The sequence below is a fragment of the Lathamus discolor genome, chromosome 5 (genome assembly GCF_037157495.1).
Source record: "Lathamus discolor isolate bLatDis1 chromosome 5, bLatDis1.hap1, whole genome shotgun sequence".
Lineage (NCBI taxonomy): Eukaryota > Metazoa > Chordata > Aves > Psittaciformes > Psittacidae > Lathamus > Lathamus discolor.
Window position 1 is genome coordinate 100,609,381 of NC_088888.1, and position 72,089 is coordinate 100,681,469.

The window sequence follows — 72,089 nt, forward strand, 5'->3', positions numbered from 1 at the left end:
AATGCTCCAGCTGTTCCCCGCACTCAGTGCTCATTCCTTTTCCAGCTTACTCCTCACCCAATTTTCTTTATTCAAAACACGCAATAAAAATGCCATGGAAAGCGAAGAAAATTTCTCACAGAGGCATATATGCCTCACACTTTTGTTGCTGCCACACCTCCATTCAGCCTTTTTCTACTTCTTCCGTAAATGTAACGCTGCCCAGAACTGCTGCCAGTCTGTCTTCTGGCTCTCACAAACCATCGAAGTCTGATTTTAAGTGATCAGTCACTCTTGGCTATGTTGTTTTAACTCAGATCTATCAGGCCTCCAGCCTGTTTCCCACACCCTTGATAAGTGCTTTTTCTACTGGCCAGCCTCTGTTTTTCTGACTGCTTACTCTCCCTCTGCATATATCAGCATTTATTAAAAATGAAAGATGGCCAGAAGGAGGAGTGAGAGCTGCCAAGAGTCATGCAGAGCAGAAGTTTAACCTGAATTTTTGCATCCTAAAGGTGTCTGTCTTCCTTTTCTACACACTTTCAAAACAAGGGGCTTTCCCCAGTGAGGCATTTCATTCTGACTGAAAAGTACTACATTTTCAAATGACCCACCTCACAAACAGTTTTCTTTTTCACCCTTAGTAAGGGCTAGCACTAGCTAACCAAGGTCACATATTTATACATGAAGTAATTTGTGCTGTTATCTAGCAACATGTTGGGGAGCAACAGCTGGGGGCAATACAGTAAATATGACAAATAGGCCAGAACTTTTGATGACAGATTTCTGCACTGCTCATTTATAGCCTGGCAGTATACATCAGCCTCTGCAGTTGGCATAGTCTGCCAGACTTTGCTGACCTAGATGTCAGCCTGGTCCAGATGCTGATCCTTGCTGCTCCTTCAGGGATCTGCACTGAGGGAACACATATACATGTATTTACCCTGTGGATTCCTTTCATGAGCCAAGGTTATAAATATCCTCCCACTTGCAAGAAGCCCAAAGGACTGGCCTGGAATCAGAGCTGAGCAGCATCCAGGGATGTGACTCAAACTGTCAGGAGAAGCTGAGACCCCTTCTCAGGCCTGCGTGCAGCAGAAGTGGTGGAGGAAGAGACTTTGCAACTAAAGCTATTTTTAGAGCACTCATTTAGAGGCAAAGCTATGAGCTGTTAAGTGACAACATGTTGTCCTAGCAACCATCAAAGCTGTTACAGTTGTCTAAGAAAAACACTTTTGCTTCCTTAGCTACTCCAGACAGTGGGCAAGAGACAGTATCCAGCAGCCAGCTTCTGAAGACCTGGATTCACAGTGGTACTTTAGAAGCCACTAGTAGCACTAAGCAGAGTTTAAAATTGGGAATAAAACAGGGACCTAGGTCATGGCTGCTCTAGCCCTCAGCTGCAGTCTCCATGACAATTCCTGTCTGTTACAGAAGCCCACTGAACCCAGACCTGCATCACAGATTGTACAGCCCAGTCTGACAGTTTATTTTGACTCTCAGATTTATACTGTCAGAAGTCTCTCATTCTCCAGCAAGTCAACCCAATCAGCACTTTGGCTCTTAATGAGTCAGCTTAGGATAAGACATCATTAACACTGATCCAGAACATTAAATTGACCAGAGGACCTCTTGCTGAACTGAAGAGAACGAGGAAGGCTAAGGAGGGGCAACTCAAGCCTACCTGTCTGACAAAGCATTAGAGTAATAGTTATTCAGGGGCATCTCTCTTTCTTCAGCCCGTCAGGTATCATATGCATTATGTTACACGATAATCTGAAAAACAGTTCTGTCCATTTTAGTAGATGAATGGTGAATATACAGGATATTTCTGTGTTACATGACAGTTTCCCCTCCTCCTTAGGCTTCTGTTATTAGTGTTATTAGTGCAGAGAGAGAAAATAAAAAAGAGAGATAAATAAAAACTGCAGGAGTATATTGCAGTTATTTGTATATCATAATCAGGAAAAAAGTGGAAGACTGAGCACACAGCGCATGGCATGACACTGTTTATGGTTTATGGTACCTGGCTGCAGTGCTCCTTGAGGAAGAGTTGCTAAGAGGAGTCTTGTGTATGGGGTCATTCAAACCTGCATTTTGATGGGGTGTCAAGAGGGTGCTTCAGGAGCCAGATGATCTTCAGTTTGCCTACTCAAGATCTCTCCTTTTCCATTTGCATTAAACTGAGCTCAGTGTTTCGCCCAAATGCTCAGTGTCCCAAGGTAACTAAAGTAGGCAGTGAACTTGGCCCACCAATACTGCATGGAGGTTCTAAACTAGCACAGACCTGTTTCTTGTGCCAGGTCAATGTTCTCTAGCCCTGAGGCCAGCTGGCACTGTCCTGACAGAGCCATACTCTTAAACATTCTGTCCAAAGAGACTGCCTGCATTCAAACTGCTTATGCAGAATGGTACTGGGCCAGGTTTAACTGCACAGTACGTCCAGGAATTGTTCTGGAAAACTTTTAGTTGACCTACAACAAAATGGTTCTGAAAATTTAACCACATTGGTGAATGATGACAAGGGCCTGTGCTTGTGTCCTTATTTTGCTAATGATGATATCAGTTGGTGCTGGGAACACAGTGGTGTGTTAATGCTCACTTATTCTCCCAGTACTCCTATGCGTCAGAGAAATACTATTCAGTCATTTTTTTAATTAGAGCCTGAGGCCAAGAAGTTAGGACTGATGTGCACAAACATAGTGGTGGAAAGAATAGTCCTTGCTTTGCTTCTTATGATGCTACTTTGCTCTCTCAAGGGTCCTCTCTCCCTTTTTTTTTGAGCAGAAACTACTTAAAAGTCTTTCTCATGCCTATCCTTTCTGCAGTGCTACTGAAAGCTCAGCCTGCATTCTACCAACGCATTCGTGACTTCTCACATCTCATAATTTGTGCAACACAGCTGTAAACAGCTGAAGGTCACTTCATAGTACTTCAGATTTCTTCTGGAACCTGTCTTCCACAAGCAGTGTTAAATGGGGAAGCAGTATACAGACATATCTCTTGTCACATATACATATTTTCCTTGATCTCCTGAGTGTTGTTTTGTTTGTTGTCCTACCATCATAATGTTCATTTTTAAAAAGAGTAGGATGCTTTTTTTTATTCTACATACTGCTTACAGTAAGACAGGCTACGTGTCTGTTACAAGGATATCTCAAAACGGTAATGCAAATAATATTCATTTGATCCCTTTCTTATGTTGGCCGATGCACACAAAAAAGAATGTCTTAACGTACTTACAGATTAAGCCTTACTTTGGAATCCCATATGAAAGGCACAAAGACGAAAAGGAGAAATGAAAGCACACAAGAAGTTAAAAATTATTAAAAAGTACCAAAAGAAAATACTCTTTCCACATTCTCATTTTTCATTACTCTCATTACTTTGTCTTTTTCTAAGATATTCAAAGTTACAGTAAGAAAGACCATATATATTCCTTTCTCTGTGGCTCATTTGTATTTTTCATGTGGATCCAAGACAGTAATTTCTGAATGTACACTTGAAAATATATATATATATTTTTTTTTTTTTTTAATTTAGAGGTTACTGGGAGTTTAACATGGTGGAAAATAGAAAACTCATCTCTAACCCATGTTCTCTTCACCTCACTCCACCATCCCAAAAGAAAAAAAAAAAAAGCAAAACAGGATAAAGTGAGTTTTGTTTGACATCTCAGCTGGTTTGTTATTGCCTATGTTAAATTTAGGGGAAAAAACGCTGAATTCACAGGCTTTGATAAAAAAGTCATTTATTTCCCTGTCACATATAATGAAAGTCAAATGAAACAGTCAGTTACAAACATACGCAAAAGTACACTCTAAAGCTCAACATGAACACTCACATCAGAAAGGTTCTGAATAGTGGTAAAGTCACGTAAAGTTATTGAAAAAAGTACTTTAATTTACAACAGATTTTTGTTTTCACCAACAGCTGAGGACATACCAATGATTAACCTACAGGCTGGGTGCTCTTAGATCTGAAGACCTTCAAATTTGTTAATGCATCTGGAAAACATGTCAGATACTACCCTTCATCTCAATCCCTAACGGATCTGCACAACCACACATTGTGGTTTCACTAAAAACATTGAAACTTCCTGAATGAGCTCAAGATCTCACTCTTGACAGGGTAGTCAAGGTGCATTTCTCTGTGCGTACTGAAGTGCAGGAGAGCAAACATCCTGTCTGAACAGTTTGATGAATAGAAAATAGTTTGAAGAAAAGACTGCACGTGGATAAACTGACAATTTACTGTTTCATAATTTTGCTCATAAGTATTCAGTATTCAAAATACCAGCAAACTTGCTGTAGCAGTGAGCATTAACTGCACTGCATAGTAATAATATGACTGCTGAAGTTGTTGTACATGCATATATGTGTGTGTATGTATGTATGGCAGAATCTTCCACCATCTGTTTAAAACCATTTTGCACAGCCTAAGCAGCATCTCTTTAACCATGAAGTGACAGTGGGTGAACCATTGTCCTGAATCATGGGACTACCTGCTTCCAGAAAACAGCAAGAAAGATCTTCACTCACCAAGGCAACAGTAAGGGCGAAGTAGACAAAGGGGCGTATAGTGCAGTAGAATGCTACTCATCAACCTCCACATGGGCAAGATGTTCACCCAGGATTTATAATCTAAGTCTGTTCTTGAGCTAATCTCTGTTTGCACTTAGGTAGACGATTATGAATTAAGGTCCCAGTTCAACCTTTACTTTTACCCCTTGGTATCTTTTCACTTTGTGAAATGAAGGCTCTGTTAGAATAAAGGAGCAAGAGAGTTATCTTTCATACATAGTGATATGCAGGAATTTGAAAGCAAACATTTAAATACAACATAACAAGCAAATCTAGAATTCAACAACTAATATACTAATGATTAAACTAATTTAAAGCATTCTTTAAAGCGCTCTTTTCCTTTTTTATTTTTTGTTTTTAAACCACTAATCCTTTTAAGGAAAGCAACCCAATATTTCCGTTTGGATGCAACTTAAGTATGCACACTTAATCTCTTCTGTTGGACCAACATAATCCAAAATGACTTGTGAGAAAGGCCCACAATATTACTTCGGCAGAGCAACGAAAGTCCCAAGATTTAAGTTGCATAAGATTTCACTGATAATACTATCTTTGGTATTTTGTAATGAAAAAAAAATCTGAGGCATAAATCGTTGACTTTGTCAACATCTAGTACAGTCTGATGGTTGTAAGAAAAGATAAAAGCTCTGATAAATGTTTTTTTTTTTATTTATAAATGTAGTAGACATAGTTAAGAGCTCTTTAATTAAGGATTTAGTGCTCTCAGTCCCAGGCCTCTTGCCCTTCTCTCCAGAGATGCAGATGCATCTAAAACCCATATAAAGTCAAACATCCCTGCCTGGTTTTAAATTTAACATCACTGCCTAGTCAGGCTATTGGTCTTTGTCACATAGTAGGTTACATCCACATTTGCTGGGCTTCCAGATAAAACAACAGTATAGTGCTGAAACCTCCTTAACTACAAAGAATTAGTACATATTAACATTGTTATTTTTAGAACTGGGCAAATACTGGAAACAATTACTGCCCTAAATTGCTCATTATATATAGCAGAGTCTAGTTTCTTTCCAACATAGATAGGAAACCACAAGCAACTGTAAATATAATCATAAAGCACCATTAAAAACAGAAAAAGTCTTGTAGTTTAGCACTGAGGATCCAGGAAACAGGATCACATTTAAGTTCTGCTGTTTATTTCCTATGTGACCACGGGGAAGTGATTTCACCTTATCCCTGAGCCAAATGCAATTTCTCATTTGTAGTTAGGCTGGAGTATCAGGGGATCAGGATTTCAGAGTATCTTGAGACCTCTGTGTCTCACAGCAGAAGTGATTCCTTTGGAGATGGTGCACCAGGAGACCTCTTAGTAGTGCTCAGGTGTGTTCCCCCACTGCAGGCCAAAACTACTGAGATGTCCCTCGTAAGACCTGCAGCTTTCTTTTAAAGGCTCAAAAATTGTTATACGAGGCTTCCTATCACTCAGGCACAGATGTTACCAAGAAGAACTGCAAGAATTCAAGATCCTCCCTACTACTCCTGCAAATAAAGGATTTGTTCAGGAATTTCACCCACAGCACAATACGTGCCCAAACCCAGAGCACTAGTAAGATCTTTGCTGTGACCCCAGCTTTCCATTAGTGCAACACATCAAACACATTGAACACACTTACTCCAAGTGTATTTAGAACAGTTCCTAATTACCAAAGCATTTCAGGTACCCCTACACAAAAAGCATAGCTGGAGGCATCCCATAGCAAATCCACTTGTAGATCATAATGGCAACTTCCTATGGAGCTGGTATCTAGTTTCTGTCTTTCTGATAGGCCCACGAATAAGGACCTGGATGAGAAAGGCAAATGGCTGTGTCTCCTTCAGCAGCAACTAATTACTGATCTCAACAGACAAGCATAAAGTGTGATTCACTAACATGTCCACACTGCCAACAGAAGGTTCTCTCCTTTTCCAAAAGATGCTGGATTTCATCTTATCCAGCATTTAAAAAAGTCTTTTAACAAAAGGAACAGCTCCTTTTCACTTTTTCTGCCTTACCTTTCTTCTCAGAAATGTCTGCTGCCAGTAAATGTCTTCTGCTCACAGAACAAGACTTCATGACTTTTCCCTTCAAGGACTTCTGCTGAAGCTCCCTCTTATCCACCTTCAAAGGAAGATAGGACTCTGTAGTTTAAAGCAGGAGTCAAAACTAATTTTTGAATTTGTTTAATAGGTGATTTCTGTTTCCAAAAGATGAGTTGTCAACCTTTTTGTACACAGATATTGTCAGCCACAACTGAGCACAGGTGCTGCTGAGATGGATAGCCTGGCATGTTCTCAATTCCTGCCACTGTGGCCAAGATAAAATATTAAAGTTAAAAGCTCTTCTAGCAATATGCAGCCTGAAAGTAACATGTCTGAGTTTGGATATCGTCATGTAGTGTTAATCTATGAGTATCTACATTCTCACCGATAGTCTGTGGAGATTAAGTCAATACAGTAAGTGGAGTGTGGAGAAAAAAAATTCATCCAGAAGTAGACACACACCTATGGCAGGATTCAGAACTCTAAGCAGAAACCTTGTGCCATTTGAGACACACTGACTTATCCAAGCTGTTTTCATAGTGCCGGCAGATATGCCATGGTGCCTATAGAAGACCAATATTCTTTTACGGGAGAAACTAGAGAGCAGGTGCAACTGTTTAGTACCCAAACTAAAGAAATACATGTCTCTGATAAGATTAAAGCCTATGTTTTATACTTCTACATTGTATAACCTATATAAGGAAATATATACTAACATATTAAGTGAACTTAAACCTATCTTTAAATCCAAGCATCTCAATTTCAAACAAAATCCTCTCCAAAGTGGCAGTTCAGTTCTTCAAGGAAAAAGGTGCTTTGATTTCAGCCCAACACAGTTCTGTAGTATTGATCTATTAAGCTGTGCAGGAGAAATTCAGGAACTAAGAAATTTGTTTGATGTAAATGAAGTGTGCTGCAGATATGTCAAAAAGTAGAAATTGTCCCAAAAAGATTTTGTGAGGAAAAGCATTGGTCGGAAAGGGATAGGGGTCTGGGAGGGGGAGGAGGAGGGAGGAAGAAGGATATTTTTGTTCAATTAGATTACTTGGATAGTTTACAAAAACTGTTCATGGTTAGCAAGGAAGCAAAAGGGTAACCATGCCAACATATTAAATGTTGCTGTAAATGTGTCCAAAATAATCTGTCATTGTAGCCAGTAAAGATTACATTTTAATTTTTTAATGTACTTAAAATGGTAGAAAATTAATATGCTAATTTGAAAAGTAAAGTGTAAAAGACAAGATAAAGATTGATTCTTCTCGGTTGTCCTCAGCTGCTCCTGAAACTCCTGTCGCCGTGCTTGTAACAGACGATGATGGAATAAACCCATAAAGCTGGGTTCTGATATTAGCAATAACAAAGAGTGCTCTAATGCCTAAGAAAACCTCTGACTTTCTGAAATCATTTTAGCATTACTGATCAGAAATCAGCCAAGTACAGGTAGCATTTCCCAACTGGACCTTGACTAACTTCAGTTTAATTTGGTGGTCAAAACCATGATCACTTGAATCCACAGTTTCACTTAGGTACGCAGGACCAATCCAGCATGAAAAACTGTTTCTACCTTCGATATCTCAATTAAGCCCTACCCTGCTTTTGCCCAGATGACAATGTGTCATGCTGCACATCTGGTTGCTGACTGTCTGCAGGAATCCAGAACCCAAGTCCAGGTAAACCAGGTTACTACCAGAATTGCTCACAGGGTGCTTCTTGATGAGGGTTATCACTTTAGCACAGACAGTGAGATTATCAGCAGATAATGTCTTTTTTAGGAGCATGGTCTGCATGTTTAACATCTCACCCTTCTTCGCTCTCTCAGTGGTACCTCAGAATCTGTGGCTGAAAGACCAAAGACCAGCAAGACATTTTATATACTCATTTGCAGTATTACAGAGGGTGTGGAACATTTCCTCCTATTACACAGGTAAGAAGATGTACACCTAATAAATAATTTGACATAGGGGCAAGGCTTTTCTGAACAGTGCAGTTATAGAGAAGTAATATCTCCTGCATTAATTTCTGCTTTAAGGACAATTGAAATGACTATCTGCAACATAAACATGTTTCTTCTAAACACGAGTAACTAACTCATCTAACACAACATTTCTAATGAATTAGAAGTGAAAACCAGTTTTTAGTTATTGGTTCTCCAATCTGTTTTAAAAGAAGATATTTCAAAACGAGGAGGAAGATAAAGTGAAAGATCGGCTCCAGGGACAGTAATAACTGTCCCTGAAATATTCATATGTAATTATATTCACCTTGGGTCACATCTGAGCTCTGGTGGGAGTTTTAATCTCCTGTTTGAAATCAAAACTATTCAGTTACTTTAGGTTCAGTGTTTCAAAATCAGTTTTCTACTAATAAACCCCCTGAAATTTTAGGAAACTCTAGAGACTTCTGTTCAGGCTCATTCTTAGCTTGAACACAGATGTGGGTTCAACTTCAATTCAATCAATTTATTCAGAGAGTTACATTGGAATCTGACAGTTAAAATTATCCAGATTCATTAACAGAGACAATAATGGCCAGTAATTCAGAGGGGGAGAAAGTGAAATATCTGGCTTTCCACGTGAGCTACGTTAAGATCTAATAAACACTGCCAAGAAGTTATCCAGATTGCTAATCAAAATAAATCTGAGGATTACTCTGTTCTATGATGTTTTAAAGGAAATAAGTCTCTTCAATTCCAAGTCCACATGACAGCAGTATTTTGTGTTACAACTCACTGCCCTTTATTTTAACAGGACACCTCCTTAGTGGCCTTCCAAGCTGTAGACTGCTGGTCAAAGATGTTGACAGCTCCTGACATTGGCAGAGACAGTTGTGGGTTCCCTTGAAAGATGTCCAGCTGGGGGAGCATGTACAACCCCTTATCCCTCCTCCAGAACATCATGCCTTGGGTCTCCATAGAGCAGTATGTTATTTTGTGTTTATATTTAATAATCTCCTTTCTTCAAGACTCCAAGAAGGGAGGTCTTGGGACCAGCACATTATCCTATAGCTCAGGAGGGTTGGATTTAATTTGCTTGATGCACTACAGGCTTTCTGTCTGACCTGGGGCTAATCACTTTGGACTAAGGCCACAAGGGGGTTTAGGCAGAACCCAGATTCTCTCCACTCTTGCTTATCCAATATCTAATTTTCTGCTGGTTGGCATGTGCAAAATTGCCTCAGTTCTGATTATAGCCAGGCAATTTTTATGGAAGAATTCTTTGTTTGCTCAAAAATGCATTTTCGTGTTGATGGAAACTATCTGCAAATTTGTACCAGATTTGACCAATTGTTTTAGCCAAAAAAAAATATTGGAAATGTCAAGATGATTTGTTTGAACATTTTTAAGGAAATTATTTTTGAAGCTGTTCCATTTTGAATAAATAATCAAATATTCAGTGAAATAAAACTAGAGCCTGACTCACCCTCATCTTAGGTAAGAACCCCCAAAAGTGTTCATTTCTTGCTTATTCTCTGTAGCACTAACAAGGAATAAAATTTTCTAGAAGAGAGACCAAACATATCTAATAGTGTAGTGACTCAGTGTTCTCTATGAAGAGGAACAAAATTTAACCCTTTTTTATGAATGGACAAATGTATGTTAAAATTGATGACAACTTTCAGGCAAAAGCCTAAAGCATTGGCCAATTAACAGCAAAGTTGATTCTCCTTCATATCTACAAGATGACCTGGGGACATTATTTCCAGTTAATAATTCAAAATAGAGTTTAACATCTCTCTGGTTTTTAGCTGTAAGATTTATGGGCAGAGACCCATTTTTTTCTCCCAGTATTTCTTATTGGTTACTTATTGCTTTCACTTGATTCAGTTAATTAGATTATTATCGTTCAGACTGTTTCCAGTCATGCACTTTCTTTACTGCTGTTACGCACAATATGGATGCCTAATCCAGAGCTGGCAAGTCCACTGTGGGGAATGAAATGTGAAAAGTATCTATTGTATTTTGTGAAGTTCCTCTGGATATTTATGCCATTAGTTGGTTTCTTTTGTGCCATAGTCTTTTGTACATAATTCTTCCTCATCCCTAAAAGATGCTGTATGCTATTATGAAGCTTAAGGCGAATCATAACTGAGTTGTTAATTGTCGGTATATTTAAGGCACAATTCAATTCACCTAAACCTAGGTGGTCAACAGTATTTTGGATGACCATGTACATCTTTCTGGCCCCTAGCTTCTGCTGAGAAGAATATGGACTTTCCGTGGAAGCTACACATCTGCCATCCCTATGCACAGGTACTGCATTTCCAAGCATGTCTTAAATACGACTGAACTCTGAAAATCTTCAGGGCTTTTCTTCACTGGGATTCTAGCATTCAAAGAAAATGTTCTTGCTAGCACTGTGTAACTTCTAAAGCAAAACTAATATCCCTAAATGCTCTGGAGGTCTGCAAGCAATCTATGTGTTAGACAGTCTAAGCTCTGATCATCAAATAGTTTTAACTCATTGTAAAAGCCAGAAGTTCATTGCTTTATTCTGAAGAAACTATCAGGTGATATAGGGGCGGGGGAAGGGAGACAAGGAGGAAAGCCAAATTATTGCCTTCAGTTTATGAACTATCAGAAAAATTTGGGACTAACTCCTGGACAAAAGTATAGCAGGTTTCTTTTTTCCCTTTCTGATAGCTACTTTTCCCACCACTATCAGTTTAGAAATTTTACTGTGCAGGATCATATTTAGAATTTGTGTATGTCTTGGTCAGTGTAACAAGCATATTTCTTAAACTGACAAATAAGATAAAGACTTAGCCTGAAATCCAAACTTTCTATAATTCATTGGAAAATGAGAAGTTAATTATACTGCATAAAACTAAACTGTCTTTAAATTCTTAATTCCTTGGTTATTCCATTCTGTTGTATTTTTTTCCATTTTCACAATTTTTGATGTTTGAAAGTATATGATTCCTTCCTGTTTAAGCATGTCCGCAGTCTTAGAATGCATGGATATATGTATGTACATGCATGTGTGTGCGTGCGCATGCACGTGTGATGCCCCTCTTCAGCTGCATAGCTCTCGGTGAAGTAAAAGTACCTATGCCCAATCACAGGTAGAAGAAACTTCAGAAGTTCAGAGCCTGACTTCCAGTCCCTGACTCTGAGTAATTTATAATCTAATCATGTCTGTTGCCTCCAGCACATGGATTCAATGAAGTGTGAGATGCTTTGCCTGTAAAAATGTAGGGACAAAGACATACAGTACTTTTTTCTATTTGTTAATAAAGGTCAACAGGCATCTGCGCAAAAAACATGCAATAGTCAGGGTACTTATGTGTAAATGTGATCTCTCTCAGTGACTTCTGTAAGCTCATAAACTTCATTTTTTTATATATATTTTTATATCTATATATACCAAGTAAAGTATTTTCAATGAAAGCTTCATTCTGAATAAACCTGTTATGGGCTGGTTTTCCATAGCTGACAAATTCATAATTTCTTTCCTAATTTTAAAAGCATTCAAAACTCCATAAGTTAATCACAGCTCTCTGACTTAAGATAAGGCTTGATGAATACCTTTTTTCCACCACGTAGTAAGAATATTTTAAAATTCAGTTAACTTACTTTGAATTCACTGAATCATTTCGTTTGTCATAACACAGTCTTTTATAGCCTTTTGTGTATAAATAGAGAAAATTAATTGCTTCTGGCAACATCAAAGTGTTGTTTCACTATACATTTAATCATTAGCTATAAATGCTCCCAAACTAATGTTCCAAGACATTGAGAAGAGGTAATAAGTTCAAAGCAATATGAAACATAAAGCAGGACTCGAGAGTGAGTTGAAAGGATTTTCTTTAAATACATAAGAGCTTTCAAACCCATTGTACAAAACTTTGTAGGAATTTTGGCTAGAACTAAAAGAAGAGCCTTACTCCTATATTTAAATGTATTACCAGATCTGCTAGATACTGAATGCCCTTCTGAACTGAAACAATCTGTCTCCAAGAAATGAAAGTACAAAAATAAGCTTAATTAGTTCTGATACATCTCAGAAATTGTGCTTGTGACATGTTAATGAAGCTGATGAATGGCACAAACACTTAGTATGAAATCCCACAAAACTGGCAAGTTTCACAGTATCCTAATAGCAGAAAATTAAAATAATGACTTTTCTGTTACATGTCCAAATTGCTTTTGTTTTCTGTTTAACAAATGTTTAGGTTTAATTGTTCATGAATACATACATGCCAGTAAAAAGTTTTATTCTGAAGAACCTATTTCTCCAGACCATATCTTCAACCTTCAAAATATAGGTGCACTTTGATTTCAAACACTCTGAATGTCTTGGAGACATGCCTTTGTCCTGGGGAAACTCACAAGGTGTGATGCAGTTCTAAGTAATTTAATAATCTTAAAAGACAGCAGTAGAACAAAGGTGAGGCATGAGAAAGTCTCATGCACTTACTAAGAGGAGATTTAATGCCCATGACAAAGCCTATTGTAATCACGTCTTTCCTATATGGGATTTGGATCATGACCATGATTTTCCACATTGCTTTCAATCTTTATCCATAATTGGTAAACTGAGAGCAGCAAGATCAAGGCTGTCACTTTTTTTTTTTTAAGTTCCCATGCAAAACTGCACATGCATGAGTTTCATGCTGAAAACATTTAGCGCTGTTGCATAAAATGGAAATTTGCGAGTATATGTGAGTGCCAGCACTGAGCTGAACACAAGTGCACGTTGCACACGCACGCAATTGATTTTTGTTAACACTCTGCCTGAGGTCATTGTGGCACTGGATAAAGCACTGAACCAGGACCTCAGGAAACAGAGCTCTAAGTTTTGTTCTAACGTGGGCTCACATTATGATAGTAAGAACTGACTGAGACTCAGTTTCTCTAAGTAAAATGTACCATTGCAGTCCTTTATCTTTCTCAGAAGCTCTTACATGTATAAATAACCAAAGGATTACTTGAGAGCATTCCTTAATGAAGTCTGCAGCTGTATTGTAGTAAATATGGGCATTCACAGCAACCAGTTCCTTGCAGGTGTCAAATCATAGTCACCTGTTCCCGAAATTTTTTTATTTTTTTTTTTTTTTAATGTGATCTCCACCAGGTTATCACAATTTTAACTTGAGTGAAAATGGAGGCTTGCTCACCATCCCAAATACCTCGACTTACTGTCCACATGTAGAGGAAAAGGGGACAACAGCCAGGTACAGGTTTACAGGCTGTCTCCAACTGTCAACAGCCTTACTCAACTCCATCCAAGCATAGTAGCTCAGTCTGTCCCCAGAAAACGTGTGATTTTGTTTCCCTGTGCAATTTTCCCAAATGCTGCTCATTTTCTGAAAGCTGAATAGCACCTGTTCTTTCATAGGCACCCTTTGGAGGTGAACAGGTGAAGAAGAGAAGAAATAATTTGGGCGTTGACTTTTTAGCTCTTGTACCTTTGGTGCATAATGAATACATGTCATAAGCCCTTTAAAGAAATAGCCTATTATTAATTAAAGAGTAATAAAGAGCTAAAGGAAATTCTCTTTCCTTTGGCTTAGCCTGTTCAGTTCAAATTGTTTTAAAACAAGAAATAAATCTGAAACTAAAACTTCTCTATATAAATCTGCAGAAGATCATCTGAGATAGACAGAACCACATATGTTTATAGTTGAGAATCTGGCAGCCAGAAGATGTAAGAACTGATGGTCAAGATGTTCTGGTTCAGAGTTGGAAAGTAAATAATTCCTGAGAGGAAGGATTCTACAGTTCTGGGCAGCTGATCCGGTAATAAAATAAATAAGCAATAAAATCCACTTCCTGTTTTGAGAGTTCACATTTCATACTGGCAAAATTCTCCTATTAAATTCAATTTCATGCTTCCATAAATAAACCTGGCACCTTTTTAAACATTTTTCCATCTGTTTTACAACTAGAAGTGTATTATTTAATACACTCTTGGGATTCACACCAATGGGAAAAGGACTGCTTGTGAAGAATACAACATTTTAGTTGGAGACAGTACAGAAAAATAATCACTAGCTTCCCTAAATTCTCAAACAATTGTAACAGGACTCTGATGTAATCATTTTTATCAGGAAGGAGAAAGATTTTTTTCTTTTGTGTGTAAATGTTATCTTTATTCAACATGAAATTTATTTTGAACCAGAACAGGATATCTACTTTTTTGTTTATGAACAGATATTTCTCCTTCTTCAAGATATGGCAAATGGTTCCTATATGTCCTAACAGTGTAAGGATCTAATCAAGTCAACTGATACCCGAAACTCTTTCAGTCAGAAGCTACCTTTATTGACAAAAGAGCTATAATACTAATGCAAATAGTAATCTTTCATTTTTAATGTCATTTGCATGTATAGATCCCAAATTGCTGTACAAAAGCTCCACTATCTTTATTTCATATGTGACAATATATAGTTATCACATAAGAAGATAAAAATACAAAATCATTTGCCCCTGTCATCAGCAAGCTAGAGGCAATCAGGTATCTTAAGACACAGACAAGAGGATCAGCGCTTGACTCTCCTGCATCTCCATCTAGGAGTAGTTTTAAGGACAACTTAAAATTCTCAGGGTTTTGCCGTTGTCCTCGATCTTGGGCTGAGGTGCAGTGGGGGAATTGTGTGAACGCACACATACCTTATTCACTGATTTTTCTGCTATTATTTCCAGTAAATAATTCGAAAGATATATAGCGTAGCTGCTTATATTTAAGTGTGAAATCCAGTGATGTCAGCACTTAAGGCAAACAACCTGTTAACCTCTGCAGCACTCCAGTAAACAGCAAAACTAATCCTACAAAGGCCCAACACATACAACTTCCACTAGGCAGAGAAAGCAAGCTCGATGAGAAAATTTGTCATAGAACATAGCAGTGTGTCACAAAAAGGGAACACAAAATCCTTTGCAGAGGTGAAGGAGGACTATTGAAGCCATAGTAGAAGTTAATATCAAATGATTGTCCTCAGGAAAAAAGAAAAAGTTCAGGGCAAGACAAAGGAGAAACTGTCTCATCACAAATGGATCTTTGCCTTGTATTCTTAAGACTGTACTTAGCTTTAACTAAATCCTTTGACATACAATAATGTTCATCTTCCTTGAAACGGCAGACTGAAGAAACATGCAGTGCTCACAACAAAAAGGAGCAGCTCTGATGGCACCTAAAGAAGTCAGACTGAACACTGTGGAAAGGATAAAGAATAATATTTTTTTTATTTTCCAGCTGGCCTTGTACCTTCTGCACAGGAAGGGTACCCACAGGCAAAGGGTATCTTCTTGAAGATGAAGACTTACAGGTGAGCATCCTGTCTCCCCTTGTGACTCTGACATTGCCACTACTGCTATCATCACAGCCATTCACTGTCACCAATACAACGAGGCCTCCTCCAAAGCCAGGAAAATGGTTTGTTAGGTGCAATTCTTAACCTTCTTTCATGGAAAAAAGAAGAAGACTTGTGAATTCCATTTCATTGCTAGCTTGCTTTGGTGCTCATGTGTACACATGTAAACCAAATACTCATCTAGTTAGACCCATCCAAAATCCTAACATGAACCACAGAAGGCATGCAAGGATCCTCAGCTGTAACATGTGCTGTAGATATTCTCATCAGTCAAAGGCCTTAATCCATGCACTATAGGCTTTGAATGAGTTTGACCCCTTTTGGTCAGACATCTGCAGGGAGGCTTCTTGAAGTTTCAAATTTGATGCACATCCTCAGCATGCTGGATCCAGATGATTTTCTTATTGCTGCATTGCTGAAAAATTTTACTCTTTTAAGTAATAGTTGGAAAATTATTTAATACTGTATTTCAGATTTGGCCTCCACATTGTCTTTGTTGCTGGGGCAGATTTACTAGGGGATCAAGGAAACAAGGGGCAACAGTGCCCCTCGATTATATCTGCACTCATAAATTAAACAGCTCCAGAGAGCATTCCAGGGGTAGTGGAAGTCAGTCAGTCATATATATTGTTAAATTGTTAACAGAGTCCTTGGCATGGTTCTGACCCAGGACAATGGGCACTCTCCCAAACAATTCCTGGGGAAGTGTGGAAATCTAGGGTGGGCCAGGGAGCCCTCTGAAGAGTCACTTTGATGCCACCACACAGTTCTGAAAGGTAAGAGAGGTCAGCGGTACGGAGATGGGCTGTTCCATGGAATAATGGTAGGAGTAAATTTAATAGAGACACGCAACCCTTACAATTTCTGCTTTACTTGTGGCAGTATTAGGATCAAACAGGAAAAGCACTGATGAGCTGATTTTCCCTATATCAACACTGCAGCTGCATCCAGTTGAGTACAGAATGACTTTTAGCTTAAGAACAAGACAAATAAACTCTGGGGTTTTGTATTTCCCCTTCCGCTCCTGCTATTTAGATTTTCATGTTTCCTATAGTGTCTATAGCTGGTTTAAATAGAAAATGAGTAAAATTCAAAAGCTTTGGGTCTACTTTATTTCAAAGGAGCAGCTTGGTGCTTTCTAATTGCCCAGAGGCAGCATGCAATTTTTAATTAAGCCAGCATCTCACATCAGCATTTCCTTTTTTGTCATTTAGGGACTAACAACAGCCCAAAAGTATTTCCTGCATTCACAGCTTGTAACCACTCCCTAGGGATTTCAAGCCATAAATCTTTCTAGCTTTTCACAAGCAGAAATTGCCTTGTGGTAATTCAAATAATCACCTTACTGATTCATAATTTTCCTGGGTTTTGGTGCAGTGAATAGAAGAATTGCCTTGGAGTTTTGTAAATGGGTGTATGGGAAGGTGCATGTATATATTCATACACACATGCACATATATGTATATGAATATATACATATATAAAAGGATGATAAACATCATGTAGAAATTAGCTGTTGAGCACACCACCTGACTGGCAATCTTATATATGCAAATACAGTGCCAGCACACCTGGTATAAAGCTCTGAACTCCAGTTCAAGAGTGTTTGGTTTTCTGCTCCCACTGCTCCTGTTGCAAAGCTGTTCCAAGATTTTACTGCTGTAACAGATAAGAATCTTCTGATTTCCAGATTGAATTTATTCAGGGACCAATTTATACCTTTCTGTTGTTGTGCCAGCATCATCTTTTGGTTTAAATCACTGTTCTTTTTCTGCAGTATTTAACTCTCTGATGTATTTATAGAATGTATTCATATTACTTCTCAGTTTTCATTTGCTAGGCTAAACTAGCTCTCATGACAAATTAAATAAACCCATTATTCTCTGATCATACTAGTAATCCTTTTCTGCACCCATCTTTCTTCGGTATGCATTACCAGAACTGTATGCAATATTACATCTCATATCTCACTAGTGCTTTGTGAAATGCCACCAGCCCTTACCTATGTCTGCATAATTTTGGCACTAATCTTGCAAGGAATTCATATGGTGAAATTCATCACCTTAGCAATTTCCACAGCCTTTCCTCATCCCCAAAATGTCATTTTCATATTGCTGAATCCTAGCCCAATTCTACCATTCTCAATATCACCCAGTTCCTCCATGTTCAGTCTTCTAATTCTGTGCCCCTGACAGGCTTCAGGGCAGACTTCTTGTATCAAAGCCATTAACGGGAACATTAATGTTCTGTCTACAAAATGATCATTTAGCAGCAAAGCCATTTTCGCCCAACCTTGAGTTCCTTTACTGTCAGCTGCTCTAGTGCCCTTTCCTGCCATACACTAAGTAGCTTTGCAGTTCTTTTACTGATCACTTTTTCTTTGGCTTTGCTGATGATATGTCAATGGAAACCATATTAAAAGTTTTAACTATGTTGAGAAAGTTCATATTTGCCTTGTTTCCTTTTTGTAGAAATTAATTTATTTTAAAAAAGAAAAATCGATAGCTAATCATGACCTGCCTTAGATAAATCCTCTCAGTAACTGACCTCCATGACTTTAATAATTCTCTTATTCAAAATTTGTTTTTAAGACATCAGATTATTGAATTAAAATCTAGGTGGTCTGCAGTTGTTCAGACCACTTTCTTACTACAGCTTCTTTACTGTGTGATGTGTCTCAAACATCAGGCACCAACCAGGCTTTATGGATTTATTAAAAAATACCTGCTGCTACACTTGAAATTTTGTTTCCCAGTTCCTTCTTGAGATTATACTTATTTTCCACTTTCTCCCTCCTGGAGTACATGAGACATCTCAAATTGTGCTTCTGCTCTAACTGTGCTGGTTTCCATTTCTGTACTTTTTTTTCCCCCATCCTCATTTTTTTTCCCGATGTTCAAAAACCTTTCCCTATTTCCTTGAAACCTGAACTGAAGCATAATTCAGTTTACAGCTTACACATGATTTATTCTTAATTTCTACTTGATCTTCACTACATTCTGGTCCAACTTTTTTTTTTTTCCACCCTTGTTCTTTTTGTTCACATAGCTGAAAAATCTTCTGCTATGTGTTTTAATATCCTTTGCAAGGTCTAACTCAGCTTGACTCTTTGTTATTCTCACTTTTTCTCCACATTTTTTGGCCTCTAAGGCAGTTTTCTTTGATGATCAGTCATTTTGCCCCTAATCAGTGTAGGCACTCTGCTTATTTCTAATATCCTTTTTTTTTTTTCCTTTGTGACTATTCATCTGGTCAGATCTGGAATCTCTTCCTGCAAGTTTCCTTTTTTTTTTTTCCTCTCTGAGACAGAGTTTCATGATAAGTTTTGCACCCTTGACTTTAAGGCTTCTTCTAAATTCAAGTATCAGTTTCAGGTCCAGCTAAGTTAACTGTCTAGTTTCCATGCCTTATTAAAATTTGCCTTTGGAAATTAAGAATTTTGATGTTTATGATTAAAATTTCCATTCAATTTAAAATCATTATCCTGTGATAACTCAAGTCTCGTGTCTTTCTCCAGTTCATCTCTGAGGTCTTCGATACTTAGCAGCATCAGATTTAGGTTTTCAGCATCTTGAATTAAATCTGTGCCTAATCGGTTAAGAGGTAGGCTACAGTTTTGAAGATATTGGTGCCTACTAACCTTTCCTGTGCTTTTGACCTAGGCATTATTTATTACTCATCTGGGCATTGGCATTTATTGCTATAGTTATGCTTGCAGACACTGCTGTGATCTGCTCTTTGCCTCTCAGACCCAGCACGCATACTTTGACCACATCCATACTAACCAACTTGCCACATCCAAACTTTCTGTCAGGTACTTCTGTGCCCATACAAATTCAAACTGAGAACTTCTCCTACCCTACTATCCCACCGCAGGCTAGAACCAGTCTTGGCATCATTTTAACTATTTAACAGCACAGCAAGCCCATGTCTGTACCTGAGCAGCTCTTAATTTAAAAAATAGCCTAATTAGTCTGGTCTGCTCAGCACTCACAGGTGGTGAAGTGGGAGGAAGTTTTTAGCTCTCCTGTATACTATTGGACAGATAGCAAAAGCTTGAGTTGCCACACTCTTCAAGTCTGCCAGTCTTTTGACTGGGCAAGTAGATAGTGAAATTGAAGAGATACAAATGTCATTGCCCTAGGAAGAATAGTAGGCTAGTAGAACTAGTAGGTTATGGCAAGGCCTACCTCAACAATAGGATCCGGCCTGTTTACCTTTGATGTTAGACATGCACCATATGGGGAAGGAGACAACCACTTTGCCAGTGGATTTAGCAGAAGTTTTCTGGGGAATAGACAAGCTCAAGTGCCTGAGGCCCACTCCAGATCTAATGTGAGATGGGCTTCAAGACCTAAAGAGTGCTTTGATATCACAAATCCAGAACTGTTGACTTCTTGGATATGAGTTTAAGTTGCTCCAGACTTGCTGGATATGTTTAGTAACAAAAACACAGTAAGTATTTTACAGTAATGAAAAATATCACTTACTTCTAAGTTATTGCTCAGGAAATTTAGCTTCAATTAATCTGACATTATACCACAATACAAAATGGAAACTGTTCAGTTCAGTTTAGGCAAAATGATCATCTACTTTAGAATGAGGTGAAACTCTGATAAAAGGGATACGCCTTCCTTTTTTAAAAAATCCGAAGCTCCAGAGTAAAGCTCAGTGGAAAACATTGCAGTAATACTTTGTCTTCTGAGCGGTATAGGTGTATTTTTCAGAAAGCCTCAATATATTTATATTTCAGATTGTTCAGTTGTTTGAGATTGGTTTTCTTTGAATGCAAGAATGTAGATTTTTACATACTGCATCACCCTACGAGTTTAAACATACCCAGTGGTCTCTGAGAAGCATGAACAATAAAAAGAAAATTCTGAAAGATGGACAGCTTGTGAATGATGGATAAGCTCAAATGTTTTTCATAAAAACTAGACGCTTTTCTGTAAATTATTTCATTTTTGAACAACATAGTTTCTTCACAGAAATAAAGATCACTTAATGCAACAGAATCTTAATAAAATAAAAAGACAAAATTTGCCAGCTATTTTATTCATACTTTTTATAATTCTGACAGTTTTCCTTATACCTTTTTTTGTTGAAATGCTTCACATTTACAAAATCATATAGGCTTTGAAAATGGAAAAAATAAGTTTGAGATTCAAAATGTATAAAATCTGTACTAAAACATAAGGTCAATACAAGAGTTAGTTGAGAAAGTTTGTTTTGCTAGTATCTGTCACTTGGGTTGCTGTGACATCAGGAGTAGGCATCTTTAATATATTGGGTAAAAGGTATGTCTCTTCTAGTTAAGAGACATATGAAGTAATTCATCAGAAAGAAACAACTCTCTTCCTAAAATGTTATCACCTCTGTGAGAGAAACAGGACTGATAAGCCTTGAAATTCTTTTATAGAAAGAATAACTGAACTATTTTTACAAATATTAACTAGACCTAATCTTAAAAAGAATTATCTGTATGCATGTAGTTTGCATTGTCTCATATTTCCTTCCAGTAGCAATACTGTCTGTATCAATGCAGCCCAGATCAGACTGAGAATTAATTTATATCGACTGGGACTTCTGAATTAACAGAGATGCCTTCTTCAGAAAGAGGAAGCAGAACTGGTTTGGTCTAATAATGTGTTCCAGGTTCCGAAGAAACAAGAGCTCTTGTGTTTGTGGAGTTTCACATTTGTGTTTCACATGTAATCCTTTGACTAAAAATTCCCATACGGAATCAGAACCTTGACCTAATTTATAAGTCATTTTTGTGGAATACTAGATGCCATGGTAATGTGATGTTTGCAGTGGGTTGCACAGCAATACATGAACTGGTTTACAATGATCTGGAGAGAGAAATGGTTTCTGTAGACAATAAAAATCTGAAAAATAAAATGTAAAACAGGAATGGTCACAAAAGTGTTAGTCAGCATGACTGATTTTGGGAGCAATACTATAAGTTAGTCTCTGGTTGTTTTGCATTTGCACTTAAACTTCCATGTAACGTGACTGTGACTGTGTTGTGCAGTTAGAATATGTTTAAGCTCCAGAACTAGACAACACGCGACAACATTTATGATCTTCTGCAGAATATATACTGTAATATTTCCCCAGATTAATTTCTGTTTATATTAAAACAAATTCAATTGACTTATGGTATACTGAAACAAATGTCAATTTAAGACTTCTTTCGTTAGAGAATTTCTACAACTTCTAAATGTACAAATTAGTTTCCTCATCCTGTATAGGTAACACTGAACCTATACATTTCCCTTTCTGCTTTTCTTTGAGGATCATGAAAATTGAAATGCACAAAGAAAATCAACATAATCACACTGTTCAGGAGCTGAGCTTCTGAGAAGTAGGCTCTATCTGGGGTTTTTTGTCTGGTTTGTTTTTTTTTCGTATAGCTTTGCAAAGGAGCAGCCACCTGATGTCAATGGTACATCCTTAAAAAAGTCTGTTTCCTGGTTAGAATGCATTCAGATGAGTGAAAACACAAAATTAACTGAGGGTATCTGGAAACTACTTTACAGTTCAAGACCCATGCAAGTCTCAAATCGCAGATAACACGGGACCCCGAGAGGCATCAGACTTACATCAGGCATCCAACTTCTAAAATGTTTCTGAAAGAAACAAAATGGAAAAAGGAGCTATAAGAACTGATGATTTATAATGCTTCCATAAAATTATCTTCTGAGACATCAAACACGTATATAACCTTTTCATTGCATGGAATAATTGGTAAGGACCATAAGTGCAGCTGCTTTTCTAATAGAAAGGAGTATGAAATTGTTTTTCAGGTAGTATCTGCAAGCAAACATCTGCTAGGAGTGTCTCAGGTACATCTTCAAACATTTCATTAAGAGGGGAAACTGCTGTCCATGACTGATTTCTCAAACAGCTCCAACTTGACAGCCACCAGAAAATGAGCACGATGAGAAAGGAGGAGGAAGAAGGGTATATAATGTCCCCACTGACAATAAGTATTATCATAAATAAGATTAAATTCTCATCATACAGTTGATGAATTTTAGAAGCTTTCTGTTTTTTCTAGGATGTATGTCTTTCCTGGCTGGTATTCTCAGCAGGTATAGTACATGTTGCTTCTGGGAATGGCACCGCAGCTGGCCTTGCTCTAACAGCTTCCTATTTCTGTTGAAATGAGTTTACTTTTTTGTTCACATTTAATAAAACTTGTTTCTCCCCTCTCCACCTTGAGTTCTTTTTCTTCCGTGTTGTTTTTTCTCATCTGTCTCCAAATCTTGCTTGACTGCTCTCATATTTTTCAATCCTTATTTCTCTCATCTAATAATTCGTGTTGCTCTGCAGGTTAGCTTTTCTCTCTACGTCATTCATTGTATCAAATCCTCCTTTTCATTTCTGATAACCTTGATATATCAATCATCTGCTTCCTCCAGTTTCCCCAGCTGTTCTAACAATGTCACCTATAATGTTTCCTAATACTGCTCATTGTCATACTTAGGACCTCACTTTTTCCAACAGCCCGGAAGTCTTATGTTTTCTATTTGTTTCTGATCTGAGTGTTATTTAACTTGTCACTGCAACAAGAGCAAGACTTTTGTCTGCAAAAGTTGCTTGGCTTTAGATAATATCGTTTGATGTTTCTCAATTACAAGGTTTTTAATGGTTACTGCTGTGATATCACTGATTTGATGATTGGCACAACAGAGCTTTTTAAATCAAAAAGAGCTGTACAAACAAACTTAGCCTTTCCACTTCTACCTCAAGACTACATATCTTTTGTACTATGCCATCTATTTCCTATTTATTAACTCTGCTGAACTAAAAGGGCACACTAACTTGTAAAATATTATACTAACATGATTTAATTCTATTTTTCAAAAGCTTCAAATGTATCATTCAGTGCTTTGATTCTTGGTTTTTTATATTGTTTTTGGTCTTTATATTCACATGGAGCATTATCAGTAGAATTTTCCCCTTACTTACTGTCTATATCTAAATCTTTTTATTTCTACAACTTCCTCTTTCATTACCAATGCTTAATTTTGTTAACTGAAACATACTTTCGTAAACTGTGAAAGGAAAGAAAGTTAAGTAGTTTTCTCATTGGCACTGCTATGGGTCACGTGTTTCTTATATGTTGTTAGAATTTCTTTAAACAGCAGATTCGGGCTATGAACCAGAAGAGGCAGCTGTCATGTTTTCTTATGTTCCAAGAATCGTGCAGACATGCATCAACATTAAGGGGACTAGTATAATTTCTTGGAATTGTGACCCACAGCTGTCATTGACAATGGCACACTGATGAGATGGTACAATCTTTTGTAATAAGGCACAGACCAAAGCACTACATCATTGTGACAAAAAGGTATCTATCTTTCTCAACAAACCAATTGAACAGTGTGTGTGTAGATTTATGCATATACACTTTTTTTGTTGTTTCTATCATTACTTTTTGTCAGGTTATACTTTGTTGTGTGGCAAAAGACATTTCTATCAAGCATGCTTCCCCTGGAAATGTTAACTTCTTTCTGTTTCTTACTGAGCTGTGGTGGTGTGCAGTTAAATATTTGTTGTATCAATGGAGATTTGAGTGAGGCCTCTTTCTGTACACATTTATGCTGAATATTCTTACAGTAGCACACTATTCTTTTGTGTAATTTGCAATAAACCTTTAAATGAAAAGGAGGCTTAAGAACTTTCAGGTGACTGCATGAGTATTTGCTTATAGTGACTTAAAAAGCCCCAATGAGGTAAGTCCTGTGAATGTTCACCTGTAAATGCAAATACATTTTCTGGAGATTCTACTTTTTTTTTTTTTCTTTTTCTTTTTCCTTTCTTTTTCTTTTTCTTCTTATTTTTAATTTTTTCTTTTTCTTATCCTTTTCCTTTCCCTTTTCCTTTTTAATTTCCTTTTTCTTTTTTTCCTTTTTCTTTTCCTTTTCCTTTTTCTTTTTCATTTCCTTTTCCTTTTTCTTTTTCATTTCCTTTTTATTTTCCTTTTTTTTTATTTTCCTTTCCCTTTTTCTTTTTTTTTTTTGGTTTTCCTTTTTCTTTTATTTTTTATTTTGAGCTTCAGAGTTGTCATGTCTGAAAGGAGTACAGAAGGGAGTTGGGTTTCATCAGATTTTTGGACTTTTTTCTAATTTCTCCTTCCCTGTGAGGACATAATTCAAACAAGATTTTTTTTTTTCCCACAGATTAACATGACCTACTCCTTTCCATCAATAGGTCACATTATTTGAACTACTTCAGGAAACCAGTGAATTAACCATTTTGAAGTTTTTCATTCTGTCCAGAGCAGTCACTAACTTTGACTCAGCTAATAAACTGGTTCCTGAAGTTTCAGATCAACCAAAATGATGTTTGCTGGAGATAAAATCCTCAAATACACACACAGAATTGCTCATCATTTCATCCTCCATGCATATACCAAATAACTGGGAGAAAGAGGAGATGGGAGAGTTTTTGGCTGCGTCACTTGCAGCAGCCTCTGCACAACTATACCATAGGCCTTGTCCAGAACAAATGATGTTTGCTTTGCTTTCTGCTTGTGAGGTTGTGCCATGGGAAAGAACATGTAGAATATACTTGCAGAAGGGTAAAGGAAGGACTTGACGAGAGCAATCTTGGGGAGCACAAGGCAACATGTAGAAAATCATCCAAAGAAGTGCTTTGCTTAGCAATATCACGGTGGGCACAGGCTTAATTAAGTGACCTAACAGTCTACCTGAAAAGCTTGGGAGTGAATAGAAAGGTAGGCCAGCAAGAGCATTCAAAATAAAAATCAATGTAACCTCTTTGACCTAAGTCTACTTTCAGAAAAAACAACTAAAAAAACCAATCAAACAAAAAACAACCAACCAACCAAACAAAACAAGAACCAAACAAAAAAACCCAACCTTTTTTGCTAAGCTAGTCAAAATTAAGATCTAGTTTGAGAGAAACATGAGATATTTTATGCCTATACTGTTCAAGTTCAGAAAAGCTATAAGCAACTGGAAATAGTATTATACCGTTGAAGATTCTTGGCAACCTTAGCTCTAGGTATTTCTGACTGTGTAACCTGTAATATACCATTTTGGCAGGGGCATATACTGAGCATACATTAAAAGGTTAAAATGATATTAAAAATAGCACAGAGAATTAGAGAAAAATATGGCTGACAGACAGTATCTAACATGTACAAAAGGTTTCCACAGAGACATATGTCATGAACTATTCATATTGAAACAGCAAATATACTAGCTTTCTAATTATTTTAGCATTAGAACTGGTTTTATGCTAGCCAAGCAAAAGGACCCTGTAATGGTACAGGGTAGGATAATAAAAGAAGAATGTTTAACCTTCCCTCCAAACTCATTTAGCCAGATCCTCTCCTAGCAAAATTCAATTGGCTCCAGAAGGGCTGCACCAGAGAGAAATTCCAGTTTGATTTTTGCAATGTGAAATTCAGATCACCCATTCTTGTGTGCTTTCATTTAATCTGAAAAATAATGACATGTGGCAGACTACCCTTCTGCTGAGGAAGAATGATTCCCTAGCGCTCATAGCTGGGTCCTAGCCTCTCAGGAACTGTCGCATAGAGAAGATCTGTCCACCTGCTGCCATCTCATTCCTGGCAGCAGGCTCCGATTTTGTTCTCCATCAGCATGCTGCCCTGCTGTGTGCGAGGCTCCCTGGTAACATCTGTCACAACCAGCTCTGTGAAACACAGCAACCTCACTGCTGAAATCTTTTGCGTTCCCGTGCTGACCATGTTGTTTTCTTTTGCCATTAAGTAACAGTCAAGATCCAATTTTTTAAACATTTCACAACTTCTGTAATTCCAGCACAACTCCAACCTCCCCATGAGTCTGGCAGACAACCAGTTCATGTTAAATGCTGCTATAAACAGCCAGAAGCAGAAGTGTCAGCTTCCTTGGTGTGGGATATACTGTTTTACCCAGATGCTGGCTTAAAAAATTCCAATTCCTGACAAAACAGATCAGACTGCGGGGGTGGGAGGGGCATTTTATATGTCTCACTTCTGAGGAAGGCTATATAAGGTAGGGATTTTAACATCAAATAGCTGTGCATAAATAAAACCTTTCAACTTTTCTAAGATTCAGAACTACATAGAATTTTTAAGGACTGTCTTATCCTGGATACCTGAAAAGTCTCTATTTGTTTTCCTGATAACTCTGAAATTTGAAAATATAAAATAATTATTTGCAACAATGATTTTCCATCAAGCATTTTTCTGGATTTTCTTTACATGAAAGGATTCTGAAAAACAAAAAAACCCAAACCCTTCTTTCTCAGTTTAGGGAGCAGAAAGCTTTTCATTTCTTAGGGTTTTAGTTTATCAGCAAGAAACATGGAAGTTTGAGAAAATGGGTTTATTTTTTTTGAAGCTTTGGCATGGCAAAAGAGCATAATATTTCATTGGTTGTGATTTGAATGGTGATTTGATAACAATCATTATATTATTACAGTTTTCAGATACATTATTCATTTGCACAAGTTCATTTAAATGAAGAGTTTTCTTATATAGGTGTAAGATCATATTCTCATTGCAGATCTATTGCAAAATCATCCAGAAACAATTTTGGTGTAACTGTAGAAACAATCGAGTTGTTCGAGACTTCACGCATTCTTTGTTTTGGGGTAGCCCCAAGACCTTTGAATGCATTTAGTGAAAAAGCAATGAAAATGAATACCCAGGATCCCAGTGCAACAAACAACAGAAAAGACTCGCATTTTCTAGATTTCATATATTCCTGCCTTCCACATTTCTACAGTTCTAATCTTCCTGACTCTACTACACACCCTCATTTAAAGGGAATTATTCTGTGACAATATAAACACTAGTTAAAGTTTTACAGTAAACTTTTTTTTTACAGTTTAAACTCTATCTCCACCAGATGTCAGCAATGCACTCTCTAAACTCTAGCCTCAACCTTTTCCCGGTGTTACAGAAATCATGTAACATACCATATTTAAACAACCAGAAAAAAAGAAAATTATTATCCTTCCTTCTGAGGAGACTCGTGACATTACTAAGCTTGTCCAGCTAATAATGTGATTCTTTACTTAGTTTCTTCTGGGAAGGAGCCTTTATTGTATATTGGACCACTAACATGCTCATTGCTCTTTTTCTCACAGTTTCTGCACAAGGCTGACTTTCTGTGCATGTTTTTTGGTTATATTTTGCTTTATTGTGAGACTATAGAGGAAAAAGTAATAATGAATGTATGTGGGACACTACTGCTGTAGTGTTTGTTTACCTGAAAATTTTAGGGCAAAACATAAATACACTACACCATCAGGAGAGGCAGAGCACTGAGGTTTGTAGTAGAGGTTGTTCTCTCCAGGGATTCTTCTTTACTAGGAATGCAGGCATCCAGCTGTAGCATCCAAAACAAATGCAGAATATTAACAGGCTCTTGTTTGATTTTGTGGCAAAATCTTTGCTATTATTTATTAACTTAAACCTCTTAAAGTTCTCTCAGACACAGCAACAAAAAGGTGCAAGATGACTTCTACTGAGACAGTAATGTGTGTGTGGTACCAAAGCAGACACGACAATTTTCACGCTATAATGTCCCTGGAGCTACACACACAGACTTCAGAGCACTGGGGTTTTTCGTCTTGTTTTTGGTGGTGGTGGGTTGGGGTTATTTTCCCCAATGTTTTCTAGAAATAGATTCACAAATTCTTTTGGAACAGCATTGATCTGTCAGAAGATGAACTTTCAGATTTGGCCAAAGCTGCGTAGAAAAGATACCTCAAGTCAGGGGGAAAATTTCTGGTTAAAGCCACAAAAAAGCAAGCTCCATTTCTGAGTGAGAAGGGAAGCCTGGGAATCCATTTAATTCATGATCAGCCTGACTCACAGAGGACCTTTCACAGTCCAGGGGATTCTTCTAACTGCCCAACTAGAGACTGAGGTCTGGAACCATAAAAGCATTTAAGCATCAACCTTTGTGAGGATGAAACACCAGAATATCTTTGTGCATTGAAATTCAGAGCCTTTCTCTGGATCAACGGGTAATAAATATACAACCTGAAGCATCTATACTGGGGGGGGTGGAAATGGAAGTTCATGCAAAGTTCTATGGTCAGGGTTCATCCCCAGGAAATGGAGGGTGTAAGTGAATTCTCTGATCACCAAGTAAATAGGAGAGGGTTTGTTGGTTTTTCTCTCTCATTAAAACCTCAAAAGCTGTTGGGCTTGTGCCAATGCACAGCTGAAAAGAAATTTTGGAGGCTATGGGAAAACTGATTCCTGCCCAGTTCTAATTTTAGATCTGGCTGGTAGCACTCCATATTACTCAGGTTGTCTGATAGGTGCTGTTGTACAATACAGTTTTCAGCTGCTTATAACTTTGCCAGAACATTAGATATTTAGACTAAAATTTTCCATGACTTTGCCTGCCTCAGGTGATTTTTTGGTAACTGCCAATCAAATTATTCAGGCCTTTTAGAGTATGAATTGGGGGGAAATAGGAAAAGTGTGGGGATTTTAATGTTAGTAACTTCTGTTCATTGTTTTGTTTAAGTAGCATTAGCTTCCTTGTGCTCAGTACATGGGAAATCAGAATGAGTAGAAGTTCATGTGCATCTGTGCAGTGCTTGCTGAGCTCTGGTCAACCCATGTTGATTCTCCCAAATTATAAGCTCTTGGGGAAAAAAACCCAACAACAACAACAAATTCAGTTCGCAGTTCCAGGTGCTTTTCATTTTAGCTCCCAGGATCTACAGTGAATATATACTTACCAATCGTGCTTGAACATTTCAGCTTGTCCTGACAGAAGGCAACCCTACAGACAATGGATTAGAAAGGCATTGAAATATGTCAATGAAATGTGCTTCCCCATTCTGTTCGCTTGCCCAACAAGAAGGAAAAAAATGGATTCCACCTTCCCCCTCACCTCCCATCCTCACGACTGATTCCAGATGGAGCAGCAACCTCCAAAAATAGAAAAGGATGTTGAGGTCATTGAAGGCAATCAGGCAGAGTGGAAGAGAGAACCTTCAGATGTGTAGTTTTGGATCATGAGAAGACAAAAACCACAATAAGGTGGTGACAGGCGGTTATGAAAAAATGAGGCTGGTACGAGTGGATGACTGGAATGGTGGGAACTGTGACTAGAACTAAAACAGAAAACAGACTGAAATCCTATGAAGGAATTGGAAATGGGCCTGAAAGACTGACAGGTGGTAGGAAGACATCAAAGATTAAAAGAAGGTGTGAGAAAGTAAAGAAGAGGTTGTAGAGCAGAAAACAGCAAGCTGAGATTGAGCCTACAGTTTACTACAGGAGGAACCTGGGCGAGAAACTGATACTGCTGGGCAAGAAAATAGAGTGAGGAAGCAATGACAGGTTCATTCTGTAATGTGTTTTTAGTTCTAAGCATCACCTTGAATGAGTTGGGTTTGGATGGAGAGACGATGCACACCTAGAGCTCATCCTTTAACGGAATCAAGGCAAGATGAGGGCAGGCTCATGTTGTCAGTGTCAGTGTAGCAGTATGGGTGTCACAGCTCAATTCTCAGAATTTCCCGGTATTTCAGTTTAAAGAAAAGAGGAACACAGTTACTGATCAACTGAGAAGGCAGCAAAAATTATTTTCCCTGGTATTACAAAAACTGAGAGCAGAGCTAGGGGGAAATTTATCTCTAGAAGAAAATGCTCAGTTCCTTTAACAAATCAACTCATCCAATTCACTAAGCATCTTCCAGTGTCTAAAAAGATGCAGAAACCTCAGCAGAAAATACCTTCATTAATAACACAGCACTTGTCTGTGCCCAGAGCAGTCCTTAACTGAAGAAGCTTTGTGAGAAAAAAAATAGCACTATGTCATTAAAGACCTTCCTGTGATGTATACAAACATGACTGAGAGCAGGTTGGGAAAACAGTCTGAATTTGGTCTTTCACCAGCTTTTGAACAGTTTTCTTTAACTTGTTTGTATTTAATACTCATTAGTGGAGATAGATTTAATCAAGCTCCTAAAAATAAACTATAAATTCAAGCTACTGTACCAAAGTCCAAACCCTGACTCAGTTCTTATTTTCTCCCTACTCAGTCAAATCTCCCTCTAACTTTAGTCAGATTACGTTGGGTGAGGATTTAGCAAAACTCATCAACGACTTCATGATTTGGCTCAGAGCTCAGTGAAAAATGAACTCTTTAAAAGGACTGTCATGGAACTTACATAAATTTACCAAGTCAAAGTGTGGAATATTCAGTGATTCATGGCAGTGTGGTTTTTATTAGAGCTTCTCTGAAACACAGCAGGCTTACTTAGCAAGGGTTCAAGCAAACATTTTCTTTGGTTTCAAGCTGCAAAGGTTCACACGCTCCAAGTTTCACTTTAAGATTTGGGTTTGAGTCTTGGAAATGCCCTACTTTCGCTCAATTTTTGTATCCAAACCATAGTAAAATAAATCTGGCATGAATGTGAACCAAATTCAGGCTGGCTGAAGTCCACCCAAAGCTGTGAATGCAGTTTAGAGGCTTGGTGTGGTAAATGGCTTTTTGTTTGCTCTTAACCATACCACTGACATCATGTTGATACTCACTTTGCTTCTCCCAGTGTGCCCCAGATCACATGGCACCTTTGTGAAACTGCAGATTATGATGAAAACCATAAAAAAGGTAAAAGGATACCATTACACTTGAAGGTCTGAACTAGCAACAGGTTTTAAAAGAAACATTTGAAGAGTTTCTTCAATTGCATAACTACATTTTATCCAGCACAGCAAAAATATAGTGCTATTATATCGCGTGATGTAAACTGTCCCTTTGCCTACAACACCCTTGCTATGTTGGGAGTTCTCCACAAGCATCTATGAAGTGATTCTACTGACCACTCTTCAGTTCCAAGATAAAACCCCTTTTTTGCTATGTCCCTGTCAAGAGCCTTATACTTTAAGACCTCATAAACTGCTTAGCTGCTCAGTGCCATTTCAAAGCTGCTTTTTTTTTTTTTTGCGTTTGTTATCATATTTGTCCCTCAGTTTCTAGACGTTCACACTCTCTTTTTTTTTTGTTCCATTACTATGTAAGTAATTATAAAGACTCTTCTTTCCCTATTTTCTTTTCTGTGAATTAATTTTTTCACCTCCTTGCTCCTACTGTTTTCCTCATTTCTCAGATATGATTTTCAACCTGATCTTACTGAATGCTAGCATCCTGCTGTGCTTTCACCTCTCTACCTCTCCAAGAAAGCCAGAGAAAATTAAACTGACTTGGGGATGGCTCTGATTTCTGATTTGATTGGAAAGTTTTTTAAATAGTTATAGCCATAGTGAAGACATTCATTCACATTTGCTGGAAAAAGGACAGTACCAATATGACATGAAGAATGAGAGGAATGTCACAAGTACTTGCCAACAAAGATGAGCTAGGCTGGACAGCAGTATAAGCTAACTGAACTTTATAGCAGGAGACACTTATTTTAGACATCAGGCTGCTATTAACATTCAGTTTAAAACCAATTGAATATCCTTTCACCATGACCCTTAATTTTGAGCATACTAACACCCATTTTAGAAAAACCCTGAAGTTTTAGAAGAATTTAAATTTAGAATTTAGAAGAATGCTAAACTTGTTTTAATTTTAAGGGAGAAAATAGTGTCTAGTAAATTTTAAGCTAATTTCTTAGATCAACAGAAGTAGGAGATACAGAGAGAGGCCTATGTGGTAAAATGATTTAGAGAAATACAGAAATACTAGTTGATTAGAATGAAATTCAGCCTACCAAATTAGATGCCAGTGTCCATTCTCACAGTCAGAACAGAGCAGAGGTCAACGATACCATTTATTTTCTTTGCTCTGTTTTCTATTTGCCTAACCTGACTGCTCTGCCAGTGCTCAAACCATCACTGACCACCCCTTTACCAATGCAACTGTCTTCACAACTGCCCCATGAGCTCCAAGATGATCTAGTGTTTGTAGACACAATCCTTTTTCTGAAACAGAGTGGAGTTTTCTCTCTTTCCCCAAAAGGAGTCAAAAAACCGCAGGGTTCCAAGCCACCTCTCACTGCAAAATATAAGCAAGACCTTGATTTATTTGTCTCATGCTGGGTCTGATTCCACCTGAGCTGGTTTGGTCATCCAGCTGCTATTATAGAAGGATTTCACTTAGGTCTCAGGTCATAATAGCTAGCCTCATAAGGACATCTTTAATATCCCTGAGCATATAAAATGTCTGTAGACCCTGGCACTTAAGCCACTTCCACCTTGCAGCTATGAGTAGGATGTTTTTTCTTGCCTATTCAAAGCAGCTATTCAAAGCTTGTGTTTTGAATAAAGGACAAGTGAACGGAATTGCTTGCCACACAGGGGCTAACAAGAACATTAGTAGATAAGACCTGAAGGCTGAAATATATTTTGTTACTGGGGACAATGCCACTATGAGAAGGACTCCAGGATTAATGAACTCAGGAGACAGTGACATAAATAACATTTGTGCAGTGTAGGTCAATTATTTCAAAGCTAATAAAATGCTTACAGCCAGATTTTACTACAGGTAAATGAAAAATTCAAGTGCTTAAAAGTAAGGCCTAATTGAGTAAAAGGATTTGGATATGAACTCAGAATAAACTACACAAGATTGCAGTGAGTAAGAAACACTGGAGAGAGAGTTTTGTCTAAAATACTGCCTCTTCCCTTAACAGCTTTTGTCATAAGCACTTTTGTAAAAGCCTGCTTACTTGTTCTTTGAGTACTGTTAAGTATAGCTGATAAAAACCACCAAGGCAGCCCACTTTGACAAAGAACACACTTGGGAGAAGAGAGATCTAGTCTGAAAGTTTAGTGTTTTCTCTTTACTAGGGAATAAATGAGAAGCTGGGTGAAAATATAGGACCCCTCTGTTCATAGTGTTACAGTTGAAAAATGCCAGGTTGTGCAGAACAGAGGGGTGTTGCAGGAACGACCCTGACTTTGACTATCCTATCTCTGACAGAAGAGCTATGGAATCCAATTTCAAAGAATATGATGTATCTTTAGGTCTAAGTAGAAAATATTTCTAATAGAACATACCAAAACCAATTTCCTCGCTCAGAGGAGCAAGCACCCATCAGTGCCTTACAAAGTCAAGTTTTCCTTTTTTGCTTTCTCTATTTGCCCCAAGAATCCTTTGGGTTATTTAATGTGTATTGGTACAACTTCTGTAATAAAGGCAAGGGGCACCTCAGTATCTGCTATGGCTTGGTAGTTAGGACATTCATAGCATGAAAATGCATGTTTCAGCCCCAGCAACCTGAGAAGAACACTATATCTTGTTTTGCCACTTCCTCTGTGCACGGGCTAACACTAAAGTAGGATAGGAAACCTGGACCCAGCAGCTTAATTTCTGGATAGCTGTGCTGTGCCCTGTGTTCAGTGTTGTACTTTTGTTGTAAATTTTTTGCTTTTTCTTGACCTGATCTTTGAATTCCAACTGTTTTTAAGTAGGAGCTAAATGCTGACTTACTCATCTAGGTCAAGACAGTGGTAACTCTAATACAAATGGTAGAACTACATGTGCCTGAGTAACCACTCTCCAAAAGGAAGATCTCTATGGGACTACACTATTATGTGGATTTTTTTATCAATCACACTCTTTAATTTAGGCTTCTAAATCCCATCTAAACTGCCCTCTAAATTCCTATATTCCTTTGTTTATCAAGCCCAAATTACAAGTCCCATTGTATTAGAGAACTTTTTGATCTCAAATGCCTTACAACATTTCTGTGAAGCTGAGAACAACTATGCTCTCATTGAAACAAATGTAAAAGTTAAGACAGATAGCTTAACTAGTTTGAACAAAATCATGAAAAGAGCCTGTTGTAGTGCAGGCAATTGAGCCTCATTTTCTTATACCCATCCTTCAAATGATCCTTGCTTTCTTCTAATCTGTGTAAGTAAGTTTTTTACAGCAAAAATAAATAAAGTCTGTTACAATAAAAGTGGATGAGAAAGGAGAATGGATGGAAAAGAATTAATTGATTAAATAAATGGGCAGGACAGGTATGCTCGTACACAGACTGAAGGTGGCCTCTGTGTCTGTGTCCTCTGCCTTCAGAATCCTCCAATTTAACATGTAAATTGGCTCCAGGATTGAACAAAACAAATGCTAGTGCCAGCTTTTGTTCAATGTAATGTATTCCATCTGCTTCATAAGAAACTAAATAACTTTCTGGACCATCCCAGGTACATAACCATGTAATATGTAGTAATAAATCATAAAAAAAGCAATATAATGTAGCCAAGCACTCAAAATTCTACAGAAAGCCACCATATTGTTACACTACAGATCAGAGGACTGCTGTCATAGCTTAGAAATTCTGGTTGAAAAGGATTAATTCCTGGATTTGTCCCAGCCACCTGAGGAATGTGTGTGGTCATTCTGGCTCCACAGATTGTCAGTAAAATAAACTCTTAATCCCGCATTCAAATAGACAGCATGAATGAATTTCTGCCAGGAGATACCCGTTGAGCTCCAGTGATTAGATATGGCACCTAAGATGGCAGTGATTTAAACTTGAGTGCACTGGGAAGATGCTTGAATCTGGAGTGAATCTGTTGCCTCCAATGACTGTTACAGGGCTGCATGCCACCAGACTTCTTGGTCATTCCCTTGTAACTCTCTGCACCTTTGGCACTCTCCCATTTACTAATAGATGAAGTGGAGTAAAGGCAAAATAGCAAACAAGTAACAAAAAAAGCCTTTCAGTTCCCAGTGTGTGCATTCATAGACAATTTGAACATTCAATTCTGGAGACAATATGGACTTTGTGTTCTTCTTTATACACACTGTAATGTTGTAACTGGCTTCACTTTCAACCAGGCATCTCCTCGTCAAAAACATTGTTCAGAAACTCTAACAATCCATCTAGCTTTTTTTTTTTTTTTTTCCTGAGTTTGAACAGGCTTAAGTTAAAAGAATAAGGTAAAACACAAAGGAACCCGCATTTTTAAGCTATTTCCTTCCAAGTACCTTTTCGCCGTTCCATCTGCAGATCAGTTATGAGAACAGCTAGTTCCTTTCACTTCTGAGCTAACTGGTATAACCACCTGCAGATGCTGTCCCAAGATATTTGCTTCCATGACTTCTCTCAAACCTGAAAAGAAAAAATCCTAACTGCATGTAAGGGTCATGGGGAGGAAGAAACTAACAAGTCTGTTCTCCATCAGAGGGAGTGTCTAAGCTGAAGATTCAAATGCTAGATGTGGACCTGATTTATTTCATTTACCCCTTCCTTCCCACAAATGGCTGTAGTGGTCAACGTGGTTGGTGCATAGTCAGAATCCCAGTCTTCCTGTTTGCACATTGACATCTTTACAGATGATATGAGAAGCATGAGATGGTTTAGACTTAGCAAAATAAAAAGAATATTCTCTGTATTGAAGTACTATTCAAATGTCAGAGACAAAAGTAGATCCTTCTTATTCTACCTTCTTGAAAAAAACAGCAGGTTTTAGTATTTATTAATTTGCCTGTGGAAGATAAATACAAAAATTATCTTTTTTCTAGAAATGTCAAAAAAAATTAAAAATAAAAGCTGAAACATAAAGCAAAAGACAGTTTTTTCTCCCCCAGAATTCTCAGACATTTGAGGAAAGTAACCTTACGTATATATACACACAGGCATGGATACACATATTCTTAAGGTCAAAACTTAGTTTTCTTTTGCTTAAAAGTATGGAGAATATTCTGACTGACTCTTGAAGCTAGAAAAAAGACTGATCCTAAATGGAGAAGAATAGGCTTTTGCTGTTGATTAAGTAAAGGTAGATGCAGTTGCCACCTGGTTAGAGGCATGGTTACTCTTTCCTCACATAATTTGCAGAATGTGTTTTGTGACCACATCACCCATGAGTGGGAAGGAAGGGGTAAAGGATAAATAAATCATGTCTTCATCTAGCATTTAAGTCTTCATTTTAGCCAGTCTCCCTGATGGAGAACAGGTTGGCTGGTGTCTTCCCTCCTATGACCCTTGCATACAGGCTGGGATTTTTGCCTTAGACACTGAGAAGTAATCTTGAAGTAGGTGGGTATCTCTTCACTTATCTTATAAATCTGTCCCATAAGCTTATAATATAGGATGTCATTACTCCTCTGATGTTTTGTTTGCACAGAATCATAGAATAGACTCATAGAATAGTTAGGGTTGGAAAGGACCTCAAGATCATCTTGTTCCAACCCCCCTGCCATGGGCAGGGACACCTCACACTAAACCATCCCACACAAGGCTCTGTCCAGCCTGGCCTTGAACACCGCCAGGGATGGAGCATTCATAACTCCCTTGGCAACCCATTCCAGTGCCTCACCATCCTCATAGTAAAGAATTTCTTCCTTATATCCAATCTAAACTTCCTCTGTTTAAGTTTTAACCCGTTACCCCTTGTTCTATCACTATAGTCCCTGATGAAGAGTCCCTCCCCAGCATCCCTATAGGCCCCCTTCAGATACTGGAAGGCTGCTATTAGGTCTCCACGCAGCCTTCTCTTCTCCAGGTTGAACAGCCCCAACTTTCCCAACCTATCTTCATATGGGAGGTGCTCCAGTCCCCTGATCATCTTCATGGCCCTCCTCTGGACTTGTTCCAAAAGTTCCATGTCCTTTTTATGTTGTGGACACCAGAACTGAAGCAATACCCCAAGTGAGGTCTCCCAAGAGCACAGGGGCAGGATCAATGAAGATAAACTATGCCATACTGATAGAGCCAGATTTGCTATGTTAAGGTTACCGACACAGCAGCAGCTTGACAGGACAGGTATTTGTTCGTCATAAAATTGTTTTGAGAGTTCACCATTTCCCTGTTCCTGGTGTACAAAGGAATCTTTTCAAGTGTTTGCATAAAATCTAACTGCTCCCAGAAAGGCACCTTGCATTCACTCATACAGCCAAGTAGACTAGTAGTTCAGGTCAAAAAACCAAAACAAACAGCAAAACAGCAAAAAGTATCTGGTTTCCTATTTCTTACCACCAGTCACCCTGTTACTGGCTTTTTTAATGAGGGAAAGTATTTGTGTCATTCTTACATCTACCAGATACCTCTTCCTTGAGCAGATGAGACATTTTTAATTGCTGTATCTATGTAAAATATTTAAGCTCCAATGAGTGCCTTCTAATAGTATCAAAAATATTCTGCCAGTAAATTTCTATAGTAACATCTCTAAAATACTTTAATATTTTAGAGCACAAGCCAAATTTAATTTACCGATTCTTAATAGTGTACTCTCCCTGCTCCAGGTAGCCTGAATATTTTAGCAACCAAGAACACTAAGCATAGAGTAAATGGCAGTGGAAGAAATATCACAGATGTGATAGAATCATTTAAGTTGGAAAAGACCTTTAAAATAATCAAGTCCAATCATTTACCTGACACTGCACCAATAAATCATGTTCCTAAGTGCCACATCTACACATCTTTTAAATACCTCCAGGGACAGTGACTCAACTATTTCTCTGGGCAGCCTGTTGCAGTGCTTGACAACACTTTCCATGAAGGAATTTTAACTAATGCCAATCGAAAACTCTCCTGGTGCAACTTGAGGTCATTTCCTCTCATCACTTGTATCCTGGGTTCAGCAGTAGCAGTCATTTTTTCTCCTTCTTAGTAGCTGGTGCAGCACTCTGGTTTTGACTTTCAGCCTGGGAGCAGCGCTGATAACACCGATGGTTTTAGTTACTGCTCGAACGTTTAGTCTGACCAAGGATTTTCATCTCATGCTCTGCCAGGGAGGAGGGGAAGGCAGGAGTAAGTAGAGACAGGACACCTGACCCAAACTGACCAAAGAGACATTCCATACCACAGCACGTCATGCCCAGGATTTAGAACTGGGGCCAGTTACCCGGGAAGGGCTAGCTCACTGCTCGGTTGGGCTGGGTATCAGTCGACGGGTGCTATTCTATTCTCTTCCCTTGTTATTTCCCTTATCATTATTATTATTGCTGGTGGCAATCGTGGTTTGTGTTATACCTTAGTTAGTGGACTGCTCTTATCTCAACCCAGGGGAGTTACATTCTTTCGATTCTCCTCCCCATCCCTCCAGGAGCTGGGGGAGGAAAGGGGTGGGGAGTGAGTGAGGACTGCGTGGCTGATTTACGACTGAGCTTAAACCACGACAACTTGTTTCTTGGGAGAAGAGACCAACACCCATCTCACTATAACCTCCTTTCAGGTAGTTGTAGGGAACACCAAGGTCTCCCCTGAGCCTCTTTTTCTCCAGACTAAACAATCCCAGTTCCCTCAGCTGTTCCTAATAAGACTTGTGCTCCATACCCTTCATCAGCCTGTCCAACATCCCACTGCAGAGCCTTCCTACCCTCCAGGAGATCAACACTCCTGCCCAGCTTAGTGCTGTCTGCAGACTTCCTGAGGGTGCACTTGATCCCCTCATCCAGATCATTGATAACAGCACTAAAAAGAACTGGCCCCAGTACTGAGACTTGGGGAGCAGCACTTGTCGCCAGCCTCCAACTGGATTTAACTCTATCCAACACAACTCTTTGGGCTCAGTCATAGACAGGTTTGACCCAGTGAAAAATGTGCCTACCCAGGCCACGAGTGGACAGTTTCTCCAGGAGAATGCTGTGTCTGTTCATGTCTTGCCATAAAACTCATCAGCTGAAACACCTGTTGTCTTAAATTCAAAACCTGATATTATGGCATTACTGGAATTAATAACTGCCATTCGGGGTCTTTCCCATGTAAACTTTGGGAAATTTAGTCAGTATTTGCATTATGTACTGCAGTGAAATGCTATCCAGTTTTAAAGGTGTCTGTCTGCTTACACACTGTAGTTCATGTTTTAAATGTACCTGATTGTCTGCTTTCTTCTTAAGGTGGCAGGAACTTTCTATGAGAATGTAGAGGAGCTCTGAGACAGGGGAACTGCAATTTTTATGTCTAAATTCATCCTTGTAAGTGGGTGTAAACTGATACCATTATGATCTGATTAAGTTTAATTCTGTAATTTGCCAGTCACCACATTTTGTGTCTGCTTCCATGCCTCATCTATAGGGTATATACATTAAAGCCCTACTAATGCTGTAGGCACAGTGTTTGCAGAGAAGCATGTTATTTAATCTGGTGAAGTATATTTGATCCCTGCTTTTAGTTCTGGTAGTGGTCGTCTGAAATTGGGATAGTCTGAAAAGTTTTGAAGAATTACATTTTTGTGGGGAAAAGTTTTCAAATAACATATGCCCAGGTCTTGTGTTTAAGTGAATACTAGGTATTTTTAAGCACTGTGGCTGTATGAAACCAATGGGCACAAATCTTCTAAACCACTGAAATGTTTTCCAAAATTATAGCATGCCCCTGCATTTCACTGCAGGATCATCAGTCGATCTCTCTCTAGTTAAGCACCTCATATGATTCTTCCAGAATCACAGACTAATAACTTACCTCCCAATGCAATGCAAGGCTTTTTCTCCAGGTTAGGAGGAACTTTCTTATCAATGGGTCCATTTTTTATGATCTCTTTCCACAGAATATCATGTCCATCTCTCTTTGACATGAATCATAGAATCATGGAATCATTTAGGTTCAAAAAACCTTTAGGATCACTGAGTCCAACCATTAACCCAGCACTGCCAAATCCTCCACTAAACCATGTTCCTAAGTGCCACATCTACACGCCTTTTAAATACCTCCAGGGATGGTGACTCAACCACTTCCCTGTGCAGCCTCTTCCAGTGCTTGCAACGCTTTCAGTGAAGAAAGTTTTCCTAATATCCAATCTGAACCTCCCCTGGTGCAACTTGAGGTCGTTTTATCTCATCACTTGTTACCTGGGAAAAGAGACCAACACCCACCTTGATGCAATCTCCTTTCAGGTAGTTGTAGGGAGCATTGAGGTCTCTCCTGGGTCTTCTCTTCTCCAGACTAAACAACTCCAGTTCCCTCAGCTGCTTCTTGCAAGTCTTGTTCTCCAGACCCTTCACCAGCTTTGTTGCCCTTCTCTGGACATGCTCCAGCACCTCAATATCTTTCTTGTAGTGAGAGGCCCAAAACTGAACACAGTATTCGAGGTGCAGCCTTACCAGTGCCAGGTACAGGGGGACAACCCTAGTCCTGCTGGGCAAGCTATTTCTGGTAAAAGTCAGGATGCTTTTGGCCACCTGGGCACTCTGCTGGCTCATATCAGGCTGGCTGTCAACCAGCACCCCCAGGGACCCAAAACTGAACATGGTATTTAAGGTGTGGCAAAGAGTACCATCATCCAAGCCATGAGCAGCCAGTTCCTCCAGGAGAATGCTGTAGAAAATGGTGTCCAAGGCTTTACAAGAGTCTAGTTAGACAACATCCACAGCCTTTTCTTTCATCCACTAAGTGGGTTACTGTGTCATAGAAGGAGATCAGGTTGGTCAAGCAGGATGTGCCTTTCATAAACCGCGCTGACTGGGCCTGATCACATGGTTATCTTGTACATGCCACATGATGGCACTTAGGATGATCTGCTCCATTACCTTCCCTGGCACCAAGGTCAGGATAAGAGTCCTGTAATTTCCCAAATCTTCCTTATGGCCCTTCTAGTAAATGGGATTCACATTTTCTAACATCCAGTAAATTGGGACTTCTCTGTTTATCCAGGACTGCTGATAAATATTTGAGAGTGGCTCAGTGAGCACTTCATCAGCTCCTTCTGTATACTTGGGTGGATCCCATCTGGCCCCATAGACTCATGTGTGTCTAAGTAATGTAGCAGGTTTATGACCATTTCCCCTTGGATTATAGGGACTTTATTCTTCTCCCCATCCCTATCTTCCTGCTCAGGCGGCTGGGTACCTGAAGAGCAACTGGTCTTGTTATTAAAGACTGAGACAAAGAAGGCATTAAGTACCTCAGCCTTTTCCTAATTTTTCGTCATTTTGTTTCCCTGAGGGTGGAGATTCTCCTTAGCCCTCCTTTTGTTGCTACTGTATTTATAGAAATATTTTTTTCTGTAGTAAAAAAAACAACAAAATCAACAAAACAAAAAAATCCCAAACAAAAAAAAAAAACACACAAAAAATTGGAAATCAAATAACAACTTCAATGACTTTTTATAAAGATAAAACCCTTTTGCCATTTTAAGTGTTCCTTATTGTAGCAACTCAGCTGAGGCCACCAGACTTACCCCTGAGTAACTGTGGATTCACATCCAGACTGGCAAGAAATCTTGACCTATTTGTAGCACTCTGTTTACTTTCTCCTCTTTGATGACTTGTCTGTGCTCACCATAGAGAAACAGCTTATTATGAGAATGGCAGAAATTTTGCAAATTTAATGGTGTTTTTGCTTCCCATCACTGTCAGAAGAAAAAACAAAAAAACCCCAAAAAACCCCAATGAAAACATAGAACCATTTAATTCTGTTCATATACTGTGGAAGAAACCTTCAGTTCATGTAAAGCAGTAAAATCGGTGGAGTTTGCTGACTTGACCCAGCTGAGAATTTGTTCCAGTGTATTTATATGTAAAATCACACAAACATGCTATGTGGATGGGGTTATATGTGAAAATCAATATTAAATTCATCATATTTAGCTGCTACAGACCACAGTGAACACTTGCTCTCTAATGGTTAAATGCCCTTTGGATCTGAAGTCCTTTGATTTATTGGAAGAAACCTGCTGGGCAGAACATACTGTGGAGCTGATTAATGTCAGCTTCTGTCATCAGTTTCTACTTAGATTCTTGGCCAGCTCTGACATCTCCTCCCTTAAGGATCCAGAAGAATTTGAGGACTGATCCAAGAGCTTTACTAGCATGGGATTTGCAGAATGTGGTGCTTGCAAAATAAGGAAGATGAATGGAAGTAAAATTCCATGTTCTCTACTGGACTTGTTTCTTTAACTCATTTCTCTGGAGAAAGAGACCAATGCCAGGACCACACCAGCAAGGGAAACAAATCAATAGCATGTTCACTGGTTTTGTTACAGATGTCTTGCATTTCCTTTGCTGCTTTATATGCTCCCTCATAGCCTGTCAAACTAGAAAATGACTGCAGTGAGAATGCAGAGCTACCATAGCCGTCTAGATTTACACTAACCATTGTACAAGGAAACTTATGAACTACAAACCAGTTGGTAGTGCATACCATTTTAGAGAGGATAAACCCTTATCTGAACAGGGCTAATAAAAAGTGGCAACCACTGTGATTTGAAGGTTATCTTTCGCGAGTAGCGTGAGCTTTTTTAGCAGTAGAATATGATTGTGCCTGTCCTTTCCCCTCATCCTCCCTTGGGAATTATGACTGTTTATGGCAGATAATTTTCTTGAGTTCATTTTGACACATTTTTCTTGCAGTTTCTCATTTTCAGAAAGTGACTTTTACATTTCTTCTGAGCATAGAACTCTCCTGTTGCTCATCACACACATGGATACTTTTGCTACAGGCATCACACATTGCTTTAAAAATCCTGACAGCGCTGTACCCATTACTGAACATATTCTCACTGGCAAAAAGGAAGTATGAGCAAAGACTCAAATGATGAAATATTAAAAACATCAGAGTATAATTACACAAAGTATTATGAAGTTGTGGAAAACTTAGGAAATGAGCTGCCCTGAGAGTCACATTTAAACTTAAAAAAGCCAAACTACAACCCTTCTAATAATTTAAATATAGGATTTCCTGCCCTGCATCTCACCAATTAAAACCTGATTTGTCAGAAATACTGTGGAGTAAGAATATTACACTGCTTCCCTTTAGAGGACATAATATCGTACCGTTAGCAAGCCTCATTGATAAAATGAGCCTGACCTCTTCAGTCCCTTTTCCCCCACTCATGTTGAATTTGTGCCTTCCAAAATAATCTCTGGAAGAAAGGCTGAACAGAGCTGGTAGCCTTTATTTAGTTCCTTGCTTTCGTTTACACCCCATTCCCATCCTTTTTTTTCATAATCTTTCACCACTGCTTGTGTGCTTGGGTGAGAAGGGAAGGTTACAAAAAGGATACGAAAGAAAAGAGGGTTTTTTTCTTAGGAATAAGCCAAAGAAGTTTATAGGCTGCTATAATACTACCCAATTCAGCAGATCATTTTCAAATGTAGCTGTGGGATTTTGCTGATGATCTGCTTTTGTTTTAAGGAATTTTTCATCTAGGAAGAAACTAGATGTCTATAAAGAAAAAATTAAAACTGAGCATTACAGAAAAAAGACTTTTCCAACGCAAGTTAAGTCAATACATAGATTCCCACTGACTTAAATGGGCTTTGCATCAGTTCCAAGTGATCTCAAATCTCTAAAGTAAACAAACTTTTAAAGAACAGTGTTTATTACTCAATTTTCCAGATAGCGACTTAAACTGTCTGTAAAATCCAGCCGTTTTCAGGGTCCTCAGTATTAGGGAAAACCTGTTGGGAAAAGTTCATTGAACCCAGAATGTTTAGACATAAAAAGTTTAGATTCATGAAGCAGCATTTTTTGACAAAACGTTGCTGAACTGGAACATTTCTGATCTGTTCTACTACTCGTAAAATTAGCAGATGACACAGAAACTGGCAGAACAATCATTAATGACAGGATGTTCTGGATCAATTAGGAACAAAATATTTAAACAAAACATTTAAACAAAATATTTAAAAAAAATCAATACAACTAAACATGAAGCTATGCACTGAAGAACAAAGAAGAATTTGCCTTCATTATCCTGGAAAGCAGCGAGTTCAGTAAGATGGTTTGCCCTGATGGAAAACCAACAGAGTATAAGCTTCCACTTGGCTAATGTGACCATTAGATTTCTACACCATAAAGTGCTTCTACTTTTGCGTGCAGCTCCAGTGTCTTACTGCAGAAATTAAAGGAGTTGGGTTCTGCTGGCTATCAGTAAGATGAGACGTTAACTTGATTACAGTGAAAGATTGGGGAAGAAATTTCAAATAATAAGTACCAGGGAAAGCTGGCTTATTAGCTATAAGAATGGGCATGCGAATGGAGCCAGACCAGTCCAGTTTAGGAGGGACACATGTTTACAATGTGATAATAAACACATGGAAAGAAACACCAATGAAGGTGGCAGATTTCCATCTCTTGATAGCTTCACAGCACAATGCTATAAGATATACTTTTGCTGAAGACTCATTCTTCAGCTTAGTATCAGGATAACTGCAGAAAGGCCTGCTACGTACAGGAAGTGGTTGAATAAATCCATCTTGCTTTATTTATGAAATCTTTGAAGTAAGACGTGAGAGTCTTAACTAAAAAATAGCTAGATAAAACTTTTTCACTATGGTTAAAATAGTTTAAAAGCCATTATAGAAAAGTTTCTTTTGAACTATGAAAACATATGATCTATTCTACTTTGTGTACTACAGTAATGAAAACAACCCAAGTGCTCATTCTTGCTTCCATTGCCTCTAACATAGCATCTACCACTGACTTTGTGGTATATAGTAATAACCCCATAATCATTACCAGAATAGAACTCCAAATCTGATTTTCTCCATACAGTTTTCCTTCAGTCAATTATTAACAGCTGGATCCTGGCTCTTTAATTAGGCTGAAGCTAATGACTACCTGAATGAAAGCACTAAAATCCAGCACAGTCCAACTGATGAGACAGAGACAAAGTAGCTATTCTCTTTATGAGGTGTTATTTGTTTGACATGTTTACATGACTGAGTCTGGTGTTCACAGATGATCTTCCAGGGTGCTGCATAATTGGGGTTTTAAATTATTTTAAATTATTTTAAATTATTAGAATTCCCCTGAGAGACCCCAAGCCATCCATCTAGCCAAATGCAGAATTCTCCAGAAAAGTCCTTTCAAAATAGCATCCTCGTCATGCACAGAAAATACACTGCAACCATACATTTCAAGTCCTAATTGTAACAATGACTCTGGCACCAAACTTTCTGGAGGATTGATGGCTAGCTGAGGCTAATGGCTCTCAGCTGAATTTCAGGCCACAGCTCCTCCTAAAAAGTCATTAATCTTCAGGAAATGCCCTCTGCTTCCATCAGGAGTGTTTAAATGTCTCTGTATTTTTAACTAGGTTATCCACAGCATCTTTCTGAAATCAGCTGGATAGAAGTTTTCTGACCAACCTTAAATGTTGTCATGAACTCATTTTCACAGAGCTGTTTTCTTAAGGCCCTGCCTCTGGTCCTTCAATTCAACAAAGTTCTTGGTGACCTGACTGAAAACTGTCCTTTATCTAAGTTTTGAATTTAAAACTTGATAAAAATATGAAGCAGGATTTTCAGATTTATTCAATATTCCCCCAGCCTAACTCTCACAGAGGTCACTGGGTTTGCCTAAATTATAATTTGGTGTAGTTTCACAGTTTACTCCTTGATCCTTGTCCCCTGCAGATCCATGGTGTGTTGTTAATTTGCTCACAGTTCTCCTCTGAAATGAATCAATCACCCTGGAGAGACAAAATCTCAAACAGTTGTTGGGATGGTTAGCTCTGGGAACCACTCCCAGAAGGTGATGCAGAGGAAGTCACCTTAGGTTTTTCTCTGCCCATCTTGCATAGTCCTCTAAAATGTTCTACCAGGCTTTGCATCATCAAACCTGCGCTCATCCCATAGCTCAGTTCACACAGTTCACACTTCCCATTTCATGCTAAGAAAACAGTTCTGTCAGGCTGTAACACAGTCCTCACTATTCCTGACACTGTGAACTGAACTAAGAGCCATACACAAAAAGATTGTTATGATTTGAGGTCACTGGGGAATTACATGGGGCCCAGCAGAGGTCCAGGACCATGTACTGAACAGGGCTGATGCAAACAATCAAGAGCTAACTTCGAGCAGCATAGCCGCAAACCACCCTTCACCACAGAATTCAGTCCCAGTATTGAACACACTTAGCAGTGCAGCCAATAATATTTCCTGCAAAAAAAGTGAGACCATTGCTGAACTGTTTGGAAAAACTGTCATATCATCATTTTCACCATAAATCATTGACTGTCACACCAAACCTTCAACAATCAGAGAGTTATGCAGGGCTCTTCCTGGAGAGACTCTTACAAAGAGAGTTTAGAAATACCAGCATTTTTTTTCTTCATTCTAGCATCATGGCTGTACTGCACAAGTGCCCTCAAAAGCCAAGCTTGTGCCTTATTTGACATGCCTTCAGGAGCACTTAGGTAAGGGATTTAAGGGGTTTAAAAGGTCATAAAACAGCAGATTTTTAAGCTGAAATGTTCCTAACAAGCAAGTTTGAACATTTAAAAGAATCAGACACAACAAAAATTTAAGAGATGCTCTCAAATAAAAATAAATGTGAACAAATGCAAATGTTAAACATTTGCTGAGAGTTTCCGAAATAGCATTTGTTTACACAGCTTTTCAAGAAAAGACCTTTGATAACAGTGGAACATTGAATAACCTTTCCAAATACTTACACTGGCTTCGTTGTTGGACCCTGTTGCAAGGTTCTATGCTAAGAAAATTATAAAAGATTTACTTAAAAAAGGACAGATATCAGTCTTGAGTATACCAAAATGTGGTAGAAATAAATGTTTGAATGCATAAATGCACTTTTTAGTCTAGATATCATCCTACTACCTAGCATTTCCCACCAAGAATATGACACCTGCAAAGTTCAATACACTATAGACTCTCGTCAGTTGTTCTAGCATAGTATTCCTTTAGTAGAAATATTAAGAAAGCATATGGCAGACCTGAGCAACTCTCTGAAACCAGATGCCGGGAAACCTGATAGTGTACTTTTTTTACCCATACATTAGTTCACCCTTCAAAAAGTTTAGGGCCAAGAGCAATCTCAAGAGCCAATTCTTACTCAGAAATCAAAGAGTGCTGTTAGAGCTAGGTAGGGTCACCCTGCCATGAGGGAATTTTGTGGTGAAAAATAAATACCCTGCTTTCACTGTGTGATAAATCTAAAACCTCCTCAGACTGTATTTTTCACAGAACTGTTTCACAGAAAGAAGGCACTTGAATACTATTCTGGGCAGCCCAGCAGTGATGATTCTTTACTGATCCACATGACAACTACCTCTGATGTCCTGCTCTCAGCATTTCTGTGAGTGGAGACACAGGCTGCTCAGGTGAATACTGCAGCTACTGCAGCCAGTTCTCAGAGCCAAGGAGGGTTTCGGCAGAATTTCTAACCTCAGTTCCTCTCATCATTCCCATGGAAAGATTCTGTTTTGGCAAACCAGCATTTTTCAATACAAAACATTTTACTGAACAATTCCCACTTAGCTCAACTAAATGACAAATTTGCCTCTGTGAAACACTGAACATGGGAAAACTAATATTCCCACTGGTGATAAGGCTTTAAAATATAAATGGGGAGATTTTTCTGTGGTTGTTAATGTGTGATTCCTTACACAGTTAATGTGAAGGACAGAATATGCTGGGATATGACTTTAACTCTCAGATATCCAATATACATTGTTTCATCTAATGACAACTACTTCCAGGTATCTTTATTTTTTTAACATTTTTAAATACATTTTCCAGAATTATAGGTTGGTTATGGACATTTAACCATTTGGGTCTTATCTTAAAACACATTGAAGGGAAGATGAATTCGTGAAAACTACAGAATGGCCAATTTTAAGGGGATTACCACTATCAGAAAGAGTAATCCATGGTTTACAGCAGCAATATTATTTTTTAAAGTGGGTGGATGGAGCAGCTGCTTTGTAAAGTTATTAATTTCCTGTAAATAATGCTGAATGCTTAGCAATCAGAATGCAAGGCAGGATGTAATTATGCAATCATGTATGTGCACCTTTTATATATTAATTCTGCCTGGAACTCCCATCCCTTATCATTTTGAAAATTATCAATATTGGTTCTGCTATCTGGACCCAAAACAACATTCACAGACACAAAAATGAAGTCTGTATCTGTTAGAAAAGGGGAGGACACAATAACAGCTGGTTTTAAGGACAGGTATTTGCAGAACTTCAAGTAGGCTGATTCTCAGAGTGGTCATGACTCCAGGTGTCAGCCACCCCATGTGACTATGTAATTCTTCTCCCATGGGCAAAGATGCAGGGTTTTTAATGAGAGACTTTTGAATGTGTCAGGAAGTCAACTTGTTCTCACATCTGGCTCAAATGCAGACTCAGGCCTTGTTCTTCCCTCAGACGGCAGACAGGCTGTGCTCACTTATCCCTGCAAGTTCTCATTTACTGCCTTTACATACAACTGATGGCATGGTTTTGTTCTTGGAGCTCATATGTGGGGGGGGGGTTACCGTATACCTGGATTTCCCTTGAGGCACCTCATTTTTTTCTGCTCAAAAATTCATCTGAGAGATATTTCAAGCTTCTGAGACTTGCCAGGATCTGCTTGCCAGACAAATCTCCTTTGCTGGTGGAATTCAACCCCAGATCACATGCAAGGCATTCAAATGTGTACACCTCTTGGTATGAGTGTAGTAAACCACTCCCAATACATTCAGATTTTCTGCATATCCACACACTGTCTGTGCAGCACATGGGCACTATTTCTGGGCAGGAAATCATGGAAGGAAATTTTGTAACCCTGCCTACCTACACTGTGAACCAGAGCTAATTTTTTCCCCATGTTCTTTAATGAACATAGCTATGTCCTTCATCCAAAATAGTTTCCATGTTTCGTTCACAATAAAATCTAAACCAGTCTTTACCATCAGCAGCATCCCCTGTCTCCCTCATATTGAACTTCTCCTTTATAGAAAAGTGAGTGAATATTTTTGGGCATATATGTGTATTTAAATTGTACATCTCACTCATTCTCACTCATCCTTTTGCTAGAGGATTGTTGCCAGCTGCCTACATCCACAATGAGTGTAACAGACACAAGGAAGGAAAAAAAGTCTCCAATGTAATTGGAATCAAGGAAAAAATCTTCCAACATTTTCTGCTGAGAGATTTGTCCTTCAACCTGGTGATAAATAAACAGCTACAGCAAAGTTACCTCACCTTGCTTTACCTTCCCACTTGTTAATGAGCACTGCTCTCCTTTTCTTCTAAGCAGTGCATTTAAATAGTACTGGAGATAGAGAGCAGGAGAAAATGGAAATTGTCTTAATAACTCCAGGACCAAAAGACACAAAGTCCTAAGCCCTCGTTATTTCCCATGCTGCTCAAGACAGTTGTGTTCTTTCTTGCAGAGCGGGAGCAATGAGAGTGAATGAGACCTGTCCTGGGTTCAGCAGTAGCAGTCATTTTTCTTAGTCTTAGTAACTGGTGCAGTGCTGTGGTTTTGCCTTTCAGCCTGGGAACACGCGCTGATAACACCGATGTTTTTAGTTGGTGCTCAGTAATGTTTACTCAGACCAAGGACTTTGTGAGTCTCATGCTCTGCCAGGGAGGAGGGAAAGCTGGGAGGAAGCAGAGACAGGACACCTGACCCAAACTAACCAAAGAGATATTCCATACCACAGCATGTCATGCCCAGTATATAAACTGGGGGCAGCTACCTGGAAGGGTTAAATCACTGCTCAGTCAGGCTGGGTACTGGTCGGCGGGGGGTGAGCGGTTGTATTCTCTTCCTTTGTTATTTCCCTTATCGTTATTATTATTGGTGGTAGCAGTGGTGATTTGTGTTATACCTTAGTTACTGGGCTGTTCTTATCTCAACCAATGGGAGTTACGTTCTTTCAGTTCTCCTCCCCACCCCTCCAGGAGCTGGGGGAGGAAGTGGGGGGGTGGGGGGGTGGGAGTGAGCAAGCGGCTGCATGGTTCTGGGTTGCCATCTGGGCTTAAACCACGACAGACCCCACTGGGGCAAAATGGCAGATGGAGAAGGCATTTAGATGTAGAAGTGGAAAGTGTTGTGTTCACATACAAGAGCCTCGAGGTCTTTGTTCAGAACAGAACTCAACATTCTGTGGAAGTCTGAATAATGCTTAAGGTATGAAGGGATTTATGGGTTGTTTTATACTTTTTATTCCAACTTCAGTGTCCTCTTAGGCTAAGGAGCATATGTAGGCTACCTTGCCAACAAGTATTTCTGGTTTGTATGGGATAGACTTCTGTTTAAATAGAGAGGAAAAAAGTGTTAATTGAAGCTGTATTTCTGTTGAAAATGATGGTTTTGAATAAGGCAATCAGCTAGAGCAAGCACTCACTCCCTAACCCAATTTAGCCCATTAAACCACAAAACCTAAGCAGCTTGGGCCAGATTCCCCAGTGTGTTCCAACTCCTGAGAGTTACTGGAACCATTCAAAGGTGCTGGACTTCAGCCAGATGTGTCCAGCTGAGAGCTCCTTGCAGTGTGGGAGCCCTCAGTGTGCACAAAAGCAGCACAGATGGTTCCCTGGTTCCTGCACTGCCACCCCCTGCTCCTACCTCATTTGTCCCTGGCACAGGGATAATGTCACAGGGAGGGAGAGAACGCTGTAGGCTGTGCTGATCTGACATGCAGGCCTACAAGAATAGAAAATAGCAGGAAGAAAACAGAGCAATACACGAACCCCAGTACAAAACCAAATAGTAGGGAACTTTGGCAGCCTTCATTCACCAAAGTCATGCTGAGCAGAAGCACAGCAAAACAGAGCCCTGATATTTTAGGCCACCAAATCACCAAGGAAACTCAATTTTTGTATTATTTTATGAGTTTTTATCTTAGTTCTTAAAACTGCACTCCAATAAATTCACTTCAGAGACAAATCCAAGTCTGGCTGTAGAAGAAATGAGGTGGGCAAAATTCAGCTCATAGGCTGAGACACCTCAGTGTAAGTATCTCCATGGACATCTACTTGACACCATCAATAGAGGTTAAAGCTAGTCATTTCATCCTGAAATAGACATGAAGGATGTGATTCAGACTCTAAATGCAGACATAACAGGGTCATTTTAGATGCCCTAGCATATCTCTCTGGCCTCCAGACACTATGCCAGAAAGGTATTAGTCACCTGTGGGTACAGTGTCTGTGTACTAATTTGTGCCAATGCCTCAGATGCACTGAGACATTCTAACAGCAGTAGATGCCTAACAGTAGGCAAATTACTCCAGTCCATAGTGGATGGCCAGACAGTAGCTCTTAGCTACTCTGACTATACTACTTCTATTGACTCTGACTTTGTTGGTTACTGACTAAAGTCACAGAATCACAGAATCACAGAATCCCAAGGGTTGGAAGGGACCTAAAAAGATCATCTAGTCCAACCCCCCTGCAAGAGCAGGGTAACCTACAGTACATCACACAGGAACTTGTCCAGGTGGGCCTTGAATATCTCCAGTGTAGGAGACTCCACAACCCCCCTGGGCAACCTGTTCCAGTGCTCTGTCACTCTTACAGTAAAGAAGTTCTTCCTGATGTTAACGTGGAACTTCCTATGCTCCAGTTTACACCCATTGCCCCTTGTCCTATCACTGGATATCACTGAAAAAAGCCTAGCTCCATCATCCTGACACCCACCCTTTACATATTTGTAAACATTGATGAGGTCACCCCTCAGTCTCCTCTTCTCCAAGCTAAAGAGACCCAGCTCCCTCAGCCTCTCCTCATAAGGGAGATGTTCCACTCCCTTAATCATCTTTGTGGCTCTGCGCTGGACTCCTTCAAGCAATTCCCTGTCCTTCTTGAATTGAGGGGCCCAGAACTGGACACAATATTCCAGATGCGGCCTCACCAAGGCTGAGTAGAGGGGGAGGAGAACCTCTCTTGACCTACTAACCACTCCCTTTCTAATGCACCCTAAGATGCCATTTGCCTTCTTGGCCACAAGGGCACATTGCTGGCTCATGTATATACCAAGCATGTAAACAGTTTCTACAAGTAGAAACTTCAGTTTAAGGGAATGTTACAGTTCCTTACACGTAGGGGACTAGTACTATTTCCTATGACCTAACATTTTCCACTGGCATCCAGATGCAGCTCCTGAAGACATTTGGTCTCCTTTAAGTCCTGTGTCATATCTGCCAGTGCTGTAAGAATTTCTTGGATTTCCTAAAACATCTCAGATGGCACTTGGCACTTTTATTGATGCAATTGAATTGATCCATAAGGCTCTTTAACTGGAACTGAACCCCAGAGACGAATTTAAGGATCTCAAATTTATTCTTGCCTGAGATGACCAAATGGATTTTTCCTGCATTTTAATGGGATAGCTCCAGAGGAGACATTGAGCATTGCTTATTCTCAAGTCCTTGTGTTTCCTAGAGAACATCTGGCAGTGCCCATTCACACCATCTCTGATGGTAATAAGATAGTTGCAGCTGTGAAACAGTCACTCCAAACAGCTTTATGTTAGGCCAAAGACCACCATGACATCATCTGCAGTAACATCACCCATTTTTCAGGGTAAATTATTTCATGTTCCAGGAGGTGCTGAAATACTGCAGAAGATCACAGAAAAGGCTCTGCATGAAAGAGCCAAACATATCCACAGTAGTTAAGGATGGAAATAGTGAATTGCAAAAGTAAAACACCTTTCTCATTAGGAAGCAGGCTGGAATGGAGAATCCTTATTGTATTTTTGTCAACTGATGAAACAAATGCAAGCATCTCCCCTTGACACCTCTGTTTCCAATTTTGCCTGGAAAAACAGAATGCCCCTCCCAAACTGACAGGGCAAAAAAACATTCTATAACACCATGCCCATAGCTATCATTGCAAAAATGCCTGGATCAGAAGTGCACTTCTAAAATGAGAATGGAATTTATTGTAGCCTTGGCAGTAAAACATCACTGTTAATCTAACTTGTCAGACTCCTGGAGCTGCAACACTCAAATCCACTTAGATGAAAAGATACATGAAAAGTCTTTGCATGTAAAATGAGATTGGAAATGTGAAAGAATATTCTGCATAATAAGTAAAGTGAAGGAGAGATCTGAAGGAGCAAATTTTGTATGGGAAAATATATTTCTAAAATGAAGAGGAATATCTTGGAAGTATTGTTTTTCCTCTCATTAATTCTTTAGGGAATGCTGCTGCTGAACGTTCTGAGGATTACTCTTTAATGCTGCGGGGTTTTTTTAATTTTATTTTATTTTATTTCTAAAAGCGGAGCTATTCAAGAATTCTTTTCAGTTCTAGGAATCAATCTTGAAATTTAAGCAAAATCAGATTTACCTGTGCTAGTTTTTGTATTATTTTTAGCCTCTGGAAGGTTGCTACTGGGACTGCAGTAGGAACCTTTGATCCTTTTAGAAACATGAACCTTGTCAAAGAGGAGATTTGTTTTTCAGAGATGGTAACTGTGGCATGTTGTGTGGATCTGACCCATAGGTCGGAAGGACAGCACAGGCTGTGCCATCTGTGTGATTTTTCAGATGCACACTTTGTGTGCACATTTGTTTGCAGAGGGTTTCATAGTGCCTACATTCCCAGCCCTGTTAAACATGAGTGTTTAAACCATACAGTTTCATACATTGTCTGAACACAGGACTATCATGACAAACAAAACGGAAAAACAGAACAAAAAAAAAAAAAAAAAGAAAAAAAAAAAGAAAAGAAAATTTGTCTAAAAAATCCTTGTCCCCTTTGTTCCAGAAGGATAATAATATTTTCTTAACTTACATCACTAGTCATCATCTGTAACCTTGCTCTCTCGTCATAACCTCTCCCTACCATTTCCACAGCCCAGAACCCCATCTCATACTCCATGGGATCATTAGCCCCTGCCCCAGAATTGCTGCTACACTGCTGGTCTCCAGGTCCCATCAGCCCCAGTGTCCCCCAGCTGTCCTGTGCCTGGATGGGTGTGGAATGGGACAGGCTGCCAGATGCAGCCCTGCTGCCCTGGGGACCCTCCCAGTCTCCATCCTAGGGAGCCCCTGTCCCTGCTGCACCCTCACACACCGGTGTATAACCAGAGCCACAAGCTAGAGCAAATCACACAGCCAGTTTTCAAAAAGCCCTGGCATCTGCAATACCTGGTGTTGTCTGAGTTAGTAATTTCCTGTGTTCAATATTAATGGGAATGGCTCCTTAATCCTTCAAAGTGTTAAATGTACCAAATATTTTGACTGCGGCAAGTATTACTATTAATAAATGGCAGGGAACAGTGGGTTTCCTGTGTACATATGCCCTTCTGATGAGGTACACATAACATGTGGCTCCTAATACCAAAGATGGTGTAATCCTTCACTTGTCAGCACCACACTAGAGGTCAGTCTGTTTTTTCTCACTTTACAAACTTCCATCTGTCAAGGGATGCTTAATTCACAGCTTATTCTCACATCTACCCCAAGGCTGTCTAAATTTAAAAACAGCCATTTGTTTATCATGTTCTGTTTAAAAAAGGAGACTTCTTTTTTCCAGTTTGTCACAAGAAAAGACTTAGAGGAATCTTTTAACATAAAATCTAAAAGCATGACTATAGTCTTTCTTGTGATTGTAAAAGCTGATTCCATAAACTGAACCTAGAATCTTTGTATTTAGAAGACTTAGGGCATTGCTGATGTTCTCCATGAAATGACAGCTTGCTCACCAGCTAGCTCTTTATCTAGTAGGGTAAATGTGTGTTAAGGCAGTTCAAACAAATCAACAGGCAACAGGACTGGGCCATATGAAACATATATATACATCTATGTAGATACAGACAAATACACATTTCAGGAAAAAAGTCATTAACAAAGAAACAAAAATGGCACTTTCTTAATAAACCACTCAAGCATAAATTTTGAACACACAAGAATCTGACAATGGCTTACTGCTGACCTGTTGCTCCAGTGCCTTGCTGAACTTTGTAGTCTCTGTTACATGGCACATTCACTTACTTTAGCAATTTGTGTTTAAATATGGAGTTATCAGATATTTGTGAAATAAATTTTGTTGTAATGACAACAAAGTAGATAAGTAGATTACTTGTACTCTAAGTGGCTAAAGCACAAGGAAATATTTAAATCACCATGTGATTGCAGTGGTACTTGCCATATGAAAATTCCTAATGAGTTTAGTTTCAGAACAAACATGGCAGTCACTTTGGTTAACTGACGTCTGGCACATCTCTCTTTTCTCATAATCCAGTGTGCAGATGCCAAATAGAACATGTTTGGGGTTTGGGGGTTTCTCTCTTTATTTGAGGAGGAAAAAAATATAAAAGGATCTGATTGAGATTCAAAGGCTGTGGCTGTAAGCTGAACAGTGTGAGGTGACGGGCAGGGTATTGCATCATTATGGTTAAAGTTGCTCAATCCTTACAATAGTCAATAGCATAGTTTAAGCATATTTTAGGCACAGGCCAACTAGGACCCTCCCAAATAATTCCTGGGCAAAGCTTGAGGGCTGTGACAAACCAGGGACCATTCCTTAAACCCTCTGTGGGTGTAAACTTGCTGTGAAGGTTACAAGAGTTTAACATTCCCAGACTGGCCCATTGCCATCCAGGTCAGAGCACACTTTTCAGGTTATAAGGCAAGTGCGTCCTAGGTGTTCTTGAAGGAATGAAGTGGTAGTGTTATATATCCAAGAAGCCTTCAAGATTTAGCTAAATTGCCATGCAATAAAACAATGTTAGATTCACTGACTACCAGCCTTCTGTCTCCACAAAACGTGAGCATATATGAGCTTTGTAGTCCAGTAAAGGAACAGATTTGAGTGATTTAGGACTTTCTGAAAATTCCCAGGTACATGGGGTATACTGAAAGGACACACTGGTGGCTCCTACTCATCAAGCTAAAAGAGACTGTATCATTGCAACAGCCTAAACTGCCCATTAGCCACTTTTTCTTAAGTACATTTTCAAAAGTGAGGAGAAATCAGTAAAAGTTGTTTTCTTCATGGTTTAATTGTCCTTTCTTGAAGTTATATGGGGCTTTAAATAGTCCACACTCTAGTCCTTGATGGTCACTGTATGCACAACATGTCCATGCAAAACTAAAGCACCAAATCCCACTAAACTATAGGGTATTATGAAGTTTTTCTGCAAAAAACCCTCAAGCAAATTAATTGTATAAGTTAGCAAAGCTCCATGAAAATGTCTATGTCAAATATTGCTTGCTGAAATTATGTATAGAGCTTTTCATACAAAGCTTTTCCTCTGTAGCTTCTGAGGTAAAATATTCATTACTTATCAAGTGAGCTGATTAGGGGGGCACACCTGGTCATTGGAAGATGCCAAGACTGAAGCCAGGCTCTGACAGCTCAGTACTGTAGAAAATCTGCAAACCTCGTCAGAGCTGTCACACCACAGCAGCTGTGCTGCCTAAATTGTATTCAGCATGCTTGACTTCATATGTTCAGTAGGCACCCTGAATACTGCAGCCTAAATCAAAACTGAGTGATTGTAAACCTGAAAAGCAAAATAGAGACCATTATTGCAAATGTACTGGTACAAAGAGCCATTCATAGAAAATGTTGCCAGGACAGAAATGGGGCAGAGTTGCTTTTGCAAAAGTTCATCTGAATCCTTTCTCTCTTTGCTATTTATTGTGTTCTAATCTCTATCATATCCTCACAAACACTCACAGTTATGTACAAAACAACACCTTGTACAGCAGCAGGCCCTTTTTTATATTACTAAACTGTCAAGAAAAACCTTGTGATTCTACTTTTTATAGTCACTATGACTTGACCCAGCTGAGAAGAAAGGAAAACATAGTGACAGTGCCAAGAAATATACTGAGTTGCAGTCATCAGAGGCTTCCATTAATCATGGGCAGAATTACAGCAAAATAAGGAACATCTTTTTTAGGTTCCCTTTGTTTAAATCTCCTAGGAGATTTATACAGCTCTGATGTATATCATGAACCTAGAAGATATATTTTTAAGGGCTCACTTACCCCTACTGAAATTGAGCAAACGTAAAAATAAATAAAATAAAGCTGACTTATGTTAAGTGTAAATGCTACAACAGCGTAAACTGCATGCTAAAGAGTTTTCTTTTTAAAATAAAAGCCAACCCCCTTCTCTCTTTCCACTGTTTGCAGTATCTTCTAAAGTTAGAAACAAAATACTCTCTCTGCTGACTTCATCCTTCCCACTTGGCAACTGCTAGTATTTCTGTCTTCTCATTGGAGTGCTACCAAATAAGCCCATTTCACATTTTCTTGCTTTTGCACTGGGATCATTAGTAGTAAAGCCATTGTTCCTGCACTCATTTAGAAATGTCACTCTCAAACAAAAGGACCAGACTTCTTTTTGCTGGGCTACATTGCCATGGAAGAACGAATCTGTACCTGTCAACCTGCTTCAAACCCCTTGTCTGCTCAGCTCTTTGAGATGCTGCATACAGGTGGCCATTCCTCTCCATCTTCTTGGCAACTGTAGTGGTCACCAGGTGGCTTTATCCACTTTGGTTCCTGTGCACTCCTCTTCTGCCTCAGCCCGTATCTGTTTATTTTCTGCACCACAAAAATATCTGGTGTGGAAGATTGTCCTGAGTCTATTTCTATTTAAACGTATCAGCAAACATGGTATTGCCAGCCCTGAAGATTAAGGTGGAGCTAAAGGAATTTATTGCAGCTGACGTGTGAGCTAGTATTTTAGCTTTTTAAATGTTAAACTCAGTTCTATGGAGATGATAAGCACAAGGGTTATATCATGTCTACTTCATATACTCAGAAGCGTTGGTGCAATTTGCTATGGTAATTCTTTTCCTGGTGTGTTACAAATGAGTACAGTATAAAAAGAAGCTGAATCTTCACCCTGAGTCTCTAAATTCAATCTCAGTGTAATTTCTTTCAAAAATAGTATCATTATGTGTTCTTTTTAATGTATAATCTTGCTAAGCAGGGAATGGAGCTGATTTTTTTTTTCTTATGAATAGTGATTTGTCAAACTTGAAGCTTCACAAGAAGATGCTTATTATTTCCAAGTAATTTTCATTGGCAAGCTCTACCATGTCGAGGATGAATTGTGTGCTCAAATCCAGTATGAGGTCTATGAGATCCATATTACAAAAGCCAGTCACTCAGCTCAGTGCAGGATTTTTTTCTTTAATTCTAGCTAAACACTTGAATCGCAAAGCTGTCAATTATTCTGGTGGCCCTTTCTCATTTGAAGGGAAAAAAAAAAAAAATTTGCATACCTTGGTTTCCTTCTGCATCAGAATAAAAATGAATGTGAAAACCTTGGCATTTTTTTTCTGGTGTGATCTGCTTTCAAAAGCCAACTTTATAAACCAAACAAAAATCTTCATTGCTGACAAAAGCTGCACAGCAAGCAAGATTTCACTTTTGGAAATACATTACAGAAAGGTGTTGTATTATGCAGTTTAGCAATGCTGTCGAAAAGAATTTAAGCTCTCCTTTTGGAAGAGATTGCCCAATGCTTGAAAACATTGCCTTGCAAGTCAACACGAGCCTCAAAATATTTTATATAATTTATTTACAAGTATTTAAAAACCCACAGCCCCTAGAAAAGTCCCTACATCCAAGCAGTTCGATACTGAGTACATAATTTCTGCAGTGCAACAACCCAATACAATGTTATACAGATGCTAACACCACACACTTCTGTATTAGCAGTGATAAGATCAGGGCACTGGCAATATGTACTGCTCTGCTTGAACTAAAGCCATCTTCCAAAGTTCTGAATAGGTGCAGGAGAATAAAACTGGTTCTACACACAGGCTGAGGAGAAATGAGTTTGGATCACTGTAAAGTAATTACTTATGTTTTTCAAGGAATGAAATATTACTGGACTGTTAAATAACACACTATACATGAAAACAATGAATACTGATCTCTTTTGCTTTCAAGTTAGTTGCCTTTCCTCATTCTTCCAAAACATTAATGTTCTGCAACAGCTTTTTTAGAGCAAAACTGGAAAATGGGCCAAAGTCCATTTTTCTGAGGTATTAAGAGATTACTGGACTTTTGGTTGGTTGGTTGGTTTATTCTGCCCCAGTCTTTTGTCTCTGGTCAAGAAACTAATTCAACTAAAACCAAGAAATGTATTTTTATATGTATTTATATGTTCTCAATGAAATAAGAAACAGAATGAAAATCCTATATCATATCACATCAAGTACCAAAGTATTTATATACTTTGCATTACACAAATGCTGTGTACCGGTTCAAATACTAGGTGGCCCAATACTGCTGGTCAGAAGATGTCATAAGCAGTACTATTCTCATTTGTGTTTGGGAAAGTCGACTTATATTCAGTCACTTGCTCAGGGCAACATAAATGTTCAGAAACCACCTGCAAAGAATAAGCAGAATAAACCAGAATTACAGAGAGGAGTCCCTGGTTCTCAGCCAAAAAGGCTGTGAAAGAAGCAATGTATTTTTTATTTAATCTGAATTTCTGTTCAAAAGGAAACTTAGATTCCCCAATGGAGGAAGAAAACTCTGGCTTTAGACTCATGAAACCTGAGTCCGTCCCTCATTTTGCACCAAATGAATGTAGACAAGCTCCTTTTGTGGGAGCAAAATCTGAATGATGTGAATGAAATAAAATTTACTGCCTGGGATCTGCTCTTTATTAATCATTTGTTTGAATCTTAGGAGTACTCAAGGGCCCTACTGAGGATCATGCTCTACTGTGAAGGCTCCTTGCTGAATGCATCACCCAAGACAGACCAGGTCCTGAAGAGCGCATAAAAGAGAAAATGCCGAAGGGAACAAGAGCAAGTCATGCAGTCAGGGTCTTGAGAGTCTAAGTATTTGCCAGTTATAATTTTCCCTACTTTCTCAGTAAAACTTTGGAGTTGTGTTTTTTCAGGGGCTTACTACAATATATCTGCCTAAGTGGATTCTGTGGGGGAGAGCTTCTTGGTAATTAAAACTCAAAGACTGCCTTTTTTGTTGTTTTTGAGAAAGAAAGAAAACTCCACATGACCTTCAATTAGGTTTGAGCAAAACTGAAACAGGTTTCAGAACTGAAATGCAGTCCTAAAGTGATTTACATCTGCTCAGTGGGAATCAGAGGAGGAAGGAAATACTAGCAGTACCATCTTCCAAGACATGTCTGGTCCTGTTAATATTTGTTGAGTTGTGGTATAGTTAAAAAGTTCCAATACTGTGAAAAAAGATGTGGCAGAGTATGTTAGCAATTAACAGCATATACCACAGCAATAGAAAGCTCTTAGTGCTTCGTACTATCCACATTGAGATGTGGTCAAAGGGGAGAAACTAGGTTTCATTTTGGCGGTAAGGCAGAACACAAGTAATCTAAAATGAAATGAAAGAAAAATGCCTCACAATAGCTAAACCCTGTGGAGGATCTGATTTTTACATGGACATTTGTTTAGAAATTAAGCATTAACACAAAATCATAGTGACTAATTTTTATTGATCTTAGTAAACAAGAGACAGTAGCCTGTTGGAAGTGTCTGTAACTCTGCATTATTAAGTCCAAGTGTTCAATGAACACTGGTCAACTTCTCAGACATTGGGCAATTACCTTTAAAAGTATGAGGTAGCAAGAAAATAATTAATGCTGTTGGCTTCATTATTCAGATATTTATTTTCTCTTATACAATAGTGAGGACAGTCACTGCTTTTTAATGGAACCTAAAGCAGAGCAACATGCCTCCAGAAACTGAAAACTGAAGCAAGACCATCTATCCCCAACAAAATGTAAAATAGGTACAGAGCTCTGCAAATGGAGTCAGTAAGCATAAGGCTATCTTATGGCCACTTAGAAGAGTCAGGCTGCCTGAAAATCAAATGCAAAACTCAGTGGTGATGCAAAGGGCTGGATGCACTGGTGCAGAAAGGTCTCATGGGCTATGCTTATGCAAAGACAAGCACCACTAGTTGCAAAAGCAATCTCAGGTGTATTCAGTTGCTCACTTCAGGGTTTAGCATTGCTTCTACATAACATCATGTTATCTCAATTAAGAATACATCTATATCCTTCTAACTTGTTGCTTCTTCATCAGAGCGCTTCTCCCTACTTCACTTCACTATTTCTCATTCTCCAGGATTTATCTCTGAAAAAGAAATCTTCCTATGCAAAGAAGACTGAAAACCTCACAGAGTGCATCCACAGATCTCTACTAGAAATCATAGAATCATAGAATCATAGAATAGTTAAGGCTGGAAAGGACCTCAAGATCATCTAGTTCCAATCCCCCTGCCATGGGCAGGGACACCTCACACTAAACCATCCCACACAAGGCTTCATCCAACCTGGCCTTGAACACTGCCAGGGATGGAGCACTCACAACCTCCCTGGGCAACTGATTCCAGTGTCTCACCACCCTAACAGGAAAGAATTTCCTCCTTATATCCAATCTAAACTTCCCCTGTTTAAGTTTCAACCCGTTACCCCTTGTCCTGTCACTACAGTCCCTGACGAAGAGTCCCTCCCCAGCATCCCTATAGGCCCCCTTCAGGTACTAGAAGGCTGCTATGAGGTCTCCACGCAGCCTTCTCTTCTCCAGGCTGAACAGCCCCAACTTCCTCAGCCTGAAAAGACAATTCTTCTAGTTTTGAAACAGGACATGATATGAGAAATCCCATGTAACTTTAAGGAGTTCTATGCGTAGACACAAAGATGCATGACCATTCTCTAACTACCCTCACAGAACATGGACAGAAATATATCTAGGATTTTCAATATCTATCTAAAGTTCAAAGACTTCTGTCCTCCCTCAGCTGGCAAACTTAAGACATCTACAGATAGAAAGATGAATACATATGTTTCAAAGCTACATGCACAGCTCTCATGGTATTGATGAGTAAAGCAATATCCCCTGAAATAAATTAGCAGTGTGTTTCTTATGCCCCAGGTTTTATCAACCACTAGAACCTCATTGGAACAACATGTATGTCTTGAATGTTTTGTATATTCAGAATACACAGGCATTTAGTTATGTTGCCTTGTTCATCCATATCTTATTCCCTTCCAGTTACTGTGTGGGGGTTTTTCTTGTTACATTTGTTGAAAGAGAAGGACATGAAGAAAAACCTAACGTAGAATCTGAGTGGGAAATTTGAGTGAACCCCTAATGCTGAGGCACTACAGGAAGAGAAATATGTATAAACTACTCTTTTATCTGCATAACTCTACCCACACCAGGGGTTTCATTAATATAAATTCTCTTAGTTTCTATGTCAATATTGCCAAATTGGTATTAGAGTTGGCCAGAAAACAAGAATTTTATTTTGCAAAAAAGTCATGGTTTCAGAAATAATTTTCAGTCTGCAATGAGACAATGCAGAGACCATTCCAGAAAAAAATCTGAAGCAAAAATTCATGTGAAAAAGTCTTTCCCCCTAGTATCTTGTAACTCCCCCATGTGCTCACAGGGACTACTGTATTGCATGCGCTCACAGGGACTACTGTATTGCAGCTGTACTAGTAAATGATGAAGTTGCCCAGGGACTGCTGTCTGCCCTGAGGCCAGCTCACACGGCTTGTGTTGACACAGTTAATTGCTTTTACCCCCAAAACATGCTGACTGCATCTATACTGGCTCAAACTATCCCCTCAGCTGTGCTGGGACATTTCTGGGAGAGAGGTAGTTAGCCCAGGCCAAACTATTGCCAAGGACCATTCTAACAGTTTAACTCTACTGACAATCATCTGCCTGTGATCAAGTTTGCCCTGGCCCCATTTCACATACTGCAATTAAGATTGCTCAGGAGACCATACTGAAGTCCTTGCTCTTGTTTTTCTATGCCAAAGGAGTTTCACATGCCATTAGCTATTTTGAGAAGGGCTTCTCTTTGCCTGGTTTTGATGAGAAATTCCAGCCTCAGCTTGCAAAACCGTCCTGACAAATATTTAATAGAAACACATGCACTGCTGTAAAAAGTTCAGATGAATCTGCATTTTTCTTCAAAAATCATGCTGTTGACAAATTCCACCAGTGCAATGACTGATTTAAGACATGCCTTCATTGAAGCATGCATCTGTACTTCAGACCTTGAATGCATCTGGCTGGTTTTCCAAGGCCATACTTGCTAATGCAGTTCACTCTATAGCAATTACATTGTGGTTTTATCTACGTAAGAGCTGGATTAAACAATCTAGCAGATATCAAAGGGTATAACTCTTGCCTTTTTTCTTCTGTTTTTTCCTCATTATCTTCCTGACTGTAATGGCTTCCCTCACTTCTAACACAGTTGATAGATACAGTGTGTTTGGACACTATTAGTGCACATATGCTTTGTCCTACATTAATTCCTAAGAAATGTACCTCCTTAAGAATTCATCAATGCAAGAACCAAGTATTGAATAATGATAGAAAAATAAACAAAAGGATTTGACTGGATTGAAAGTTCATTTGCATTTCATTAAGTTTGATCCAGATATTCTTATTTTGCTACTCTGCATGCCTCTGCACATTTTTTCCTTTCCCCTACTCGTTTATTAAACAAGTAATTACTTCAGTAAAGAGAAGCATATCCTTTTAATTCCAGAGCACTTCAGAACCTGCTTTCACACTGCGGAAAAAAAGAATAGGGAAATCTTGAGCATGTTTGAAGTGGTTTTAAAATTCTTCTCTTTTTTATAAGACAAGTTATGTTTATCAGTAGCTTTAACTTTAGGGGATCTACAAAGGGACCGGTTTGTCAGCAGAAGACATATAAGTCTCCCTAACAGTATCAAAGACACTAGGGCTCTCTCAATGGTAGGATGCTAGAGTTGCATACTAAAGATAGCAGACACATGCTTCATGGAAGTAGCACTACTGAAATATAAACAAGGCCCCTTCATCCAGACATTTTTGGTTATGTTTACAGATTAAATCTCAGGATGTGTATATTAGATGTTCTTGTTTCAGGATATTAATGGCAAAATGAACCTGTTTTTGATGTTTAAGTCACATTAATGTCTGATGGACTGTTAAAATGTTAAAGGGTACAGCAGACATGCTGTAGTATGTGACATATGTTAGTCATACCATACTAGCTAGGAATTTGGATTTGTTTATAATGAACATAAATTTACTGAATTTAACCCCCCTTTGCCTTCCCAAACAGTTAAATCACATAAGGTTCCATTTCCTCTGAAAGGCAGTCTTGAAAAATTAGATGAAACTTGAACAGCAGTTGTATTCAGATTTCAACAGTAGTACGTAAATGTAACCTGCTTAGCAATATGACTTTATATGACCTGTGGACAAATAATTGGATATCAGAAGAAAATTTAAAGGTAGCTCCATGCTCTTCAAGCAGTTTCGCTAACAATTGCCATAACTCCAAGCCACCTTCAGAATAATTTCAATCATTATAATAAATAATTTTAATTCTGGACACATTTGTGCTCAAGGTCATTCAATTCACTCCCTTTTTATAAAAATGCTGAGTGTGAACACTGTCACTCTCAAAAAAAACCCCAAACTCCAGCAAAGACAGGCATACATTAGAAATGTGTGCATGCTACGGGGATATGATGTAATAGGTATCACAGAAACATGGTGGGATGGCTCCTATGACTGGAGTGCTGGAATGGAAGGTTACAGGCTCTTTAGAAAGGACAGGCCTGGCAGGCGGGGAGGGGGAGTTGCTATTTATGTTAGGGATAGCTTGGAGAGCGTGGAATTCTGTCTGGGGGCAGGTGAGCAGTCGACAGGCCCTGAAGGAGCTGGCAAATGAAGTTGCTAAGCCACTGTCCGTCATATTTGAAAAATCATGGCAGTCAGGTGAAGTTCCCGACGACTGGAAAAAGGGAAATATAACCCCCATTTTCAAGAAGGGGAAAATGAATGAGCTGGGGAGCTACAGACCAGTCAGTCTCACCTCTGTGCCTGGTAAAATCTTGGAGCACATTCTCCTGGAAGGCATGCTAAGGCACATGAAAAACAACAAGGTGCTTGGTGACAGCCAGCATGGCTTCACTAAGGGGAAATCCTGCCTGACCAATTCGGTGGTCTTCTATAATGGGGCTACAGAACTGATGGACATGGGTAGAGCAATTGATGCCATCCACCTGGATTTGTGCAAAGAGTTCAACACTGTCCCACATGACATCTTTGTCTCTAAATTGGAGAGACATCAATCTGATGGATGGGCCACTCAGTGGATGAAGAACTGTCTGGATGGCCGCAAGCAAAGAGTTGTGGTCAATGGCTCAATGTCCAGCTGGAGACCAGTAATGAGTGGTGTCCCTCAGGGACTGGCATTGGGACCAGTCTTGTTTAACATCTTTGTCGGTGACATGGACAGTGGGATTGAGTGCGCCCTCAGCAAATTTGCTGATGACACCAAGCTGTGTGGTTCTATTGATACGCTGGAGGGAAGGGATGACATCCAGAGGGATCTTGGCACACTTGTGAAGTGGGCTGATGCATGCCAAATGCAAGGTCCAGCACCTGGGTTTGGGCAATCCCAGGCACAGCTACAGGTTGGGCAGAGAAGAGATTCAGAGCAGCCCTGCGGTAAAGGACTTGGGGGTGTTGGTCAATGAAAAAATGAACATGAGCCGGCAGTGTGCTCTCACAGCCCAGAAAGCCAACCGTATCCTGGGCTGCATCAAAAGGAGCGTGACCAGCAGGTCGAAGGAGGTGATCCTGCCCCTCTACTCTGCTCTTGTGAGACCTCACCTGGAGTATTGTGTGCACTTCTGGTGTCCTCAGCATAGAAAGGACATGGAACTGTTGGAACAAGTCCAGAGGAGGGCCACGAGGATGATCAGGGGACTGGAGCACCTCTTGTATGAAGACAGGCTGAGAAAGTTGGGGCTGTTCAGCCTGGGGAAGAGAAAGCTGCATGGAGACCTCATACGTCCAGTATCTGAAGGGGGCTTATAAGGGTGCTGGGGAGGGACTCTTCATTGGGGACTGTAGTGATATAACAAGGGGTAACAGGCTAAAACTTCAATTAGATTGAATATAAGGAAGAAGTTCTTTACTGTAAAGGTGGTGAGGCACTGGAATGTGGTGCCCAAGGAAGTTATGAATGCTCCATCCCTGGTGGTGTTCAGGGCCAGGTTGGACAGAGCCTTGGGTGAGATGGTTTAGTGTGAGGTGTCCCTGCCCATTGCAGGGGGGGTGGAACTAGATGATCTTAAGGTCCTTTCCAACCCGAACTATTCTATGATTCTATACCAGGTAGGAAGGCCAAACAAAGCAGGATCATTTAGCTTAGTTTTTAGAGATTATGCTCTGGAGATTCTGGAGTGGTCTGAGTAAAGTAAAGCTTAAACAGCTGTCAAAAGCAACGAGCTGCAGATACACTGAGGGCTTCTACAGCAACAGGAGCCTCCTTTACTTTACTCAGCCTGCCAGAGGATGTCACAGGGAGATGCCTGTCCCCCTGCAGAGTCCATCTGTAGTCAGGGTGTGAGTTAATCACATGTGTTGACCCACTCCTAGGAGGAAAGATTAACTGGTGACCTGGAAAGCAGCAAAAAGCAGAGATGTCTAAGTGCTAGGGAACAATTTTAGGCTGAGTTCTAGTCTGCTAGTTAGGAAAGAAAGGGAGACTGGCTGAAAAGTGTGGTCGGCTTTATAACACCACCAGCATTCAAACAAAATTGTGCTGAGAAATGCCTTAAAATATTGCCAGCAAATTGGACTTTCAATTCACTTTGGCTTGAAAGTAGGCTCTGGGAAAATCAAGCAGCAAAAATGCTTTTCTCTTCACATTGTCTGTCTTCTCTGTAAATACACCCTTTTCTCTCATGCCAGGCAGCACAGCAGAGGTGTCAGAGATAACAAAGGCATCTCTGCTGGCTTTACAGCAACTATCTTTGTAGAGGAAATATTCTGGAGAACCCGCCAGATGGTACACATCATATTCCACTGCTATGAAGTGAGCTATGAAGTAGCACAAAATGAACTCAATGGGCTGAGGGATCTGGCTTCTTTTAGCAAATTTGTATTTGAAGACACTGCTACACAGACCAATGCTAATAAATAAACATATCAACCCCCATGCCTTGGAATCTACAGCTATGAAGAAATACTTATTTTCTGGTTTCTTGAAGATGCACTTCACAGAAGCAAATGAGAGCTACCATGAACTTTAACCAGTCAGGCATTTTAATATAAACTAACAGCTGTATTTTCAGAGATTATAATATTTCATCTTATATCCTCTAAACACTTTAAATTGTGCAAGGTGACATAAAAATTACCACCAATTTCTCCTCAGCTTCACTTGAAGAAAAGTGTTTTGGTACTGGATAGTCTTGCAGTGGTGGAAATGGATTTTAAGTCCTGGCCCAGTAAGTGTAAAGTCCTCTCTGAGGAACAGTGAATCTCTTTTCCTTTCAGCTCTTTAAGAGGTTTACGGCTGACACACTTTTGGTGGAATATCAGCAATAAATCAAACCTATGCAGAAAATAAATTTGCAGAGGATTTTCAAATTTGATCTTAGGCCAGTTAAGCACAACTTCTGAAAATTCTGAAATTATTTGGAAGAGAAAGTTTTAAGAAAAATGTATCAACTGAAATGTCTCAGAAACTTTTGATTATGGTTGACTTTTTAATTGTATTGTGAACACAAAATGAAACACATCATAAGAATATTAAACATGAAAAACTATTTTGAAAGAAATATTAGATACCTAGTGCCAAAATTATAAAACAGGACATTTTGGCAATGTCAGAATATGCCTAACTGCCAAAATTTATTTCAGCAAATCTAATAAGGTCGGGCAAAGTATTTTGGTTTCGAACAACTGCATTTTTCAAGTCTTCATCTTTTTTTCTGACCAGCAAGAATATAGTAACGATTCTAAGAACATGAGATTAATTCACCTGTATCTGCACATTTTTCTACTGCAGAGTAAGTAATTCTTAAAATTGATTTCTATTTTGAGAGGCATTGAATGACGTTTCAATTAAATGCTAGTAAGTTCAATTTAAATGCAATTAAAGCAGTCAAGGAACTAGAAAATGAGTTCTTATAATGGTGTAAGAATAAAAGAGACCTAAAGTTCTGGTTTTAATCCTGGCATCAAAAAATTGGACTGATATTCCCTTATTTTAGTTATTTAGATATTATTTCAAGGCTGTCTTTGTCTATAGTTAGTATGGGGAGAGGGGCACTTCCAATGGAAGATTCATCCCAGCCGAAAATAGGTGCCTAAGGGAGGTGAGATAAGTTCCCCTCTGTAAATTTATGCAGCCTGAGTGAGGTGCCTGAGGAATACTGTCACATTTTGGATCAGGATTACAGTTTTTGCAAACTGCTGATAATACTAGAAAAGGGAACAAAAAAATGGCTCGTGAGAAAATGAAAACAACTTACAGTCAGTGTTATGGTAGTTCTTGATGTTTCTTAGGACATCATTTATAAAACCTTTGCTCAGACTGATGTCCCTCCCTTCTCACCCTGTGATAAAAAAAAAAAAAAAAGAAAATTAAAAGAAAAGAGTTTTAAAGCAACCCTCCTCAGAACGGGTCTCCATCCCTCCACCCAGCAGCAAAGAAGGGAGCACTGCCCTTGCTCTTGGCTGCGAGGCTGTGCTGATGATGTTGAGTCAGAGCTACAGCTCAAGCTGGTGGGCAATACCTGCCTCATCCTTTTCTTCATAGGTATAATGAGCTCCTAGATAGCTTGCCTTGGCTTTAAACTAGATGAGAAAAGGCTTGAAAACAAAGAACTTCTATTTCTCTTTGTTTTAGGCTTTCAGAGGAATCACAATGAAAAGAACAGCCTCTTAATAGCAAATCTTACAACACAATGTGTTTTGCCCCAAAGGAACATCCTAGCCCTTCATTATCTGTTAAACACAGCCCTTTGACATGTCTAGGACAGGTTTTAAGCGTAAATGGTTGTCAAATCGCTCTTACAGTGTTTTGGTATGCTGGAGGTCTTATGGGAGTAGAGTGGAAAACTTGTCTTTAAGTGAATCTGAGTAGAACTTCGAGAGGCTATGTGGATCTCAAATTTGTCTTTAGGGTATACAACAGTTCGTAAGACTGCTACTTTTCTGTGACATAGCTTTTATGGGGGTAGAGCCAGAATATTAAGCTCATTGCTTCCAGATGGAAAGGTTGGACAAGACAGAAATCCTTGGCATTGGGACCATGGACAGAGTGGTGTGATATGGACATGACATATTGAAGTAATCTAGATAGAAGATACAATGTTAGCCAAGGTTGTCAGTTGGATACTTTTTAAAACATTATATGGTTTGTAACAAGGTATTGTGTATCCTTCGAAACCCTCCAGATTGAAATCCTGGAAAGACTGTGGGGAAAATTGTGATTATTTTGCTTAAGTTACTAGAGTTCATTTTATATATATTAAGAGCTTGGCATCGTTTGCCTGCAAGAAATTTTAGGCCAGCAATTTATATCATATGAGCAATGTACATCATGCTAGCAGCACTTAAATGAGTCCAGGTGCTCGTTTGTAACGTGGGATCTTGTGTGTTCTTATTCATGGGCTATACACCGATAATAGTGCAGTGCCCCAAATGAAAATGCGTTTTATGAACCACACATCTGTTTACAAGCGATGTTTTTGCATTAAATCCTTACGGCTACACTGAGGGCTTTCCACCAGGGGGCATGTAAAGCCCACAAGATTAATCACTCTCCCACAGTACTTTGAATGTTTTGACGATGAAGATTGCTTGAAGCCCCTTTCACAGTCAGAATCCCCATCGTACAAATTTAAAATGTATTTTAGCTAATCAAGAAGTAGGAAAAAATGGGGACAGGCTACAAGGACTTGAGAACTGTGCACTAGATACAGGGCTTCGCATAGTCTTTATTGTTCAGATGTGCTATATATCCACTGTTGCATGCTGTTCCTATTTGCAAAATGCTTGTTTGTATGTATAGGACACTCATGCTTTCCCTGATTTCAGAGAACACTTATCCAAGACTTTTTAGTGGAGCTGGTGTGAACACCAGAGGACAGGATTCAACATTTTTTGTTGAAGACACAAAGCGTAAACTTGTATTTCAGTACCTCAAGAATGAGCACATCAGGCACACCACTGATATTTCTTAAGACATCACTTATAAAACCTCTTCTCAACATGATATCCCAGACTTACCTGGGTACAAGAATCAGGCAGAGAAAAACGTTTTGAACAAACCTATAATGTGATCTTTTCTTGTCATGTACAGCCCAGTGATGAACAGAGAAGTCTTTGTGACAGATACGTCAGAGACAGCTAAGTTCCTAAGTGATTTTTCAAGACCACTTTAGAGAGGTATATGGAGTTAAGACAACACTTTATCCTACTCTTTCAAATACAGACTGTCACTCCTTTGAATTTAAAGTAAACCTCTCAACTGATGAAAATGGTAACTTAATCACTTTATTTAGAAGGGCTGGTTTGTTAAGTTCCTAAAATTCACATTGCATGGGCTCCATTTCCTGTATGCAAAATAAAGTAAATACAAATAGGGAGTTGTTGCTCTAAAGAGAAGCTTTGAACAGATACACGATAGGACTCTCAAGGGAACTGTGAAAATTCAGGAAAACACAAGGTATTTTTGGTAAGGCGAATATATCTACCTGTTAATATGTTTCTCTTCAGTGTTTGTAGGATTTCACACTTATCCACGTATTTCATTCAGTATTTACATTTATTGATGCTCTCTGGATCCACACTCAGTGTTGGGAAAGAATTATTAGGTGAAATTGCAAGGAAAAGCTGTTAAAACCTTTCCTACATACACTAACCTTTACAGAACAGGTAGGTCTCAGAAATAGATTCAATAGATCCCTGAGAAGCACAGAGATGCCATGTCTGCAGTCAGCCTGCTGTACAACAGCTCAAATTGTGCACAAGGAATTCTAGGGCTCTGGATTAAAATATTAGTCACAGATAATCTAGTTTGGTCATCAGGGAGAAAAAAAAAAAAAAAAAAGGGGGGGGGAAGAAAAAGGCAGAAGGGCTCAATTTTTAAAGCAAACATTAATAAACAGACTCACATAGAGTCAGAGGAAGATCAGAGGACCCTGTGGCAGTAAGTAATAGCCATTCCACTTTCAGGAGCAATTAGTTCTGAAAGCTTTTCGGGTGGCCTATTTTCTAAAGAGACTGTAATGCACTTAAAATCTGGGATTCTCTTTTCCCTAATTGGTTTCTACTCACATTATCTGAAATCTGTACCACCTCTTTCACAGTTACAGAACTGGACAACAACAAGAAAAAAAGGCAAAAAACTTATGAACTCATTATTTTTATAAATCAGGAAATTTGACCTGATAAATACTGTCACATTATTTGGTTATATCTGAATTAAGGCCAATGGTTTGTTCTTACAGTACAACTTTTTAACAGGATCTGAACCCTCGTCTGAAAATAGGATGAGATGAAAGTTTCTGTCAATCATGTAGACCCACACTATTCTACATTCTTTTTGAAGAAGAACCTACAATACAAGACTTTATTAGAGGAGTCCACAGACTATGGAAAATTAATCTATGAACAGATTTAATTATTTAAATTTTAGAGACAGGAAAGCTCTTCATTCTTTCTAAATCAAATAAATTGAGATTTAAAAATAGAGACTAAAATAGATGTGATT